This window comes from Haemorhous mexicanus, chromosome 2 (genome assembly GCF_027477595.1).
Source record: "Haemorhous mexicanus isolate bHaeMex1 chromosome 2, bHaeMex1.pri, whole genome shotgun sequence".
NCBI classification, from domain to species: Eukaryota; Metazoa; Chordata; class Aves; order Passeriformes; family Fringillidae; genus Haemorhous; species Haemorhous mexicanus.
The window spans coordinates 11,354,636-11,426,724 of record NC_082342.1 but is presented as its reverse complement, the minus strand read 5'-3'; the positions used below and the strand labels follow the sequence as shown (position 1 = coordinate 11,426,724).

General features: G+C 37.2%; 1 long non-coding RNA gene across 3 annotated transcripts; it reads left to right on the top strand.

The window, feature by feature from the left end:
* The first annotated feature begins 36,059 nt into the window (after positions 1 to 36,059).
* LOC132341410 (uncharacterized) lies at positions 36,060 to 55,087 on the top strand. Of its 3 annotated transcripts, XR_009490185.1 has the most exons (4): positions 36,060 to 37,050; positions 47,603 to 47,792; positions 49,954 to 49,994; positions 52,125 to 55,087. It is a non-coding gene; the product is annotated as an uncharacterized LOC132341410 (long non-coding RNA). The 3 variants fall into 3 exon arrangements; XR_009490184.1 differs by lacking the exon at positions 47,603 to 47,792; XR_009490186.1 differs by lacking the exons at positions 47,603 to 47,792; positions 49,954 to 49,994.
* The last annotated feature ends 17,002 nt before the right edge of the window (positions 55,088 to 72,089 follow it).

Sequence of the window (72,089 nt, the reverse complement as noted above, 5' to 3'; positions counted from 1 at the left end):
GCTCTCAGCTCCTGTAGCTTCTGACATTCTACTGCCTGGAAATATATGAGGGAAAAGAAATCACATACACTATCCTATTTTTACAAGTCTGACTAATTTCTAAAAGTAGATTGGAAGCTCCACAGAATGAAATCAATGAGATGGTTCTGCTGAAATATTAACACTTCAGGTAACCAATAATTTATGTTTCATTTCCTGCTTCCTTATGAAAATATGAAAATATGAAAATACAGAATGAAGAAAAAAGGCATAAAAAGCAACTGCCTTAAAGCCTTGCTTAACAATTGTTTAAAAGGTGTGAAATAATTTTTTCAGTCTTTCTTCTCCTTGTAATAATAATTGTAACAATATTGCATACAGGATGATATTTAAAAAAATAAAGAACATACTTATTTTTGAGTATTAACTATTCTTTCTTTTATAAACACTGTTTGAAGTCTGAAGTTAGAATGAGCCTTTGAAGACACCCTGTCTAACTACTGAGGCTACAAAGTTAAAGAGAGCATGAAAGGAGGAGTTCTTTCATACTCACACCCAACTGATTAAGCATTAATGAAATTATCAAAGTTTGCAAGACTGATGGCAGGAAAAAAAGAGTTGCCAAGTTTGCTGAGAGTCTGACCCTGCAAGAGGCCTCCTGTGCTCATAGAAAGATCTATGAAAATCTGCCTTTTCTCAAAACAAGGGCTTGCACTGTCTGGATGGAGCTCCAAGAGCAGAGCCCATAGATGTGCACTCTGCTGTATGGAGCTTTGCATAAGGAATATTAAAAACATTTCAATTGGTTAGTTAGCTTCAGCCTCGATGGTTAGGATTTCCCAGGTCTGCAGACATAACACAAAAAAGTGACACCATATATTCCACATCCATCAGAACCTATCATTCCAAGGCTGTATTTAATTTCAAATGATCCCAAAATAATCTTATTTTCCTTTAAGAAAGGAAAGGGACAGAGCTGCTTGAAGGGAGACAGGGGTTTGGATCCTGACTTCTCAAGTGTTCACAGTGGGCCAGGACAACAGCCCTGATCCAGGAATAAAGGCTGCATTTCCCTTCCCTAACCAGCTCCCTCCCAAGGAGTGAAGCACACACTATAATTCTTCAGGGGCAGCTCCTCTCCCTGCCAGGGTGAGATCTGCACAGGAGGGGTTGGGTCCACCTAAAGTTGTGTTTTAACTGTGAGGGTGAAGAATCTGACTCAGCACACATCAAACCTGTGACCAAAGAGAGGGGGAATTTCTGGAGATAACCTCCTGCCAGGAAAAGGGAGGTTATGTGTGCTAACACTCTGAAGAAAGTCACTCAGGAGTAGGAAAAACTTGGAGAGATTTGCCATACAAGTCATCCCCAGGATTTAGTATAGCTGACCAGCAGATATTGCTACATAAGAAATGAAAATGCAAGTGAATTTAGGGCTAGTTAAATAAAAATACTGCAAACAAAAATATATATGTAAAGTTAATATCAGTTCTGGGTCTTCCATTGCTGATATAAAGTGAAGAGAAATATCCTCTTTGCAAACCAAAATGCCACAACAGCAAAACCCTCAAGAGACCTTTTTATAATCACTAGTACTAAAGTTCATATTTGTGCACATCCAAGCTGAAAAAGAAACAGCCCTTATAACAATTTTAAGCTATTTTCAACAGGCAAAATGTTTAGCACTTGAATGAAATTGCCTTTTTTTAAAAAAAAGCCACAAAACCACTGCCTTTTAATGGACTTTTTGCACTCACTCAGAGCTTTGTGGAATTTCGAGCACAAATGTGTGCAAAGCCCTAGACTTGGTGAAGAAACTACTCCTGTTTTTTATGGTTGTTAATTTTTCAGGGGCAAACTGAAATTATTTCATCTATACCGATTCTGTATGAAACTCATCCTTTTGCACAGAAACAAACACACAGTTTTATGCCATACAAAGACTTCAGAATAACAGCAATATAGAAACCACCACATGAGGTGAAACCTGGGGCTCACAAGTCCAGAACTGTGCTTCTGAGAGAGCCAGGACCTGGTATTTACAAGGAGGTCTAAGTGAAGCACAATTACTAGAGAACCACTGATTTATTTAATTTCTGCTTATATGAATTTTAGTTTATTAGCTTGTGAATAGATCTCCTTATGCATCTGAGACCTGAGTAGAGAGTAATTAGGTGAATCCTGTGGTTTTGTTCAGGCATAACACTGGCAACCAGATTCTGTTTGTGAAAACTGTGAATCCAATTTTCACTCACAATGGCTGTTCTTTGAGTTTGTTCTGCATCTGGCAGTAATTTGATGGGCTACAATAGTCCTAACTTTCTAAAATCTCTGAGGATTTCAAAAAGGTATCATTGGAGTACAGAAAACTTCTGAAAGAATTGCCATGCCATTTACCAGAGCTCTTATGGAATACACTTCTAAGATATTTTTTGCCTCAAAATAGTTATTTAGAGCTCTTCTTATTTCATATGGAACCCAAATTTACTCATTGAAATGAAAATATAAGATGCCACCAGTTGTTGAAAATATTTAAATTTTAAAAATTAAAAAGTAAGACTTTTCCTGTTGGATTTTCTATATTAGAGATAATTTCTGGTTCTCAATTTGTGTACTGCCTAGAAATGGTGTAATAACAATGTAGTCATACTATTAGAAGACTTTCAAAGCCTCTGAGAATGCCAGTAGCCTGACAAACTTTAAAACACAGTTATTTGTCAGAGTGGTAATTCTTGTAAGAATTGTTGCTGATCAAATATCTATGGAATATTCTGCTTTTGGACAGTATTGCAGCAGCAACCCAGTGCCTCAGTCACCAGGCAGCCTTGCAGGCTCACACTGTCCTACCCCACTAATATCAACAGAATCAGGGGCTCATCAAAAACCTGAATGATCTTTAGAATACTTAGATTCGCATTTTAAGTTGGTAAAGAGCAAGGAAAAATGCCAAACCAGCTTGCATTTCATTACCAGTGTTAAAGAGCAGCACTGCCCCCCATGTTGAGCTGCTCATCATCACCTGATTCAGCCAAGCCTGTTACTTCATCACAGACATCTTCATCACATACATATATTATGCAATAATACAAATAATTCATGGAAGCTTATGGAGTACATGCAAAGATATACTGTGCTCATGGAGCAGAAGTATCTACTGCAGCTCATTTTTTTTGTACCTCATTTTCTGTAGCATTTTTTTTTGCTCATTTTCTATTGTACCTATAAAGCCTGCAAGCATCAGCATTAAGGGCAAAGGAGGCCAGAAACCAAGTCAGTAAGGAGAGCAAACAGTTGAGAGAATCAGAGAATCATAGGATGGCCGGGGTTGGAAGGGATCTCAAAGATCATCTTGGGCCACTTGAGCTTCTCCAGTTTGTAAGAAACTTTTTAGGGGATCTAATCCCTGCGTTTGGACTTAGATTCTTGAAAAAAGTGTCACTGACTGCCAGACATATTTTATCCAGAAACATAGACCAGGCAATCTTTGAGAGTGGTGGCCAAAGAAGAAAGCATGGAAGATGCAGGGATGGAGTGGGAGAAAGTAATTTGTTCACAGAAAATAAAGTTTTGATGATGAATTTTTTTTCACTCTTTTAGTTAAAATAATTTTTAAAAATTGTCCTGTCAGAGACATATTTGGGGAGATCTTTCTAAATTATACTGATTTTTGTTTCAGAAAAATGACTAATGATATTTAAATAGAGGCTGTTAAAAAATAAATTAAATTAGCTATTTAAGCCATAATGATTTGTTTTCTTGGCTATCTCATATTGATGAATAAATCAATTATTATTCCAAATCAATCAAAGCATTACAATTCCATTACAATTTATATCTGTAAGGCAAACACCATGACAAATTTTGCGGGAGATATTTTGATAAAAGAATATTTTGATACCAGATAATATCAGCAGCCATCTTTTTGCCAGAGCTGTTAAGATTAATGGATTCGTTTATCATTGATCATTAGATCCACCAATGCCTTCAACAAAATATCATAATAAAATATCATAATAATGTATCTTGGAGAAATGGCTAATTTGGATATGTCAAAGATCCAGAAAAAGAGAGCCTAGACGTTAGGGGCAAAAGGATTTTTTTAAATTATTATTATTTTTTTTTCTTTGATCAGTTGTCCAAAATTTTAATATGAAATTCTTTCGAAAAATTCTTAAGACTAACATTTGAAATCACTAGGTATTTTTAAACCAAGATTTCCTCTTCCTTTGCAAGTGTAAATGCAGACTAATTTGCAAACAAAACCCAGGAATATCACAGTAGGCACCCAAAAGGCAGCACAGGCTGAAGCAGATATCCATTTTTTTTAAAGACATAAAAGGTATTGGGAGCAATTTGTCTAAAACAAATTTCAGGAGAAGATCCAAAGGGATGAAATTTCTCCTTGGTGAACTGAGACTGAGAAAGCTTTTTAAGTGTTGGCAGCACCACAGAAAAACCCAATGTCAAGAAGCTGGAATAATGAGAGGATGATCAAAGAACAGTTTATCTAAATTAAAGGTGAGATTAACAGTACTGATAAAAAGGTAGAGCAATGGACTATTTTAACATAAAACAAGAATAATACTTGCAAAGGAACACCATGATCTTATTTATTATTTTGGCTGTATTTGTTTATTCTAGCCAGGGCTAAGATAAGCCTATAAAAAGCACAGAAATTTTTAATCTAAGGCAAACCACCTCTATATACTGTGAAGATAATATTCCATCCAAAAGAGCAACTTTAATTCACTTTGTTCACATCATTCTATTAAAAAACCAAAAAGGATAAAAAATTATCATATGTGTGTAGGCAACATTAAAGCTGCACTGCATGTAAATAAGATTGCCCAAGTCTCTCATAATGATAAAAGAGGTGGACTAAAAAGGTGTTTTCTGCAAATTCCCTACAAAAACAGCCATCCAAACTGAAATTCCACAGGTAAAACACACAATTCAGCCTATGAACCTAGGCACAGCAAGAGTGTAATTTGGTGCTTTACCTTATTGCTTTGATACCAATGAAACCAGATCATTACCTCCAATTTCATTAATTTCTGAATTGTATTTTTTTAATTTCAGAAATGGTGTTTAAAAATTTCCAAAGCCATCTCTGCTTCCCAACAGTCACTAGAGCATTGCTTTGCCATTCCCATGGTGTTAAAACACCATCCCTGGAGTTCTCAGCAGATGGTTTTGTTTGCAATGCTGAAATACTGGCAGGTAGAAGGAAATCAATAGCAAAAAAAAAAAAGTTCCACTTGTAAGACTTTGATAAAAACAAAAAAGCCCAAAAATATCAATGTAAAATGTGATGAAACAAAGAGAAAAGAAAAGAAGGCAGAGAAACAATAAAAGTCCAAACATCTGGAAAATGTGGTAAATTTCTTAATTGAAAATGATAGCACTCTTAAAATTTTAACTGTCTTGCTTTTGAGTTTTTTAATTTAAAAACTAACAACAGATTTTGAATATATTTATAATAGATTTTGCAAATTTTATCCAACAATTCAGAAAGCAAGTCTCTCAGAATTAGTTGTCAAATGTCTGGAAAATATTTTTTCTGAAAAAAAGTATGACTATGCATATTTGCTTACCTGGTCAGTTAAATAAAATTCACTGGCCAGACCAGAACACATTGTAAAAGAAACCTGCAAAGAAGAAAAAAAGCTTCATTATAATTTATTTATTTCTCTCATATTTTGGATAAAAAATTTAGTAATGAGTGGTTCTTATATAGAAACTGCAAGCAGCAAAATCATTCTAAATGAAAAGCCTCTTAAAATCTAGCAGATCTCTGTTTGTTCAGAAGATTCCTGAGAGTGTGGCAGGACTACATTCATAAACAGAACTAAACCAACAGACATACCAAAGCATGCTTTCCAAAGAAATGTTTGAGGTTATCTGTTACACAGGTGGTATCAACTTTTGTATATTTTTATTCAAATCCAAATGTATAACTATAATTACATGATAATGATATCATTCTAAGATACTCAGATGTTCAGATGGTGAAAAGAAAAGGCAAGTATTTCTCATTAAGTGTTCTTCAAGGGACTGAAATATACTCAGTTACTTTACTTTCTATAATATTTTAAATAAATATATTGTCAAAAGAACATTATTAAGACTGTTTTGTGATGAATATTATCATCAAAAAATGCCAAGTTTTTAGCCTTCCTGAGCAACTTTCATTTTTTCAATGAGTACAGAATATGCTACAGTTCTTAATTGCTTAGTCACACAGTATTTCCATGAGAGCTCCTCTTCAGCCTGTGCACAAACAGACATTCAAGAAGTTCAAGCACTGTTTTGTGAAATTTCATTGATTGACCCCTGGTCTGGAGAGACATTAAATAAATAGTATTCAAATCCTCATAGAAAAAAGGGTGATAATTTTGCTATGGCCCATATATTCTAATCATGAATGCTCTGACTGTGTTGCAAACACTGCACAACTCAAGTTCAGCAAATTCCTTTGCAGGAATAACATTGTCCCAGATGAGCTCCTCAGTGCCAAGAAATCAGACCAAAAACTGAACACTTATTTTGGATCACATGGACTCATTTTTTGTTGAGGACTCAGAATTATAACAGATTTTATATATTCAAGGCCCTGATCAAAGATTTCAGTTGAAAACAAACACATTGCAAATAATTTTCTTGATAAGTAAATATCTAAGAAGTGTGTTTGGATTGGATATAATCTTCAGAAATTCTGTTAGGAAGAATGATATCTGCCAACCACTATCACCAGCTGCAGTGCTGGAAGATGCAGATGGTCCTCCTCAAGGTCAGGGAATAACTGAGAGCCCATTCCATCCTTTCCTCATACTGGTGTGACAGAAGGGTTTTTTGGGAGTGTTTCACTAGACATTTATTGACCTCAAAGAAAGAAACACAACTTCAATCCTGGACTCTGGAAGCTCAGTCTTATAATAGGAAGTGTAAAAACAATGTCAACAGAAGAGTCTTGAAAAGGATTATGGTGACACAGAAAGACATTTCTTTCACCTCTCTGCCAGCCCTCTGAGACAGCAGTTTCTGCCATATGGAACATCATTCCATGCCTCTGTGTTGGCCAACATGCCTTATACTTTCACTGAAAGGGAAACCACTGACCATGTTGCTGAGAATTTTGGAATGTATGAACAAACAGCAACAACAAAAGGTACAGATAACACGCAAACCCTGTCAAATCTGCCCAGTATTCATCAAAGCCTAGAGAACATCTTGCTTAAAATAAAGGTTTCTTGTTACACTAGCATCTTTCTGATGTAGTCAGGCTAGTTTATCTTAATTCAGAAACTGTGATTTAGGTCAGACAACTTTGAACTGAAAGGATCATGTCCTCACCATTTCCTCAGCCATCTGCCTGTTTGTGACTTTTGAGAACATCTATCTCATTTCAGAAAGACTCATTGTGTGAGTCCCAACCACAGCCCTGTTATTGGGTCTGCACCACTGGACTGTGCACGTAACTGTAGATAAAACAGTTTCTCTGCTCAGATCTAATAGCAGGGAAACAGATTGACAGCAAGAGTTTGAGCAAATGCAAAACCAGGGAAAAGATGACTGATGATGGGATAAAGGATAAAATAAACTGGTGAGTGTGCTTTTGCAAGATTTGCTTAATAATCCTTTATTCTGAGGTCTAACATGGTAATGAGATCTACTATGAAAACAAAAACAAAAACAAAAAACCCCAAATCTAAAACCAAAAAAAAACATAACCAGACTCTGTTCTGTATAAGAAAGCCATGTTTTCATGAGGACAATCACTATGTGCACTAAAAGACAACAACCTTTGCCACTGGCTGCTCATCTCCCTTTTTTTCCTGACAGTGTTGTTAGGTCACCAGTGATGTCCCACCAACTAAATCACTCCTGGTTAGACTCCAGTACCAAGCATGGATGCTCCTGATCATTACATTTGTTTAGCATTAGAGAGCAAACTGTCTTTCCTTGTTAGACTTGTGGGTATTTTTGCTGTTCCTTTCAGTAACAACATGATGTGCATGAAAACTAGAAAGAGTAAATGCACTCATGAGAGATGGGATGCAATTTGCAGATTTGGCCAAGTCCCAGAACTGTGGTGGTCACCCATCCCTGCTGATGCTGACATTGCTGCCAGCATTCCTGAACCAGCCAAAATCCCTGAACCTATGACTCTGCTCTGGGAAAAAAAGCAGCAGCTCCACTTCCTTCATTAATTGTGTCACAGCCACTTTCAGAGCAAAAGATACTGCTCACTCCTCCTTAGTCAACTTATCTCTGCTTTGCTTAGAGAAAATAGTTTCAATTCTTTACCTTCTAATGAATCACAAACAAACTCTCATCCCCACTAGCTCTGGAGGAACAGGCATCATAAAGAGTCTGATGAAAGACAGGTTTTTTATAACTTGTGATGACATCCAAGCAAGAAATGAAGCAAGTTTCCCTCCTAGTTTCCAGACACAGTCACCAAATTCTTCTTTTCAAATTGAGCACATATGATATAAAAAGCATCAAGTTACAGGAACAATTACCATACAGTTCTAAAGATACAATTTTCACAATCCCTTTAGAGGAGAACAGTATTTTTATTCTCTTTTTATCCCTGAAACATTTAATAATAATCCTATTTTATGCATATTAATTTTAAGTCATAACGATAATTGGAAAGGTATTGATTTCAATGGGAGTTAAGGGCTAAATACCTTTATATGGAGCCACAGCCCTCATCCTATTAAATCTCTACATTTATTGTCTGGACACAAATCATTACAAAGCAGGCATTACTCAAGAAAGAACTCAAAAGCAAGAGAAAAGCTCAATTAACAAGGAATTCAATGCAATTATGGAAGTTCGGAAGTTGCCTGGGGTGGTGTTTGCCTGTAAATCATTGGGGAAGATGAAAAGGGAAGAGTTTGTTTCATCCCCACTTTCAAAGTATTGTTTTCACTTCAGGTCCACATTGTTAATTTTTAAACCTGAAGTATCAGGACTTCTACAAAGTCAGGGGTTAGGAACAAAGATGCCATTAACTGGGTTTCTGGGGGATCTTTATTTTGCAACACTCATCAGTGCTGGGGTTACTTTTATCAGTAGCTGGAGTTCTTGTCTATAGCTCTTGGATGTTTGTACATAATTTAAATGGCTTTTCTGACCCTAGTCTTGCAGACGTTAAAATCAGCTCAGCCCAAACAATCCTGGAATGCACATTATAATACCTGAAACTTCTTCCATCCCATTCCACACCCCTTTATGTGAAAAAGGGAAAAGAAATAAGAACAGAGAGCCCACAAAAATGTAAACTAGATAATTAAAGTAAGGACTTTTTAAAGTATTAAAATCAACCTTATTTTATTGGTATGGACTCAAATCTTCCTATAAAAAATGTCTTTGTACATTCTCCACCTAACCATGGAGAAAAGAAATTTATCAGTTTAGATGCCTGCTTAAAAAGTTGTGGGAACAGGAAACATCTAGTTGAATACCTTTGTGGTAGCATCAAGGCATTTCAGGGCAGCACAAATTTCATTGCACAGTGTTTTTATGGCCTTTTTTTGTGTAATACTGCAATGGGCTTCATACACCTTACATCAGCAACACACTTGGCTGGTTACAAACACAACAACAAATATCTCCAGTGAACTTTGAGAGCTGCAAATTCCTGCCTTTCAGATTGTCTCTGTTTTAACTCCTGTGTCAGCTACCCACAGCTTTCCAGCTTGGAATCGGGTTCCTCTTCTGGAGGTGGATTCAGATATACCATGATACATCACTCTTGGGGTCAAGTTGTTTGTTTTCCCAGTTTTTATCTGTGTCACTTCCCTAGAATACAAGCAGTTGAACCTAGCAAGTGTTCCCAGGGTGCCCCCAGCGCTCCTAGGACACTGGGAACTCTACTCAACAAACTTACACATTTCAGGAGGAAAAGGCTAATAATACTGGAGGTGGTAATAAGTGCATGCAAAAATAGCTAAAAAATCCAATCCTCTAAATTTCATCAAAAATGCTGACAATCATTGAATTTAAATATTTAACAAATACCCCTTTTTTAATGCATGTTTCCAGCTGAACAGGATCAATCTGAAAAGACTGAGAAGTCATATTTAATTAAAAAGAAAACGTGAAGAAGTCACCTACCAGTACCTCAGCTACTAGTAAACCTGGACTGGATAATTTTGTAGGTAAAAAAAAGGTGTTCATGGTGTTTTTTATATTTCAAACAAATAGTAAGGTATGACAAGAACCAAACTCGCTCTTAATTTCTTTCTTTCTTTCTTTCTTTCTTTCCTTCCTTCCTTCTTTCCTTCCTTCTTTGTTTCTTTCTCTCTTTCTTATGCATTTATGTGATAAAACCCACAAACTATTTAGAGGGATTTTCATCATATGGATTTTCAAAATTCTAAAAAAAATCTATTTTGTGAATGGTTGTCCCAAAAGCATAATACAGAAAAATTAATCAAATATTTTGTTAAATGAATTTTAAATTATGGACAAAACTGGACTCAAACATTGGCTTTGCTAATTCCAGTCAGATTCCTACAACAGTACCCAAGCAATGACCAATTTATCAACACAAAGCTTATATAACTGTTTTCATTTTGTTAGCAGTAGTTTCAGTCACTGCTGCAAAAAGAAAGGACAAAGTCTTTTAAGTCTTTTTTACTCCTAAAATATTTAAACCAGTATTGATTTTAATATATTTTCTAGGGGTTGAATTGCACTGTGAACCCATTTTAGCAGAAAAAGAGAGAAGTAAAACCTCCACTGCATTTGGAGGAGGATTGGAAGGCACATCCACACCTCCCACTGAGTCGGCATCCCCTGCAGCTCACTCCCCATGGCAGCTACCTTGTGGGGCACCCAGAGCAGATCTACAGCCAGGCAACCCCCCTGGAAATCACCCTCTTCATCTCCCTTCAGTAGGCAAACAGCAGATTTCTGCTTTCCTCTTCTTCCCTGCAGCTTCTCCAGGGTCCAAAGTGCTTCCCCATGGAGAAGAAACCCCACATCCAAGTGCGTGCAGGAGCAAAACTATCCTGTTCCAGACTGGTGAAGACAAACTACTACACAGGAATAGTGGCTCACAAACTGATCCTAAATACCTCACTATAGGTGCAGAGCAACTCCATTAAACCATACACCAGAAAAATTAAAAAAGCACATCCTGCTCAGCCCTGGCTTATTACATTAGCATTTCTTTTTGGTTAAATAAAAAAATTAAAAAAAACCCACAATGGAGTAAGCACTATATTAGTTATTTATCTAGTAGAGCAACTTGGTTAAGATTTTTGGCCTTGATTCAGTTGAGCTTTGTAATTTGTCTTGTAACATTTTTCAATATACCACATGAATGGAAAGCTGAATTTCAAAGAACAGAAAAGCCACAAGTTACATAACAAAAACTGCAAAGTGGAATTTTTAAAAATTCATAATAGGTATAATTAGCTCAGTAGAAAATAATCACATTATGTTTCAGTGCATCTTTAAAATGTTCCAGATGTTTTATGCTTTCAGTACTTCATTTGTATTTACTTAAATCCTTCTTAAACAAGATTTGTACAGGAACAGTACATAGACCTGACAGCTAAATGCCAAATTGCTCATTTTTTCACTAGTGTGACTAAACAGGAGAAATTTATATTCTGTTTGCTGCTCACCCCCTCAAACAAGCCAAACAAAAACCTCATCTGGCAAATCTATCAGAATACAGTGTTATACAGGAGGTGAGATGGGATGACATGTCACTGTACTTCTGTTTTTTTCCAATGAAAGTGAATGGTCTTAGCAAAGCAAAGAAAAACACAAAACAAGGAAAAATACCTCTAATCCTTGAGATTCTCAAAGGTAATTCTTGAAAATTTCATCTTCTAAATCTAGTCAGGTACTCTCTGTACTTTACACTTTACCCTAAAGATTATTCTCTACCTTAAAATTTTGATACCTGTTCTTAGAAAAAATTCCAGCTCATCTTTCTCGGTACAGCTTCAGCATTCCCTCTGCTTTCCCTTTTGTTGACTGCCTCATCTCTCAGTATTTTTCCACACAAGTCACATCCCCCACCCATAACTATTTTTGCCTCAGGAACCTGTTGCCTCCATGGCCAAACCCTTACTTACGACGCGCTTTGCGCTGTCCTGACCCAGGGAAGCCGCGGCTCCGTCGCCCGTGGACAGCCTGGCTCCCTCTCACAGCCAGCCCCAGGTCTCCTCCTGGGGCCCGCCGCAGACAGCTGGAGCTGCTGGAATTTACAGCACCACCGTGACCTCTGCCTTTAACCTTGAAAGAGCTCTGTTATCTCTAGAGCACCCTTCTTCCCTCTGCTAAAACAGACGGATTCCCTGCAGAGGTTTTTCAGCTGGAGAGAAGTATTTCAATAATCATTCTTCTTCTGACTATTCTAATAAAGAAATCTTCTCAAACAAAATGATTTAATTTGCTGCAAACTATGAATCTTCTGATTTCTGATCCTTCTGTGAGGTCCTCCTCTGTACGACTTCATCCACAACATCAGTGTTTCACTAGTTAAATGCAATAAATTGACATCAGTGTTTCAGTAGCAGCTACTGCTACTCTCTCTCTTCTCCAACATATTCTCCCTCTCCTTTTCCAGCTCCCCAGTTGTGTCTTGAGCTGTATGGTCTACCAGGAAAAAAATCCTCCTTCAAGAATCCTTCTGCCATCCTGTTTCCTGATTCTCTTCCATTTTTTTGTTCCTGTATGTCTGACTTCCAAACAGAAGTATCCATTCTAGAAATATTCCCTCTTATAAAGTACTTGCTTGTGTTGCTCTTCCACTTCCTCCTCTCTCAATGCAGAATTTCTCTCATTCCCTGGCATCCCCTTGGACCAAGTGATTCAATATTTTTCTACTTTAATCATGTCCAGCCACAGCTCAAAGAACTGCCTTCCACCAAGAAGTGTCTCTTGGTTCTCACACAAGGGCAGCTCAGTGCATTGCTGATATTTCCATCCTCTAAGGTTCACTGGGCCTCTGTCTCCCAAGATATTAATGAATCCCTGGTGCATGGATACCACATATACACATTCCAGCCTAAACTGTGCTTTGAGGTACTTAGACAAGCTTCCTTACTGAATGAGCCAAGCACTTAACAAGCTTTAGGTATTTATGCCCACAACAGCCCTGTAAGAGATCCCTATTTTTACCTGATGGGCAACTGAGGCATAGGAAAACTACTTATGCTACTTAACATCAGGATATCTGTGATAACTCAGGAACCACGACTAAGTCTCTGATAACCCAGACTAGAATGCCAATCTAAAGACCATTCCTCCCACTTCCTGAGTGATAAGGGTTCAGCAAATCTTGTGTATGTAGATCTTTCTCCTGCTGCCCCTGGAATGTTCTGTGCATAGATGAGCTATCTTGGCTGGCTTGAAAGCAAAAAATGGAGTGTCTTTTCCTCCCTCCATACACCTTTAGAAAGAAATTGGTTAGCCAGTGGTATTTTGATGTGTGCAGCATTTTTTAGCCTTTGATACAAAAATTGATGTTCCCATAGCTATAAACATACACAGTAAATGAAAAGCAAAACTAAAAAAAACAGAATAAAGGGGAGAAGAAAGAAATATGCTATGTGTGGTTTGTGTACAGAATTCCAAAGCAATTGTAAAATCCATGCTGTTTTCAGTACCATCTTATTTCTTCTTAATTCCTTGGGAAAATATTTCTCATCACACCATACTGTTCAACACCCTTTGTTTTCACCCAAAGCTTTCATCAAATATGGAGCAAAAAATAAAAATTCTAAACATTGCTGTCTTCAGGACAGTGATACCCACTTTATTTACTGAAGACTGGGATTTTCTCCCTGCACCTGAGTCTGTTTAAATGAGATAGCTCCAGTATATCATGAAGAAATACTGCCTACATAGAGATAGCAGCCAGAGGTAGCCTCTATGACTTTGCCTGTACAACTCCTCAGATATAGAGTTATTACAAATTATTATCTCTATCAGACAGGTAAGTCTGCTGAAGTGAGGGGAAGAGACAGGAGAATGAAGAGGAGAAGGTGATGAAGGCAAACAGTGCTTGTAAATCATGTGCCTAATACAGACAAAATCATAAATAAAAATGATTTCCAGTGAACCAGTAACACTTCAGGAGATAAAATGTTTTTATACTTCATTAAATAAAATTTGGTTCCTAGGACTAAAACTATAAAACCTCTATATCCAACCTTATTTGAACTTCAAATCAAAGGAAATATTAATTCCAAACAGCAGTAACTTTATTAAATAGGACATCTCTTTCAGTGATACTAATTGCTTTCCACATCCCATGTATTGAGCTAGTAAACCTTAGTCTATTGTTTGTTTTCTAAGTTTCTCAAGGTAAGATGAAAATAATACCTGACAATGAGGAGACCTTTTAAACAACTTAGACTGCATCTATATTGGTTGTTTGGTCCTGTTCCCATAACAAAGCATGGTTTGTGCACAGCTGAAACATCTCTTATCTCGTTCCCTTTATCATTTATAACCTACTAAACAATATCAAGAATATTGAAAATAGCAGCTTAAAATTATATCACAGGAATAGGAAGAAATGGCCAGTTGTGCTACAGGGAAAGAATAACTGTGTTCCTAACTCATTTAATATGATCATGAAATTGTTTTTGCATAAAAGTATAAATACTACTGTAATGATCAAGAGGAAGTTTTGAGATCCATTAGCTTCTGTAAGTACTGCAGCAGCAAATATTCTTTATGAGAATCTATAGGAGCACCACTGCTGGACTGCTTGGAGCACCTTATACTTTTAAAATGTACAGACAAGTCAGTTCTACCAATATATGTTATCCCCTGTATCCATGTACACATCAGAGCTACAATGTCCATTTATATATAATAGACCTAGATTAAATTAGCCCAATTTATGGATGTGTCCCAAGCTGCAACTTTTAAGCTGAACCACACTGAACCACAAAAGAAAAAACCCAACCAGCCAACTAAACATTTAAAATAAGGTCCTGTGGGCCCTGAAGTCTGGCACTATCTTAAATCATAACAAGGCTATAAGCATGGTATTCTCAAATACCAACACACTAAAATGTATCTAGTTTAATATGTCTTACAGATGGCAGTATTTTGCCACAGCAAGGAGATCTTGGCAGGGAAGCCCAGCAAACAATAAAAACTGAAGCTTTTAGAACTGGATTTTCAGAAACTGGCCTCCATGTTTGAAGATAGTCTGGAAGTAAAGCTTTTAATTTCCTCTGTAGCTGTTGCCAAGAACACAAAAAACCTTGAAAGGAGGAGATGAATGAAGTGGGCTGTGGAATGTAAGGATTTGCAGCAGCAGGATGCTCTGGTGTTGTCCCATGGCAGAGAAGACACTGAAGTTTGGTCTATTTGCAAATCTCAAACTACTGAAAGTAAATCTAACTACTAGTCCCCCCTCAATTAATTTGCACAGGCTAGGGGTCTAGGGTACTCAGCCTTGCAGCACTCACAAAGTCCTTGTAGAAGTACAGTTGCATCTTTGTGACTTGCAGTTAACTTTCCATGATTCTTATTTATCTATGAAACCACCTTAACAGAGTCAAGGAAAAGGAAAGATTGTGTTACTTTAAACTAGCACCAAGAAAAAGCTAGACTTCAGTCAGCAGAAGCCTTTGCTTCCTTCCTGTGTCCCAAAAATTCCCGTTAGAATAATTCCTGTCTTGCATCTTCGTCCTTTGTTCACTGGGGTTGGGAGCTGCAGGGGCAAAGCCAGGGACAAAGGGTTGCCAGGGCAGTGTGGTGCCAATCCCTCTCCAGCCCCTTCCTGCAGCTCCCAGTGAGGTCCATGTGGCATAATGGTTGCTCACATCTCTTCCAGGAGGAGGATTTACTCCTAACACCTTCCCACTCCTCCTGGAAGAGAGGAGGCAGAAGACATGGTGAGTCACTGCTGCCTACCTGCACATCCTGTGGATGCACCACTTTGCCTCATCCTCCTCACAGGAGAGCTGGCAAAATCCCACATGATGCCTGAGAGGTTTCCACTTTGCTGTCTCTTACTGAAAGCAGAATTTACCATCTAGAAGGAAGAGCAACTGAGCACAGAATGCTTTGTGGTTTGGTGGGCAAGGCTCCTGGCAAACATAGGAACCAGGCCTCCAGCCTTCTGTGGTCTTCCTTGCAGCACTCAACATACTGACTAAAAGCTGCTGGGAGCCTGTAAGCTATCACAAGATAAACTCCAAAAGCATTGTAGGATTTAAAAACAGAGAAGAAAACATATGCATTTCTCTGCACATGCAAGGCAGTACACAAACAAGTGGGCAAAACAAACCTCCTAAAAGTTTTGCTTCATTTTTATCTACCAGTGAAAGAAAACCATTGCACTATCATTAAGAGGAAGATCTTTGGTTTGTGTTCTCCAAAAGGCTCAGTAGTCCTTTGATTAAATAGGATTGGGAATCACTACTATAAAGAAGCCATCACAGTAGCAGCAGAGAACCTCCCAAGTAAATTAGATCTGCACTGTACAGCACCAGCTCAATTGAGAGGAGGTATTTGCTCTTCAACCCATTCTTTAATGTGGGGGTTTTCCCCTTTAAAAATGCTGAGAGACTGAAAGAATGTTTTATAATCATCACTCTGCTGCTGATAGTGGAAATACTTTGTCAAGAAAAACTCTGGAAGCTCTGTTGGGAGATAGTTTTTCCTATAAGATACTCATTTACTGAGGATAGTATTTTCAAAAGCCAGCTTGTCATATCACAGCATTTTTCTTTTCATTTCCTTGACCATTTAATGTTCAAATAAAATTGTTCAAATGTTCTTATCAGCTCCTGGGTTTTTAAAAAATATTTTTAGTTTATATCTTATTCCTTTTTATTTAATTTCCTAGCTCCTGAAAAAGCAAACATGACAGTTATCATAAGCAAGTAGCCCCCCTGTTATCATCCACAAGCAATCTAGTCCCACTTTCCTTTTGACTTGTTCCAGGTTAAGGAAGAAAGCTAAAAGTTAAAAGGAAGCCATGAAGCGATGGATTTTGTATCTTGGTTTTATCCTACTCGAGTTCTTCCCAACAGCCACTGGGTATACCTTCAGCTGCCAGCCTGTAGATCCTTCCAAGGAAACCCTGCCCACGAGGCAGATGAGCCAAGCCACAAAGAGCAGGGTGGTGCACATCACACACTGAGATATGCAGGTAACAAAGGGAAAGCTGCTGCTTTTTGGTTTGCAAGACAATATGAAAGTCTACCTTAAAAACTGCCCAGAGCTCATCAGAGATGGCTGAAATTCCAATACTTTCTCCAGTGAATTGCTCAATACCTTTTTCCTCAATCTGCAGTAGATGAGAGCTTTTTAAAAAATGAGCAAGCATGACTCATTTTTATGACCAATGCACCATTCGCAAAACGCTTTCCAACCAGATTGCAGTTCAAATAAGACATGTGTATTGTTGCAAAACAAAATATGCTGGCTGAACAGAATGTATTCATCTATATTAGTTTTTCTTTCTAAATCCAGCACACTGTGAGCTAAATTAATCTGCTGAGTGCTAAATTCATCTACTGAGAGCTACTGTAGTTTCAGGGAAATGTTTTGAGTGCTCTAGCAAACAAGTCTCCCTCACTCAGGAGCCCTCTGTGGGCTGCTGGTGTTTTAACCATTTTGTCTGCTTCCAAGCAAGGGAGCAGCTGATAGACGAGGGAAATGCTCATTGATTTGCAGGGGCAGCAGCACAGCCAATCAGCCCTGCAAGGAGGCACAAGCAGGGATCTCTCCAAGTATGCATATTTATATGCAGCTGCTGTACCTCCAAGTCTCCAGTGAATACCCAGTGCTTGTGTGGCCACCAAGACACACAATGCTACCCTGCAGCCTGCTCTTGCTTCACTGTGGTAGGGGGAGATGCAGTATACAGAAACACATTGCATTTTCCCTGGCTTGGTTACCCCAGCAAATTACATGCCTAATACAAGTACACTGTATCTGCATAAAAATTCTTAATCCAGAGGCATTTTCAAAGGGCTAAAGGAAACAAACCTCTTGCAAGAATGTATTTTCAGTGGGGCTGAGCTACAACAATGGAGTAACAGAGACAATCATCTTGCCAACAAGGTCAAAATGCCCCACGGTACTGAAGGGAGGGTAAGGGAAAGAGCCTTCCCTGGTGCTGCCTTGGTGATGCATGGGCAGCACCAGAGATGTGTCTGTGAATGGGACTGCTCAGCTCAGAGGTGGGGCACAGGGGTTAGGAAGAGTGACAGGGGGATTTCCTTTTGTTTTAGCAAACTCTAAGACTTGGAAACATACCCCAAAATAGAGAGGTCTGTGGAGCTGAAAGAGAGAAGTCCAAGTAGAGATGCAGGTAGAGAAATGGCTCTGTGAAAAGGAAAACCCAACAATCTGACACTTTTAGGAAGGCTGGTGAAGTACATGTACCAAGGATTCAGAGGGGATTGGCTAATTATTTAATGGTTAAGCCATTACTTGTTTACTGAAGTAGAATGGTATTTAAAGCTGTTTCTTACAGTCTATGGGCACACAAAGCTTCTGCAGACTTCTATCAAAATCAAGAGCTGGAACTCAAACTGTGCAACATCCAGAAAGAATTGAAACAGAACCCACAGCCTTCATGTGCAGGGGAGAGGGGTTGCCTCTGGTCAGGCTGCCCACAAGTGGGCTCATTGGAAAATCCCTTGAGGAAAGTCTATCCTGGGATGATTTTCTTGGGGTCCTAAATGACACAGAAAACTCCCTTGCCTTCCCTTCTTGCTGCTCAGCCAAAAAGAAAGGCACACTTGCAAACACGAAATGTTGAAATATAAAATAATTACAAAACAAAGCCAAAAAGAAAAATTATATATGCGTGTGTATAAAACATCTCACTGTGTTGCTGGGAATAGTTACATTTGCTACTCCCTTGCAAGCAAGCCACACTAAGGCATAAAAGGGGAAAAAAGAGAACAGGATAGAGTATTTGCACATCTGGTATTTACAGCTGAAAAAGAACTCAATTGGGGTTTATTTATTGTGGCAATCACATATAAATTTAACTCCTACTATGAAATTATTCTCATATTTTCAGTTCCAAAGAACAATAGAAAAAGGCTTCCACTAAATGCCAAAAGAGAAGTCTTCTACATGGTGTATATAGGCTAAATAAAACTGCTAATCTGAGAAAGGTTGTTACAGAAATCTACATCATTGTAACTCCAAGAAGTATTGTACCAAAATGATGAAAATCTTGTATGGATCAGGAAATGAAGCAAATGGACCTATTTTATCTTCCAGTTTATTACTGAAAATGGGTTTTACAATTTGCTGTGCATAGTTAAAGTGCTACCCAGACAAATTACAGCTGCTCTTTTAACCTGAACATGAGATGGCATGGTTCCAGCCAATCTGAAGTATGGTTTCTAGGCAGGATGTCAAATCTCAGCCCCCTGGGCTCCAGAATGATGGATTGAACCTTGAAAGTAGCAACAGAGCAGCATATGTGATTTCTGTACTGTATTTTGATCACTCATGAATATATTAAAACATGTCCATGTATGCTATTCAAAGCTTTCGTTTATTGCTTTAAACTATAGTTTAAAATAAAAAAAAAAGTAAACAAACACATACTAAATATGCAATTGCTAATTTAAAGGCAAAAGAACTGTTTATAAATTTGGGATTTTTTTCTTTGTTTACTCATGAGGACATTAGCTAATGATGCAGCAAAAGGGCACCATTTTAGAAGCTGTGTTTCACATAGCTATCTGCATATAGCACCTATGAATTCAGGAAGAAAAAAAAAGAAAGAAAAAAAAAGAAGTGATGATTTTTTCCATTATCAACTACTGCAAATACATAACAATTAATAATTCTTAAAACAGTTTTTGGCAAGCAAATACACAACCCAAGTGTCAGATATCAGACACACTCCTCCACCTGCTCATTCCAGCGTTTCAAATGTGTCATAACTCCTTAATTTATTTTCCTCTCTTCTGTGTACCTTTTACCTTCAAGAACAGTTTCCCTAAAAAGCTACAATTAATCCAAGGGAAGCTATACCCCAAAGTCCCCCCTTAGAAAGCTGGGGGAAGGTGGGCCATACCAATGTCATTACATGGAAGCTGTTGGGGACACAGCCTGACTGTGTGCTTGAGAAGCAGCTCCTTGGGCAGGAAATTCTCCTGCTCTGTGCTGAGTGTACCTAACAGAGTGAGAGGCTCTGGGCTCAGGCTCTGAGTGCCATCCCAGTATGAAAATAAATCTGTTAACAACATCATCATATTGCACTCAGACCCCACTGACATCTTTAGCTCTCCACATAAATGCACACCAAAGTTTCCAGAATCAGGGACAGAGCACAGCTCCTAAGAGACTGGGGCAGCTTCAAGGGGAAAACACACTTTTAATGGAAGAAAAAAAAAAGAAAGTAGAAAGTCAACATACATCAATTTTATGAATGATTTGTGCAACTCAGCATTTTCAAAAGATCCTAATTTACGTGCTTTTCAGCTGGTTAATGTCTGCCTCTAGGACATGGTTTTAAACACAGTATTAACATTGTGACTTTTCTGCTTTTCCAACTTCTATGGTCTTACTCTTCAGAATCCTCTTGTTTATGATGACAGTAAAAATACTTTGATTTTTAATTTAGGAACAGAGCTACCAAGTTCTGTTTTAAGATTGGCTTTGAATACTATCCAAAATACATATTATCTCTATATTTTATATCTTGTAAGTACAACTAATACAATTTCAGAATCTGGTAGATTTGTGTTTCTGTAAGACTATTAGCTTACAGTCTCCTATGTTTTTCAAAGTTATTATATTAGCCAAGACTCTATTACAGATTCAGACAGAAAACTGAGGCAGGAAGGCACCTCTGGAGATTGCCTGGGTCAGCTCAGCTCAGAGCAGGGTCAATCAGGTTGCTCAGGGCTGTGTCCATCAGATTTTAAATATCTCTGAGGATGGACACTCCACAGCCTCTCTGAGCATCCTGCTGCAGTGCTAAACACCCCCAGGTAAAAAGCTACCATTTTTTCAAATTGATTTTAAATAGAATTGCTTATCAACTTTTCACTGAATACCACTGAGAGGAGCCTGGCTCCATCTTCTGTAATGTATCACATTAGTTTTGTACACATATCATGAACATACTGTGCTGCATTTGAACATCAGAAACTAAAATGGCTAAGTTCATTAGCTTGCAAACATGCCTTCCCATCTTTCTGGTTAATTTTTAGCAGGCAGTTGAGGGCATGACACCAAGAACAAAATAAGGAAACAAATCAAGATGTTCTAGCTTAAAAGCAAAGATGGCAGAAATTCTTATTATCATAGTTGCCTGATCTTTGCTTATAAGTATGCACAGAGAAACCAGAAATTACTGGGTGAGATTCAGGTTAGATCCTTGGGGTTTAAAAATATCAGATTTTTTTTTGTAAGTTTCAAAGGAAAGCACTGAGATTTCTTTAAAACCTAAGGCATTTCAGATGTGAAAAACAAGCACTTTAGGTTTTCATTTGTTCTTCAAACAACACTCTAGACTACAAAATAGGTTTCAAAATTTCACCATATTTAAAGTTGCTATTATTTTTGTTACTGAACATTCCAAAAGAAGGGCTATGAAGAAACATCTCTTAAACAGGAAGTAGAATTACACTGAAGTTAAAAGGAAGTTGCAGTCAATTTCAAAATGAATTCAAAAGATGTTTTTAAAGAAGGTGTAGAAAATTAAGAACGTGTCTGTCAGTCACTACTTGGAACTTGCAGAGTTTTGAAAGTTTGTATTTTTGAAATTTGATAATTCAATTTCTAAAAAAAAAGTGGCAACCAGACAAGCTGTCACATTACTTAGCAGTTCACTTTTTTTTTTAATGCCCTAAATCTATGTATGTTGCCAGGGTATGCAGCCCATAAATAAATCTACAACGGGGTTAGGTAAAGCTAATACATCAGCTATAACATTTGACATGAGGATCACCATAGTTAATTGATTATGCTCTATATCAAAGATGATTTTGAATGAAACCTGTCTAATATAGGATGCTGCTGCTCTTGGCCAAATGTATCACCATGAGCAAATGACCTCCACAGTTCCCAAAAATAGCATGAATTTGTCTTTTATTTTTAATTTGGTCATTTGGTATTTTAACTGGCCAGCTCTCCAGGCCTAGGATCCTACACTTTATCATCTTATGCTCAATTTGGTGTGAATTGCTGAAGATTTCTTTTTCAGTTATTTCATTCTTTGACCTCCTACAAAACTGGGATACTGAAGTCTTATTTATTAAAAGTTAAAGCAGAGAGGACACAGCATCAGCAACTCCTTCAAACAGTTTTCCCACCACTTTTGGAAAACAAAAGGAAACCAATGCAGCAGAAGACTACATACCTTTGTGCCTGTTCCATCATCAGATACTCTGCTGGGAAAGGCACAAGTGGCAGAGGTTGGGTCCCACAGGGATACAGACACAGGGACCACAAGCATGTCAGCCAAGGCAAGCCAAAGAGGCAGCTTTCCTCTGCTTGCCACAGACTCTGACTCAGGCTATTACTTATCACACCCCAGCAATGAAATTTGGACTCTGCTGAAAGAAATGGCAAAACTCTTGTTCAGCAGGGCCAAAATCTTGCCTAAATTTATTACTGATTTTACAGCAATGACAAAATCTGATATCCTTTTACCAAAGTCTTAAGGCACCAGCTGCCTTCCTGTTTAGGATCATGCCTTACAATCATGTTTTCCCAATTATTAAATAGATATTTGCAGCCATAAAAAGGGAACCAAAGAGAAAATAAAAAAGGAAAGCAAAAATAAAATTAAAGACTGCTGCTAACAGTTAGCATATATGCTCTAAATACAACAAATGAATTTTCCAATGTAAAGCCACCAGTTTATTACCAAAAGGCTTCTTTTCTTGGGTTGGAAACTAAGTTGTCTTTTGTCTTTTTCTCCTTTATGTTTTATTTTTTGTTACTATTCATTATCGTTAAATTTCCTGTAATTAAAATTGCTGAATTAGAAACACATGACTGCTTATAAAGCCAATGTTTCTCAACATACTGAAATTCCAGAACAATGTTTAGCATGAAAAAGCAGATCAGCTTTATTATTGCTATAGGATTTATGAAAACTTAGCACAGCTACAAGCCCTATCTACTGCCCTACCTCTACATGTAAGCTCCACACAACTTGAAAGCCATCACACAGAGCATGACATTATCATTTCAAAATTCAAGTCCCAGAATATGTGCTGATTTGCCTTTCAAGAGTCCATATAATAAGTTCAGGGTATCCATTATTTTCAACTGTCTCAAAATCATTGATTTTTATGAGAAAAAAAATCAAGAAAACACTGCTGAAGCAATACATATAAATATATATATATAGATACACACCTCAGTGGCTCAATAATTTTCCTGCCACTCCCAAATTTGTATGTAGTTTGATGATTTAGCAATTGCAAATTGCAGTTTATAATGAATTATTTTCCCAAACCTGCACCTTTCAGAGCTTTTTAGCTCCACCTTATACCTGCAGATCTAAAAAAATTACTCATTTTTTATATCACAATAATGACATACTAGAAATTCTTTTCAAGCAATACAGCAGGTTCTTTCAAAAAACCAGAGAATTGCTGTTCCTAGAGAGAGATGCTGCCTAAAGATACTGTAAATGTGCTCCCAGGTTCTGATGAGGCCAGCTGGCTCTGAAATGCCATTTTGCAGCTACACAAGGGCACTTCCAACCACGTCTGGTTTTCACCTCCAGTCCCATCTCTGATATGAAGAAGAGCTCTTCTTGTATTATCTGAATGGCACTCAGAAAAAAATGCAAGAAGGCTTTGCAGGATTTTTGTATTCATAATGAGCAGAAAAAAGTGGGAATGAACTTTATGTGGGAAGAGCAAAGGACAATCCTTTGAGTACAAATCCCCTTTTCAACTCTTATTTTATATACTTGGGTTATTTTATGAAACACTCAAAAAGGGCTGCTTTTGGATCCTTCATAGCATGAGCACTGTATGTGTAAAGCACAACCCAACTTCTACATTTAGCTTTGTCCTTCAGATGGAATATTGACATTTCCTTAGATTTATAATAGAAGTTATAATGATGTAGGAGTTGGTCTCCAGGAATAAAACTGACTAAAAGTATGCCAAGATACAGAAAAGAGAACCTTGCTATGTAAAAGCTTTCAGCAAATATTATGGGGCAATATGTTCTCTGAGACCCAGAATTTGTTTTCCCCAGATTAAAATACAGAAGGTCCTTCTTTGGAGTCATGCAGGACACTCCCTAAATAAAAGGCAATGCAGATTTCATAACATAAGGGACTTTGCACTACTTCAACTGTCAGAGAAGAAAGTGAGGTGGGAATTTTGAAATTTACTTCAGGTCTGTTATGAGAATTGTCCTCTAATTTTCGTCAAGTTTAATATCACACTTTACAAGAGCTCAAAACAAAGGGCAATGATTGTCCTATGCCTGGCTTTTGATACCTAATTTAGCTATTGAAGAAGGCACATTTCCATGCCCATCAATGGACAGAGAGGCTTTTCCAAAGATAAATTCCAATGAACTCACTTTCTGAATGGTCTTGTAACATCAGATTATGGAAATATTTCCCAAACTCCCCAAGAATGGGTTCCTGAGAACAATATAACAGTGTAAAATGTTTCAATGAATGATTATTAATTTCTACTTCTTTGCCTCCACTGAGGGTACAGTAAGTAAACTTTTTGCCCTATAAATCACAGGAAATTTTTGAAAAACTACAGCTGAACTATAAGACTAAGGAATGAATTCAAAATGTTAGAGAATACTGTGTGGCATGAGTAAAGACAGAACCAGCTGAACCAAAGCACTTTAAGAAAACCACACAAGGATCTCATTTAATTACCTGCATAAATATAAACTTTGAATAACTTAATTGAACAGAAATGCCTTATGCCACATCTTTATTAAAACAAAAAAAAAAAAAAAAAAACAAAGCTATGCCTCATAACCACTATCAGCAAAATCTTTGCAAAAGCAACAATCAAAGGTTAGTAAACAAAGAAGTGTCCAGTGCATGTGTGATGCAAAGGTTTCCAACATGGAAAAAGAGTCAGGAATACAACTGGGAATGAGCAATAAGAAGGGACTGAGCAGAACAGATCAAGATGGAAGCAGGAAAAATATGAGATGTCTCAAAGTGGTATTACAGGGAACACTGGACTGTTTCAAAATCCAGGAAACAAAACTCCCCAGCTGGGTTTCAGAATGAAGATGTGGCCAACAGAAAAATCCCAAGTGTGATGCCACTACAGATTTCTAGCATGGCAGGTCTTTATTCATTTAATGCTGAATTTTAAATGCACTGTTATTTTGGAGGTTGAGCTCTAAAGAAAAACAAAAGTAAGAGCAGTAGATAAATCAGTAAGTTACAGAGAAACACACAAAAAAAAAAATCTCATAAAAAACCCCATGGGAACTCTATACAGATTTTTTTTTATTTCAAACCTGAATTCTTAATTTAAGACCAAGGTCTTTTGCTCTCCTGCTTCTAATAAGGTGATGGAAATCACTTTGATACCACTTTTGTCTTCTCAGAGGTCAAGTCTGAAGTGTTTGATAATCAGCAGACCCATATAAATGAAAATTATCTGTATAACAAGATGACTACACCTTCCTAACTTCTGTATTAGTGCATTATAAATAAATCCTTACAACTTTATTCTGGTGTATTTTCCACCAGGGTATGGTGCACACAATCTTATATAGGTCATTTTTCTAACTAATGTGATATCACATTAAACTGCTGAGAAGAGAACATTTGTTACACAGTTCACAGAACAAAAAAATCAGAGTCTGCTGTCTTGTTTTAACTGAGGCTTGATGTACATATAGCTAGCAAGAAGAAAACCAGAAACCAATGTTCATGACTAGAAAATAAACAGAAAACTGCTGAACTAGTACTTTAATTCTAGGATAATGGGCCTGATGCTTCCTCTTCTGTTTTGTAAATATTTTTTAAAGTATTTCCTATATTTCCCATTGAAAGCTCTTTTCCTGTTTTCAGTTGTGTCTCATTGCCCATATTGCATATAAGGGGGAAAATGCCTTTGGTCTGGCTGGAAGACTTTCTGTAAGATGACACATGATTCACTCCAGGACATTTTAAAAATTGAATCTCTGTCTGAAAGCAATATTGACATTTAACTTGAGATTTGGCAGGCAGTGGGAAACATATTTCAGGTCCTTAGTACCAAAAATCTTGGTTTTATTGTTTTGCAGAAATGCCACCTCAGAGACAGAGTAAAGCAGCAATTTCACTTCTAATTTCATCTACCAGTTTTTCTGGTCTGAGAGCTGTACATCATCAGTCTCCCATGCCACTGTAATTTCCTCCTAGGCTGTGTAATTCCTCACCCCTTACTGACTCATTACTCAGGAACACACTCTAATGAGTTATTCCAGTTCAAAACACATTTTCAACATACACTTGGATGGAATGCTGCACTGGCTTGTAACAGGCAAAATGTCAGGGACCACAGAGGTTTGATTTGGGTGTGCTCTGAAAACTTTGAAATCTTACCCAGGATTATCCACCTCCTTGTGGTGTCCCTTCCTCCTCTCTCTTTCATAACTTTGGTCACAACAGACCTCTATTTGTTTCCTTCTTTGCTCCTCAATTTCTACAATCTCATCACAAGCCTGACATCTATTGTAGACACCCTTGTGTCCTTCAAATCCCACTGTAAGCTCAGGTTTCTAAATTCTGATTCCTTGGATACTGATCCTCTGTGAGTTTTTTTTTTGGCAATAACAAGTCTTCCTAACATTTCTTTGATTTTTAAAAGCAATATAAAAACACCAGTGTGCCAGAAAAAAAATAAAATTAAAAAATCAGTTTTGTGCTCAGAAGACAAATTATGCTTGGAGTTAAATACAAACCCAGCACAGAAAGGCAGCAGCAAGACCAGATACTGCCTCATTCCTGCACTGGTTGTATCATAACTTTGACCTCATTTGTAATTTTTATGGTGTTCAAATAGAAGTTTTCAGCACTTTGGCAAGCCAACCACACACCAGAAAAGAAATCAGGGTACAGGCAACATCAAAAGTTGAAAAAAACCCACCTGTGCTCAATTCAGCATTAGAAAGCTGGAAAAACTTGGGAAGACTAGAGCTGATAAGGAATCAAACAGTTCATGAAAGGAAAAAGTTTGTTCTAATTTTTTTTTCTTCTTTTAGAAACCCAAAGAAACAAAAAATTTTCTACCTGAGAAGATTAAAAGAAAAAAGAATTCCACACCACTCAAGTGGATTACACTGTTTAAAACTAAGCAGATAGTAATTAGAAAATCTATTTTCCAAGATTTCTCTTGACATTCTGTGGTACTACTGTACAGTTTCATCAAGATGAATTTTTTCTAAATTTACTTTCAACCATGAGCCAGGATCTGGTGATCAGTTGGCCATGTTTTAATGTTACCTAGATATGTCTTTAACTGCAAAGAGTTCCATTTGCCTTTGAAAACTCCAGTTTTCAGTGCAAACACAGGTTTTTGTGCACACCTTCTACTCAGTAACCTCACATTTCTTAGCTATCTGTAGGTAATATGAAACCTGCTTCTACCTAAATTTTATTTCTAGGATCCTTCTTGCTATTTTTTAAGACCTCATGGACTTCACTCCATCATGAATTATATTGCTTTACTTTAGCAACTTCTTTCCTGTTCTTAATAGAGTTGGGTTTTTTTTTTGCTTTTTTTTTTTCCCGAGTTGTATTCAAAACACCACAAATTTGATTTTTTTTCATTTTCTTCAAGAAAGCAAACATCTCCAACACACCCTCTGCTCCCTCACTCCATTTATTTTTGTTGATGTTTTCTATTTGCTCTACTAGACTTGGTTTGGATGCCCTGGTGTATTTTGTCTCCATCCTCTGTTTGCTTTCCAGTTTGAGAACTTCCTGGCACACAGGGTTTGTAAATTTGCTTTGTAGAGCACTAAGGCAAACAGTCAGCTCTCAGTGAGGAAGACACCTGGTTGCTCAGGAGGAACAGGTGTTTATTATCATGTTATGGGACGTATTCTGCCCTAATAACTCCCCCATTCACATCAAAAGAGAAAATCTGAATGTTACTTTGAACACTTTTGACAAGAAATTATCTATATAACTTTGATGACATTTGATGCATTTTTCAATATCCATCATATTTTAAAGGAAGATACAGTATCCTAGTGGAGCTCTAGCTTACCACTAAGACTTTGCAGGTCACCACTTTTATCAAGGGTTTGTCATTTGTGTGTTCTCAAATCTTAATTATAGTATGCTACTGCATCCATTAGCAAAATACAGACTCCGTGTACTCATGGTTTATGTGCAAATGGATTTGTTTAGCATTAGACACACATCCTTAGCATTGTACATGTCTGTTTCACTTAGTGGTAAGAACAGGCTAAAGTGAAATCCAAACAAAATTATCACAATGTTCAAATCCTAATTTATCTTCAGCTATTCTAGAAGTATAGGATCTTCCCATGGGCACTATCTTAGCCACTTAGGAAGCTGCCATGCTAAGTGGAAATATTTATAATTGTTTAGGGTTTTGGGGGTTTGGGTTGTTCAGGATTTTTTTGGTTTTGGGGTTTCTTTTGTTGTTTTTTGGTTTTTTTGTTTTTTTTTTTTTTTTTGGTCACCTATCCAGAATTTGCTAGATAAGAACTTCCCATTATTTAAGCTTTTCTGAAGCAAGAGTTTCACACTGAATTTTCAGTGGTACATTTCATATGCCCGTGAGAACGATGGATGGAGGAAAAAATAAAGCAGAGATATTTTGCTCCTGGACCAAGAGCCCCAGGAAGGTTGTTCCTTATTATCTCAGAAAGCAATGGAAGTATTCAGGCACTACACTAGGAAATACAGCTGGAAATATGATCAATGATAAAGGCTGAATAGACTTCTTTTAACAATGTCATCCCCTAAAGTAGCTCTTGCCATACAAATCAAAATCAAATCAAATCAAATCAAACAGGAGATGTTAATTGTAATGAAAGAAGTTAAATTTTCCTGATCAGCTCTTTACAAGCTTAACAACTAGAAGCACTGTGCATAAATCTCCTAACTGAAAAGTTAGGAAAGTTTGAGGTGGGCAGGGTGAGGTAATAGAGAATGCGGAAGATGGTGGAGGAAATGGGAAGATAGGCTGAAGAGAACACAAGGGAACCTCTACATGTCCACAAGGCACCACCAGCTATTCTTGTCCTTCCTAACACATTTTACTAATGACTCCACTTGATTCAAACATTCCTTGCAAATCAGACCTTCAGGATCTCTGATTATTGTCACTCTACTCTGGGCCCATCTTTCTGCCCAGTGCCCAAAATGGGATATCATGCTCCAGACTACCAACACGGTCCCAGCTAACAGGGAGTGTCTGTCAACAGCAGCTGCACACACTGCACAGACATGCATTTTTACTGAGCTACTGACAGAGAGAGAAACTCATGCTCTGCCCCTGAAGAGCTCAAGCTCTTTGCTCAGAGATATACAATATCCCTTTAATCACCTGGAATTGGAAGGCAGTTCTAGAGGAGACTGGATAACTCAAAATAAAAGCCTCTCCTAGATGCCTCAAGGGAAAGTGAAAATAATATTCAAAACCTACTTGCTTTTCTGTACATCTAGTAGTTGAATCAGCACTGATCAGAAGCAACCTCAACTCTGAAGCACTCAATTAGAAAACAATAGAAATAGTCATGCAAGACAGGAGAGGAGGGGATATATTTGTTTTCAGTGCTACTGCCACAAGTGATGACCCTGCACAAGAATAGAAGGCACAGTGCTCACTCACATTTCTGGCTGAAAGTAGATATTCCTCCACAAGGCCTGTAAAAAGCAGGGCACAATCACTTTGAATCACAACCCCACTAAGAGCTGTGTCTTTAAGCCTTCCTTAAACAACACTGAAACATTTCAACAGGACGATATTAGGAAGCAGCAAAATACCAAGGGATTTCAGCCCAGTTTAACGGGGGGCTTGGGAGCAGGCAAGTGATCAGAGCCACCAGCTGGACAGTGGGGTGTGGAGTTTTCCTGCAGAGCACCTCTGCTACCCCAAGGACTCTGTCCTGCTGCTGTTCACACTGCTCTGGCTACAGACATGCCCTGCACAGGTTTCCCAGGCACTGGGGGAAAACCCAAAGGAGATGAAAGCTCAGGGCAGCAGTTACTGCATGGCTGTGTTCAAGATTATTTGCAGTGTAACTATCTGTGTGCAGGTCTCATCTAGTATATTTATAGTGGTGTAACACATACTGACCTCAAGTAAATCAATGAGCACACCACTTCTGCTGGTTTCAGTGGTCTTATTTCCATGAGCTCATGAAGTTTATCCCCAGCTAAAGCCCTTGAAAATAGATTTTCCATGTATTTCTACTCTCGTGTACTTCATTTTCTAAGAATGAACGTGAAAACTCACAGCTTAAACTGATAATTTGTTAATGTTTCACATGGTACAAAATCACAAGCACAATTGAAGAAGTGCAAAATATACATGTATCATGTGATAGAGTAAGCAGGAAATATTTTTGACAATTTTACCTCCATAAAATGCTATTTCTTTAAAAAGAAAGGTATTTGCAAGGAAATGTGTCAATTTACTTGTCATTTAAAAAAAGCAGGGAGGGTTTTGAAATTGTTGAAATATTCTATTTAAATATTTTCTGGATTAAAAAATTCTGGTTTGAAGTTCAAAATTATCTGTTTGGTTATTTGTCTTTCTCTCAAAGACTAATATACATGTAGAAAAACATGAAAAAATGAGATATTTCAATATATTCTGATACTAAATATTTAACTTGATCTGATTCACCTTCCCCTTGACCTTTATTTATAAGATAAATGATAGTTTATCTTTTTTTCTATTTCAGAGATCAGAAAGTTATGGAACTTTAAAAAAATCTTAATTTTGATCTGTCTTTAAGTTCTGTTAAGTAATTTCATCAAAATATTTGAAGATTTTTTTTAAACAATATTTTGAATGTGTCTTTTTCCTCCCTGAATTTTTTTATCCTAGGGACATACTTTTCAAAAATTAGTCTTAATATTACAGAGTATTTTTTTTTCTTTTCCTGTGGCCTAGTCTTCCCAAGGCCTTAGCCAAGACTTCTAACATTATAGACCATATTCTTATGGCAACTGATTGTGAAGCCACAGCCAGAAGTCTTTAATTTAAGGTGAAGAATGGGTATCTGGGAGGAATAAAAAGTGTTGGCAATGCTCCTGATTTACAGGAAAATATTAACATCAACAGTTCAAAGCCCAAAACAAAAACAAAACCAAAAAGTGTTCTAAATAGGATCTTTGCCATCCAGGATAGTGCCTTTTTCATGCTCCTTGATGCACAGCCCCAAAACACTCTTCCACATCTCCCCCACTCAGGGGGAGTAAAATGTTATTTTATTTTCCAAATAATAGCAATGTAAATAATCCAAAGGCTGTCAACATTCAGTTGCCAAGGATGCAACCTTCCCAACATTTAAATAATATTTTTTTTCAGTAAACTACTTCTTTTGTCTTACCCAGCAGACCTTCTATAGAAACCGACCCTTTATACAAAATGGTTATGTACAAAACTGTGAGGGTCTGGCCAGGGCTGGTCTCTGATGAGGGACTATTAACAAGCCTTAATTGCAGCAGAGTGCAATTTAAGTGCCAGGTAGTGTTCATTTTGCACGTTTTCACATCTGAATGTCTGTATTCTTTTAGACCTTTCTAAGTTTCATGTCAAATGGCATTTCGCCAGAAAAATACCCAACCACCATGGCTCAGTGCTAAAACCCTACCTCCTGGGCAAGCAGTGATTTAAATGTGGTTTAATATTAAATGTATGTGTATGTGTTAGTAAATATATCCTTGTAAAACTGTCACTGGGAGCACAAATTTGAAGCCTTTGTGCCACAATAGAACATTTATAATATACCATAGCCATCACATTGTATGTGCATTAAAAGAAAAAGGTCAGCTGTACTAGCAGCATTGATGAAATCAGCATTTTCACTCTGATGTTATTAATATCCTTCTTATTGATTGTCATCCATTTCCTTGCATCCCCAAGAAGTCCCCATTCACAGGCCAGATGCAATGAGCTGATCTGGACCCTTTGTCTCAGAGGCATGAAATTCTTAAAGCCAGAGCACTCTTGTTTACCAGCACCAGGACCACAGCAAGTTATTTTGTTATTCCAGAAAAATCAAACACACAGGGCAATTTGCTACCAAGGTTGCTTTTTGCACCCCTCACTGAATCCATAAATGCCTTTGTAAGAACTTGAAAGGTGTCAGACAGAAAAGCTAATCCAAAAACTTAAGTACAGACAATATGTTATGTTTTATATTAAAAAATTATTTGATCTCAGTGGCCATTTTTCTGACTAAATCTTCTACAAATTATTCTGACATTTACACACTCAAAAAGAGATTTTAGATACTGCTTAGTCAAGAAAGAAAGATTTAAATGAAAAAAAGCAACAGCTATATGAAAGAGTCTAACTAAGAGGAAAAATCCAGAAATCCATTTGATTTACTCAGTGTCAGTGCTTCCCTAAGATAATTGCTAAGGATTAGACTCTCACTGGAAAAGGGAGCCTACAAGTCACATCTGTGGAAGCAAGTAAAGAAAACCCGTGCAAAGGTGTGGCAATATTGCAGAGGACATCCTTAAAAACCTTCTCTCCATTTAGCATTTAGCAGCCTAGCCAATAGTCCAAGACCCTCAGACAAGTAGATCACATCCTTCAATTTTTTCAAAACCGACTAAAAATCACAGTTATGGGTACCTCTGCAATGCTAGAAGAGTCAGTAAGAAGGTGGCAGGCACAACATTCTTCCCTTATGCTTATTCCAAGTAGCATCAGTAACAAAAACTTCTGGAACTGCAAAAACTTACTTCTGAAACAGGGATTTTATTTTAATAACAGCATTACCAGGGGAAATACAAGCTTTACCAAAACCAGTGGGATATTATGACAAACATGTTGTTTATTTAGCTAAAACAAAAGATCTGTACTCTTCTCTCAGCAATATTTTAAAGCCTATCATATTTTCTAATTGTTTCCTGATTTATTTTCTTCCAGGTAGTTCAACTAAGGATGCATCATGGAAGCCTATAATTAGAGTTTTTTTCTGCTTTCTTTGTGAAAAGAAACTAAAGGTCTATTTTTAATATATCGTATTTTTCTAGTTTCCTGATTACTACCACATCTTGAAAATTTCTTTAAAGAAACTGAATCCTAATGTTTTACAATATCATTTATTCACTGCACTGAAAACAAACAAACAAGCAAAACCATACAAATTTGCTACATCTATCTGGTAAAAAAATAGAATCACTACAAGGAATCAACTATCATGTTTTCATTAAATAATTGTTAATTTTTGTCCAGAAAAATTTTTGCATATTTGCCAGAGCTCAGCTATGAACTACTCATGGAAAATCCTAAGAACACAAAGTGAACACAAAATGCTGTTGTCTAAAGACACTTCAGTTTTACAGTGGGAGTGTTGATGCCTCCAATCTTTTTATTACCTGAAAAACCATCAACGGCTTTATAACGATGAGTGCAAAGCAGCTCGGTTTGTATTTGCAAAATTCCCTTTTAAAAACAGCAGATGTGTGCCAGCACATCTGGAAACCGCTTTTAATTATACTTTCCTCAAGTGGGAAAGCAGTAGCTTGTACCCATAGCAAAGGTTTTATATCTGACCACACAAATGCTTGCAACCACCTGTGCTGTACACTGATTTTCATTATGGACTGTATCACATTACTGCCCTATTATTCCAGAATGCCATTTGAAGCTGTTGTGTGACTAAGCTGCATCAAGTGTGGTCCTGAAAATGCCTCCACTCTACAAAAATGTAATAAACTTGATTGCAGTTAGGGTACTTACCACTGAGGGTATCACAGTATGCATGCTCCTGAAGTTGGCTTCTCTTGCTCTGAAAGTCATAAAGGGTATACAGTAACAATCGTTATTGCCAGTCTGGGAATTGGAATTTACCAAACCAATGCATGTCCCCAAATGAGATACCTTGTAAGTATTTGGAATTCCTTTCCAGTACTCATTTCTTTCCTACTACTAATACAGCAGTACGTTAGTAAAATACTCTGCTGCTTCAGCCATGCTCTGAGACAAAATAAGCCATTTCAGCTGTGATCTGCCAACATAACGCAATTTCAATTCTGTCATCAATATTTTCATAGGTTGCAAACATTGTGAGTTACATGACTTGGTTGAGTTTTCTAAACTCAAACCTTCCTTCTCCTACTCCCTCTTGCCCTACCCAAGTATAACAGCATTTTTACATCACTCTTCCTCATTTCTCGCAATTAAAAAAAAAGTTTCAGATGTCTGCAAAAGTCCCCTTGTTCACAACACTTTTTCAATATTTTGGAAGGTTGCAATGTTGGCATGCAAGATTTTGTGTGTCCCAGTGGAAGGGAAAGGTCAAGCTTTTGTAATGCTCAGCCCTTGGGAGACATGGCATGCCCAGGGATGCCTTCCTCAGAAATGGCCACCAGGACGTGCAAAGTTGTAAAACACAAGGTACGTCATTTTACAGATTACGTTTTAGGACAATTTACTCTGCTGACCTGCACAATGTGCAGGTGACTTAAAAAGCACCCAAACGTCTCTTCAGTATAATTTATACTGCTTAACAATTTATTACCATGCTTGAAAGAAAGATTTCCACATAGTTATAGATCTAAGAACCCACATTCACCTGTCTCATATTTTCTGAGTATAATTTGGGTGTTAAATTTTTCTGTAACTCATGAAGCCCCAGTAGATCCCTCACAGGACTGAGCCTTCTCCCAGTGCTCTGCCCACAAAAACTCCTCCACTCTCTGCCCAGGGCTCTGGGATGGCAGCTGGAAGACACTGGCCCCGCTCTGAGAAAGGCTCAGGGCAGAGCTCAGATCCCAAACCAGCCGCTTGCTCCCTCTCCAGCAGGCAGAACAAATGCTCTGTGCAGTCACAAGTGCCTTGGCTTGGCTCCTGCCCTCGCTCTGCTCTCCCAGCTGCTGCGGGGCCCGGGGCCCCCGGCTCTGCACCCCTGGGAGCTGCTGCTCCTGCGGCAGGCAGGGCTCCCCGGGCCAGCAGAGAGGGAACAGCAGGATTTCCTTAAGGCACCTTTTTGTCTGGGCATCCCGGAGCCTCACACGCGACACCTGGTAGGCATTTCAACGTTCAGTCCACTGTTAGACACTAAAGTTCTATGGGAGGTGTTCACTGGGTCATATATACAACTTTTGCAAAAATATCTATACTATTCTAAGATGGAGTATTTCAACAGCCCATAACCCCACTGCTGTGAAAGAATATCTTGATTTCACACTGCAAACGCATTTATTAGCCGTGCAAAGACGGCACAATATTCCTACCTCTATTCTTTAGTTATCTGTGGTAACATTTTTACAATGCTAAAAGCAGTGCTCATTTCTGTGAATTACTTAAACAAAAAGTGATTATTATCTACTTCAAAATATGCACACTGACTATAACTTTTTAAAGTTTTTCCAACTAAACACATTTATAGGGCAAACAAAGATTGATGCATTCTACAGTTCTATAAAAAATATAAAACTATGCTTTTTTTGTTTGAAGATGAAGGTATCTTGGAATCAACCTTACTGAAAGAAAAGGGTGCCTGATTTTCAGAACAATAGGCCTAGATTATAAATTCATTTCATCATGGACATACACAAATGCAGCATTTTAATGTGGATACAGACATGTAACTTCACATGCTGAACTCCACTTGAAATGGTGATACAAATTGATAAATCAAGGTCAGGAACAAGGGTTATTTCCAGAAGGGGAGAAAGACAAGGGAAAGGACTGTAAAGAGACAAAATAAGCACTCAGACTCTGCTTCTTTACAATACAAGGAAGGCACACTCAAGTCTTTTACTCAGTAAACCTTCCTCTTAGAGGAGTGCCAATGAAGACGAGGAAGCTGCTTGAGTAGGATGGCAATGCTAGTCACGCTGGTGCCATCAGGAACTAAGGGGGAAGAGCAGCCAGGTCACAGGGTGTGGGATCCAAAGACACGTAGTCGGAGGATTTTCTCTGCTGACTGCAACGGGCACAGGATCAGTCCCTTGCCCTTATACCTCTTTAACTATCCCACTCATAACGCTGTCATCATGAGCTTAAGGATGTGGCCTCGAAGGAGAGAAGAAATGTCTTTGAAGCAATGAAATATATCTAAGATTCTGGATATCTGCCATTTTAAAACCCTGAGCCAAGCACACACAGCCTTAGCAGCAGGTTGACAGTTTGGAAGCAAGGAGCAAACAGAGGAAAAAAAATCCTACCATGCATCCTCCCTGTCTCACTCCCTCTGATTCCAGGCATTTTGGGTGCATTGAGCCACATCCCCATGCCCAGCCCGTCAGGCAGCCCCTGTGTCTGCAGCCATGCTGGAGCCTGCCCATCGTGCCGCCAATCCCTGAACCCTCCTGGAAACCAGCTCCAGGGGTTGGTGCTTGCTGCTGCACATATCTGAGGAAGAGAAAACATGTGGGCTCAGGTTCAGGGTGCTGGAGAGGCTGAGCAGTCAGAGGGATTGCTCCCAGGAGCAGGGAGCAGTCGGCAAAGCGGCAGCGCTTCCCCCAGAGCAGGGTGGATGTCATGCCTGTTTCTCCCCAAAAGCAAACTGACTGGAAATACTAAAAAGTTTTTGCAATCCTATTGGTCCTGCCGAGGAAGCCTGACTGGCAGGACAATACATCTTTGTTCTCAATTAAAGCCATTATTTGGGTGCAATAATCATTTAAAAGCCAAGAGGAATAAGATTTTTGTGATTATAACCACAAATTGTCAATTGAAGCGAATGTTTTAAACAATCAAGGTTTGGTAGAGAAAGAAGAGAGCGGGAATAATAACAACCTCTACTATGACTCCGTGTAGCCTTCATCCAGCCAGTACAATTTTACTTGCATTCTGAAATCAATGCACCATAATCACAAACCAAAATCGTGACTGTAGTAAAAACCCACATACGACACGAGCAGATGTGGAGGGATTCCGTCAGGACTTTACATTACTGGATACTGTAAGTACCCTGCCTGCTCTGTTCTCCTTTTCCTATGAACATAGAGCAACTGTGGCTATTCTAATTCTGAAAAATGGGAAGCAGAGAAAGAAAGAAGTGGAGAGAATTTGTGTTAAATTGGATTTTCTTGTCTACTCCTGTAGTTTTTATCACCCAGATGACAAAACATTATCATTAGCAGTTTATACCCAAAGTTAACATTTGCCCATGGTTTTCTATTTTCTCTAAACCACAAAGGTTGGAGCCTGTTATGCACTCTCCTTATCTTACTCTGTTACTTTAGAATCTAAGAGTGCACTGCGCACATTAATCTTTCATGGCAGAGTTCACTGAAGTTCTGCCAAAATTCAATAATTATGTTCCATCCAATCCAGCAATTTATTTATCTCATTGCTGGAATTTAGAACATATAGAACAAAGTGCTTAGTTTATATGAATTAAACCCATGCTAAAAAAAAAAAAAAAAGAAAACCAACAAACCCATAAGACAAAACAAAACAGCCCTGTTTCACTTCTAAAGTTTTAAAACATGCAGCAGAATCTACTGAGAAATAAAGCTATTTTTACAAGAGCAGTGTTTTCTTGATAAACTGAAAGTGTTCCACGATGTTTAGAGTTCTTTTTCTCTCATATAAGTGAAAGGATTTTGTAAATACATTTGTAACTTTTATTCAAAAAGCATAACAATACCACTTACACTGCATTACTAAAATATGAAATACTAATGTCTAATGATCAAAAAAATACCAACTAAAAAGCAAGAATTTGTTTTCTGAATGGAAAATATATTGATTTACTGCACTGAAATGGGTAACTGGGACTTTTCTATGGAGCAAAATCTAAGATACAAAATTACAATGAAGTTAAGCTTTATAATTACACTCTTTCATTATGTGTTTGCAAACAAACATAAAACATAAAGCCCTCCAAGTAGGAAGATTAGAGACACATTATTCCTGAGGGCTGTTAAAAATAAAAATAGCACAAAGGAGAATACTTTATATTATCCACCTTTTCTAAAGGCAGGAAAAGTAACTAACCAGTTATTTATCAACCTATTTATAAAGAAAAAAATAATCAACGGGTTTTGCATTTCAAAATATAATGCAGTACCTATGCATTTCAAACTTTAAACTTATGAAGACAGAATGCTGATTTATCTGATGAAAACATGACTTTTTTGCATGTTTGCATAGACGATAGATTTCTTCATGAAGGAAAATGTTAATATGGTCTCTGCAATCAAAAGCCAACTTTAAAATGTTTTAAGTTTTTAAGAAAAACTTTGTTGCTTTGTATATTAGGTTTTGCATTTCAGTCATGCTATCAGAAAAAAAATTATTCTGGATTTAAAAACTGTTCACAAAGTTTTTGGAGAATAACTTTCAGTGATTTACACACAACCCTTCACCAACTGAAATAGAAAAGAAAACCACTAGAAGTAGTACACTAGCATGTGTTCGTTATTTCCCAGTAAAACCTTCTAAGCAAAACTAGGAATATCATAGTAAAACATTTTAAAGTTAGTTGTGCAGTAACAAGGCAAGTATGTGCATATTTTAAATTAACAGTACCTAACTCAGTAACCGAGGAGAAATCACTTCCACGCACCAGCAAATAAATTCCTTAATGATTTGCAAAAAAACTTCTATCACATTTACATTTGCACCAAGTATGATAATTTTCTGGCAATGCTTTACATTAAAATAGGATTCAACAGTGACGTATTTTTCCCCTGTTGTAAAGCTTTTCAAAAGCCCCAGAAAAATACAATTAAGTTATATGAGTTTTATTTTACTATAGTTCTCCATCTATTCTTTTGCAACATGTTCATCTTGTCTGCTTATTTTCGTTGCAAATACAACATGCTATAGTTAAACTTGCAGGAGGCTTTTGAGTACTGTAACTCGGTCTGCTGCAACGTAACAATGAACAAACTCTCCCAGCCAAGTTACATGAAAGTACCGATTCTGAGGAGTCTGTAAAGCTCGAGCTTTCTCCCAGTGTAGCTGCGGCTTGCATTATGTAATAAAGGAAACACACTCACACACACACACCCCCAACACCTCACAGAAAATACAGTTTAGCAGAAGAAAGACAATACCTGTAAAGCCCATTTTAGCAGCAGCCAAAGGGATCAAGGCTGGGGGCAGGGGGCAGGGAAGGTGGGAAAAGGCTGTTCCATATCAATATTGCTGCCGAAAGATGGTGTTGCTTATAAATAAACAACACACATAGGAAGGAACGAGCAACTCCTCGGCTACAACCACATACAAGTGCAGATATGTAAAATAAAAATACCTGACAAAAGTGCTGCCTAATACACTTTGTCTTTACATTGGACACACGTGGAAACGACACCGTAGAGCATACACAGTATGTAATAGGAGGTCCCTAATTTCCAATTCACAGAGTAAATTCACAGAATGTTCAAGTGTGCAATAATAATATATTCACTTACAGTGCCAAACTTGTTTATAGAATATCAGCAAGGAATAACTCATTTATTGCACTGATGATCTCCACAAATTTCAGAACTCCAAGCACACTTGAAACATGAACTTCTGCAGCTCCTTACTAATGTTTAGACTAACTCCCCTTCCCCTTTTTTAACAACAAAGGACTACCCAGCTCCTGTTCCCTGTCTCGCAGATCAGACTCATACCCAGATTTCAAGGAAGTGGGATAAATCCAAAGGCAAGTCCAAGATTTTCCTCGCAAATTTCCCCCCAGTGGACCCAGGCATGTATTTTTCAAATAGATATATCAAAAAGCTCCACTTACACAATTCAAACAAAGAAACTTCTCGAAAATATCATTACTTACTGTTCACTGAGAATAAATTACTGAGATTAAAAGTTTAAAGATTCATCTGCTTTACATCCACAAGTGTTTTAAGCAACCCCTAATACTGTATCTTGCTTAAATGTGACAATTAGTGCTGCTTTGGCATGTTGAAAAATACAAAGATAGCAACGATCCTCATTATGCCTTAGCTCTCTGTAGCCTGGTTTTTGGAGGTGCGTAAGCTGCGGAAATTTAGAATGATAATAGCAACAATTTGGTACACCAGGAAAATACAGACCCTCCCCCCCGAATGCTTCAGATATACTGTATAAAGTCATTTTGACATGCCTACACAACTGGTTGTGGCAGCTTTCAGACATGATTCCTAATCACAAAAAAAATGCTTCAGGTTCTTTTAGAGAAAGCTTGTCTTGGGAAGTTGATTTTGGCCAAGTGCCAAAATCATGTGCAAAAGGGGCCCTCATTACCAATTCATGGCAGCCTTCAGCGCTGACAAAAAATGTGACCCAACAGGCTAAAGCAACAACTAAAATTAAAAAGTATGAGACAAAGACAACTTACTTAATATTCCTTCCATCGCCACGTTAAACTTTTCCGTAATTAAACCCTTGTTAGTTCAAAGCAGTTTTCAACTACTTTTAAATGATTGCACAGGCAGTCTGTAACAGTGGAAAGCTTTCCCTGTAAATTCTCCCCAGCCACTCCACTTCTAACAGCGTTTGGGTCCGACCGCAGAACTTTTTTGCTCTGCGCCTCTGCGAGAAGCCCCTCTCCAAAAAGAAGCGAAGCGTCCGCGCGGATTCCAGCGAAAACTAAGCAGATCATTACAAGCTTTTGCAAGCAGTAAAGGCATAGGAGGAGTGAGGAGGAGGGAGGAGAGAAAGGGCTTGAAACGCAGGAGCAGCTACTTCCTAAACTTTCTAAAAAGCTTATCAAAATGGGCATGCAAACTTGAAGCAATTGCAATTAACAGCGCTCGCTGCCCCACTCTCCCATAAAAGCAGATTTGATACACAGCCTTACCTAGATGTCGTCTGGCTTTTCTGTGGATCAAAAAGTTTCCTGCCTAAGCACAGAGATATTCTTTCACAAACCATAAAGGCCCCTTTTATTAATCCAGTACTGTAACAGCCCACTTTCTAGACCACGCTGAGAGCAGGATGCATCAGCTTTCGAGAGAAAAACAGTCTTAACACACAATTAGTGGCAGATTGTATAATAGAGGATTTATCTTAAAGAGTGAAAAGGCATTTTTTAAAAAGCAAAGAGGGTGCGGTCAGATGTTAGGCTATCCCTGAGAAAAGGGGCCTAGGCTGCACTAGTACCTAAATACTAGCAGAAGCTTACTGGGAAGGGAGCCAATGGAATGACTTTGTTTGACCCAGCTGCCAATCTCTCCTGAAGCACTGCGCCAGACTAAACACTGACACTATTTTAACTCAAATCAGGCTACAGCAGCTGTTTGCTTTCCGGCTCTCAGCTATGCACCATGGCCATGATGACTCTGCACAGCACATATGATAGAGCTGGGGCACTTCTGCTAAAATGCGTTCCATGTTTGGGCTGGTGGTATAGAAGTGGGGGCTGGAGTAGCTGTTTAGTGTGTGTGGGGGAGTTCTTCCTTTTTTCTTTTTTTTTTTTTTAATAATATCTCTGCCTCCATTTTCCCCAAAGTCAGCTAAAAATGAGACGTGAGACTCACAAAAAATTCAGAATTGCAAGTCAGGGGAAGAAGAAAAGTGTTTGCTTGGGACAGACAAGAATCAGAATATATTGTAAAGAGGTGTGTGTGTGTGTGTGTGTGTGTGTGTGTGTGTGTGTGTGCATGACTCCAAAAATCCACCTACTACTTCAAGAGATTTATTTTCCTCTTGTTAAGTGCTCTAAAATTGATCAATATATAATTAACCAACAGACTCTCCCTCTCATTTTCAACTGTAAAAAGAAAGTTCAAATGTATATATTTATATATATATATATAAAAATCAGGCATTTTTATGTATAAAAAGCAGGCATTACATGTGTGCATAAGAGCACACATTTACATATGCATCCAGATTCTGATCTAAATTACACCAGTGCAAATTGCACTGTAAGCAATGAAGTTATTACAGGTTAAAACTGAGGGTGGAATTTGATAGCCAATTTACATATGAAAGCATATAAGACTGAAAAAAAACCATGGGCATTAATAGAAACAGGCGTATGGCATGGAGGTTGGCACGTCTTTTCTAATTCAAAAAAAGTCAAGAAGAGTTGCAGCAACAGAAACAAAGCACATACACATTTAAAATCAACAGAGGCTTCTGAAGCACTGGGCATGTTGTATGGTTCAACATGGCACCGACAGGTTTTCAGCATTTACACCTAAAGTTAGACACAATAGTAAAACCAAAACTTTGATTCCTCTCACCTTGCCACAGAAGGGTGCTGGCTAGTCTAAAAACTGTATGTCATGATAACTTCCTCAATCAGTAGAAAAATTTTGAAGAATACACCCACCTAAAAGCAAAAGGCAGAGATAATGAACCCAACCTTTTATAGTTAGTATAGAAGAAAGGTAAGGCTCCTGACATGAGTCTTCAGTAAGCACTACTGGGTATCTCCAATTCAATATGTATAGTCAATAAAGATAATGGAGAAAAAAATTACTAAACAGAAATGAAAAAAAAGAGTAATAAAAAAATCTATTCTGTAAAAGCTGAGCCTGTTGTTCTGTCACAGGTTGTTGGCGTCAACAGATTCCCATGAACTGTGCAACAACCTCCTACCAAAATCCCGTTGAAGTTATTCACATTGCACAAGCTCAAATCTCACCAACTACCCTCACCTCTCACTAGTCCTCAAGTACATTAACAGTTTTAGAAAAGATCCTGGAAAAGATCTTAAATAACCCACCATTAAATGAATATGAGTTACAACAAATGTCAATGTTCCTATCTAACATGAGAATTGACATGGAAGAGCAGACCTGCATTATGTCCGAAATGCCGTGAAAGAACGGTCGATTACTACAAGAAATGCAGATACCTACCCCTGAGAAGTCTGAAATCTAAAAATGGCAGATAGGTGAGACAAACACAGCAGTTTTTTCAGTACCTCTCCTCTCTCTCTCCAGACAAATATTTACCACAAGATGCATTTGCAGGCCCCCTAAAGAAAATGTGACTCTTCAGCAAGGAGGGCATTTGCCTTGTGAACTCAAACCTCACCTTGCCCTGCAGTAGAGGTAAAACTGCAGCAATATCTCTAGAAAGACTTTAACAACACTGCACTTAGCATGGCTGAAAAAGAGCAGAAGTGCAAGATAAAAAGCAAAATACAGGCTGGAGTGAAGCTTTGCCAGCTCCTTGAGGCAGAAGAGAAGGTAATATGGCCAAATCAACAGACAAAATTTGAAAATGACAGGAAGGGAAGGATGTTCTCAGTGAAGCCAGCAAGGAACATATCCAAGACAGCAAGGAACATGTCCAAGACAGGACAAGATCAGGATGCAGATAAACTATGGTGGATAGACACTTTAAATACTATCAAAAAAGAATTCTTTAGGGTAGAACACAAATGCTTTTCATTCAAACACAGTATAACTAGCAGAAAGCTTGCACAACCTTCTCCTTCTTGAAGAGTTCATTGAAAATTTATTCCTATTTCAGTTTGTAAGGATGGGTCCTACTGTCAGAATTGCTCCAGGGTGGCTGCAGGAGAGGAAGGTGGTATCTGGCATTTCTTTCACTTTTAAACAAACTTTTTTCAGCTTTGGGCAACAAATTAAGAAACGGGGAAACACTGGAACCAGTAACTAGTAGAGCTTTGCTGACAAATATTTTCCTTCCAGAAAGCTGTTTAGAATTCTTATTATCTAATAAATGAAGCATTAGTACAGCTAAGCATATTTGCAGTTCTTGTTGTATAAAATCTCTGGTTGGTCTTAAAAGGATTCTCTGTTAGAAATAAGGCATTCATTTTCTACCCTTGATTTTGAGGTTAGGGAGCTGAGTGTGGATGCAATCACACCATGAGCAACTAAACCTCTTCAAGTTGTTGGCCAATATTGATCAACTTTATGATTGGAGGTTTCAGGTGTATTTTTTAGAAACTCAGTAGTGTTGAGATCTCTATTCCACAAAAAATATAGGTCAAAAGAAGAGAAGAGTGAAATTTTGTTGGCATTCCCACTAGTAAATATGGAAAATCTGTGGAAGAAAAAGAGCTAACTGCTTCATTACTTCATGCTGAAAACTTCCACCAGACTCACATACTGTTTTAAATATCAAAGTTCTGTAAACCTCAAAAAATGAATTAACAGGAAAACAGGCTTCTCTGGTCATGAACTCTCTTTTACTGAGGAGCTGGTAGAAAGCATATTGAACATATCATCCAAAGGCTTTTTTTGGTTTTTGCATTTTGATTTAAACTACTCAATTAGAGTGACTTATTTTCAACCATGTTGCCTCTATGTTTAGAAGAACAGCTTTGGCCCAGTACCTTATGACTGCATGATTCCCCACTTAAAGTTAATTATAAAATTCTAATTGATTTGAAAGGAGTCAGCATTTTATCCTTTTCAACTCCAAGCCTTAAGTAAATTGTCAGGGAGTCCCAGAAAATGGTGCACGTCAAGAACTGTGCAGGTTGTGATCTACTTATTAATCACAGTGAGGTGATCAAACTTCCAGCTTCCACTTGTGCATCAGCCACTTCTAGAAGAGATGATGGCCAAAACTATGACATAACACTCTAAGTCAATGGCACTGGAGTCTCTGTGCTCCTGAAAGGCTGTGCATTTCTTCACAAACTGAACCTTCTATTATTTGAAATTTCAATAACCATCACTGCTAAGCTGGAAGCCTTTCACTAGTAAGAGTCACTGGGGAAAGAGAAAAAAGAAGAAATTACACACAAAATAGAACATACATTTCAGTGTTTCTGTTACTTCAGGGGAGAAAGTTAAATTTCCAAAACTGAAACTGACTTCAAACAAATTTATTTCCCTACCTACTGCATTAGCACATCACACAGCACTAATTTTATTAAGTTTCATTTATAATATGCTTATTTGAAGCTGGAAGACAATGGTGAAATGCAAGAGGAAAAGAAAAACAAAAGGAAAAAAAGCAAGAGCTGCCTCCTTGCAAACAGGAATAAATGTTATACTCTCTATTAAAAAGTGAGAAACATAAATAAATCCAAGAGACAGTCACCTATTCATGGCAAAATGGAACCCAGATGCTAACAGCCGAGAAGAAACTTGCCTCAGAAATTCAATTGCATAACTATCTTTCATTAAGGATTTTTGTAATCCTCTCAGAAAGCCAGTGCCCACCACACCACCACCAGCAGTAGTGCACAGGACTTTTCTGTTCCATTTGGTTAGGAAATCTGGGCTTGCTGTAGTCCATACACATTTTTTAAACAAAAGCAGAAAACATGGCAGTGACTTTTGTAGCTATGGAGTTAGTTTAATTCAGACTCTAAAATTAGTCTTGCACAATCTCATCATCTCCAGATGCTCCTTTATGCTCATAAATCCACTAAAATGTTTATATTGTCTCATGCAAAAGGGTGAATGCCTGCTGAGGATTGTTGCTCCAAGGCAGTAATAACTTACTATGTCTTTTCTGTAGCAAGTTGCAGTGGTTTTCTGAAGTACAATCTATAGACATTTGCTCTTTCCATCACACCTCCCACATTTCCACAAGCCACAACATATTTATGCTTCAAGACATCTTCTGGAACAAATCAGTTTTAGTTTTGAATTAGAATACAGTATGACATGAGACAGATATAGCTGGGGTTTCTCTTAAGAAAAAAAAATGGTGTGCTTTTAGAATAGACACCAAGCAAATATCAAGCTTGCATATAAGCCTTAGTTCCAAGCCAAGGAAATAGCTACCATATGTATTAAAAAGTCAGTATCAAACATAATTAGATTAGATATAACACAACTGGGCCCCCAAAGACCACCATCCAATCTTACTCATTCCTTCTTTGGGACCAATTATCATATTATTATACTGAGTAGTGCTGAGAATCCATCAAGGAAGAAGATCCTATTGTGTTGCCAGACAAAAAAGGCAGTTCTTGTCTCAAACATCATCTTTTTTGTCAGTCAAACTCAGCATTGGAACATAAGTTCCCTGAGCTCATAGACAAGCTTAGCTCTGTTCTCCCACCATCATAATTTCTTTGGTAGTTATGATTTCTGAAAAAGAGAGACATTCCCCAGCTTTTCCTCTCTAAGTAAATATCGTTTATGGACTTTTTTTCTATTATTTTATCTAAGAAGCAACTAAACATGATAAAGAAGGAAAAAAAAAAAAAGAGCAGCAAAAAAAAAAAAAAAAAAAAAAGATTTTTGATAATGGACCCCTCCAAACACTACCATTTGCAGCATTGCATAGTACTGAGCCACAAGCAGTTATAGAGGGAGTGTGATACAGCAGCTCAAGGTGAGTAGAGATCTGGATTATTGGTGTTTCTGGATTATTGGGGTACTTCTAACCCCACTCCTGGCTCCATGGGTACCCCATGGGATATAACTCAACCTCCTCTGCTCCAGATTTCAGCTGATGAAAAGGCACAAGGCTCAAAAAGCATGTGAAAGGACATGCAAAGTCAAGTCGTTGGTTGTCTCCATCTTAGTTTCTCTAAAATTGTGGCAGACAATGTTCCTACTGATTTATAACCAAGTAATAATGCACTAATATGAAAATTTTAAATTCTTACTAAGAGACCTAAGATACACCTTTGCAGCAATCAAAGAAATAATTTGATTATAAATTAATGTAAACTGAACTCAATTTCTGACCCTGTAATTTTTGTCAATTTTTCATTGCCTGTAATGTTCATTAAGAGTAGAAATAAATATTAAACAAGGTTCAATTGAATATCCAGAATAAACTTGTGGTTGGTTGAAGTGCCATTTTTGTGTAAATTGGAGAGACAGGGCATCAGATTTAGTTTTTCACTGCATACTTCACAAAGATAGTCCTAAGCACAAATGTCTGGAGTTTTAAGCTACTTGCTTCACTGCAAAGCTTAAATAACCAGTCACTCTGCCAATGCCTATGCCTTTAAGGCAATGCTGTGTTGACTCTTTAAATATTTTCACTTTTTAATATAAACTTTTCATGCAAAAATTTCTCTTAGAGAACAAGGACCCTACACAACCAAAATGGAGAGAAGTTACCACTTCCTGGTTTTTCAGTCTCACCTGTTTGAGTACAGCTGACCCAGCACAGATGGATGCATTGCTCCTGTCTGGGGGAGGGCCTGTTTGTCAGCCTTTTAATGACTTACAGAAGGAATCACCTCATTTAGGAATCATGATGGTACTGACTATTAATATCAAGCAGAAGAGCCTACCAGCTACACCGGGAGATTGAAAAAACCTGTGTTGGGCTCTATTCCAAACTCTGGAGAGGAAAAAAGCCACCTGGGATTTGCATACATTGATGATTTCAAAATCCTGCTCGGCAGGAATTTCTTCTCCTGCACATTTAGACACAACCAAAATTAAACCTGGCATCAGGAGAGAAATTCTTCAGATATCCAACATCAAAATAGCTGGTGTTCATGTACATTCTACATCAAAATAGCTGAGTTTCCAAAATATTACATCAGAGAATTTGGAAATGAAAGCCTTTATTTGCATAATATAAATCCACCTATAACTGCCCATAGAAGAAACATAACATGCAATTGAAGTAACATATACAATACTATTATTGTATTCTTCATGCAGAACTGACTGCCTAGAGTCTTCTCCTTCCAAATCCCACACAAGACAAATGGTACATTTCTAGAATCCTTTAGTCTTTGCCAACAACTAACTAAACAAATAAGCAGTGGATAAGGAAGCTCAGCTATTACCTGCTATTGCACATCTATGACAGCCCAAGAGAAAAGACCACCAGCTCCAGCCTCCTTACTAGGTAAAAAATCATAACATTACATGGTTTCTCTTAGGTCTGTGTTACAGCAGAACAGGTTTTACAAGGATACAAAGTAGAGGAAAGCAAAGTAATCAATAATTCATCAAAACAAAAGCCATAAAATACTATGCTGAAAAATGTACTTAATAAGTTTTGTCATGCTATTTTGATGCTCTACATTTTCATGACTGCCACTCACTGTCAAGAGAAAAGTTCCATGAAATACAATGACTTGCACAGATTAAAGTTGTACTTCATATTCAATAACAGTTATTTATACAAACATTAACCTCTGCATTGAGACTACCCTTCCTGATACAATGCCTCCTTATGTACAAACACAGTTTGTATTCCACTCCCATCTGCATTTTATTAGTTATTTTAGACAGCACTTTACTGTGGAGAAGTTTCAAGTTTAATCTAAGGCAACTTCTGCATCCCAGCAGAAAAAGTAGCAGCTATGAAAAGTAGTTTTCAGTTGGTCACATCACAACAAGTTGGTTTACATTTACTCAGTATGATGTGAAATTGCCATTCCAATAAGAAACCCAGAAAACTGGAATTCACTTATGATGAAGGCCTTGCAAAACCTTTTACAAGCCGTGAGCATGGTCTGTCCCATCTGCTTGACACATATATTTTCCATCAGTATTGGGAAGATGCATGCAAGTCCTGATGGGGAACACATGCTTATTACTTGAGTCTCCTGAGTAATCACATATCATGAACAATTGAATGTTCAGAGTTTCTGTTTATGACTTTGTGTGCATTACTAATGTAGAATCTCGGTATGTGACGATCCCTTCAATATCACAATGTTGAAGGAGTCCATGTATGAGGAATGGGCTTCACAAACTTCTACACTACACATGCCAAACCTTTCTCAAACATTGCATTCTCAAAAAAAAAAAAAATCACCAAAAAAAAACCCCCAAAAACCACAATAAGAAGAAAAGAAAGACAGCAGTCTGCTTAGTTTGAATTCGCCTGCATTCAAATTGATTCTGGAAATGATGGTTCCGCCAGGTGCACTTGGTTCCTACATATGCTCAGCAGATTTAACAAAATCTACTTTAAAACTGTGACAAGTGCATGTAAAGACCTGGACAGTAAGCTGATTAATTTCTTCTGTCAAATGGTGTTTCAAAAGCTTCAAGTGTCCACTGCTCATCTGACTAAGGAGTGGAGAGAATGCAGAAGAGAGGACATAGAAACAGAACAAAGCAAAAACCTTTTCTGGGCTTTAAACAAAAGAACATATACAATGTTCTTGTAACATTAAGGTTTTCACAGCTTTTTGGGGGGGTAGGAATTGAGTCCCCAGACTGGACTGAAGAAGCTAAAATGCAGTAATCCTTCATCTTTCATCATTTGGTGCAAAAGTCTGGCAAGCTGCTATCAAACATAAAGATAGTGGCCAAGGGCAAAAGGACCAAAATTGGGGTTGTGGAGTAGAAGGAAAATGATGAGCAAGAATTGTGGATACATTAATAACAATACCAAGCAAGTACAAAAGGAAAAAACAGAAGGTGGTGGTTTAGAAGGAAGAAAAAGAGGAAGAGAAAAAGAAAGGGACTTTTTTTTCCCTCACTCATCAAGCCTGCAACAATGAGGCAGGAAAAACAGAAACTTCAATTCTTTGCTACTTCAGGTTCTATTGTTGGACAGAGCTAATGATGGGCATCTCACGGGTCATTCAGCCCTAGGAATGAACCAATTTGGAAAGTCACAGAAAAGCTTTCCTAGTAAAAGGCACCTGCCAACTAATAGCAGCAGTTGTGTTCCTGGAGGTTCAAAGGTCTTGTTAAATTTTGGAATTTCTCTTAGAAATAACTAGAGGGTGCTTCAGCCCACAACGCTTTTTTTAGTCCAGCAATTCAAGTGACTTCAAACATAGTTAAAAATGTGTCTTAAAGTGCCCATACTCCATACTTACACTACACTAGCACAAATGTTATATGAAGCTTTACATACAAAAAGATTGTCTCCTATGCCTTATAAAATTTTTTAAATCTCTATTGTGTGCAAAAAAACTATGATCAGTTACTCATTACAAGCTTAATGGTGACTCACGTATTGGCAAAATGGACAAAATTAAAAACTGCTAATTTTTTATCCTGAATCCATGTTAAACTGAAATATGTTCTTTTAAATCAAATAGGTTTATTTCAAGGATGCAGCTGGAATGTGGAACTGGAGGGGGTGAGTGGCAGGGGGGATGAGAATCTAGAACTTTGAGAAATCATTCTATCTTTTAGAGAAATGCAACTGATATTCTGTTGAAATGCATTTCCATGACTATGGGGCTACCAAATTTTATACCAGCTGGAGATCACCTCCCATATATTATTTTCTCCTAAAAAGGAACATGCACTAATTTTAGATTTGGAGTTAGGAAGAAAGAATGAAAATCAAACAAAGAGTGAACAAAGAAATACACAGCATGACTTTTTTTCTTTTCATGAAATATTTCCTTCTAATTAAGCTTTAATTTTGTAGGAAAATATCACAGGTCTATATATTTAAAAATTCATTATGTGCAGAAAATAATTAGAACATGCAAAATCCTCAACTTTAATTTGGGGAGTGAGAGAAAATTGGTCAAAATATTTGCTTAGCATCAGAGGCAGAGGATCCATGGTCCTAAATATTATATGAAAGAGAAGGAGCCAAACATAGTAAAATTTAATAATAATATAATGTTAAATGTTCATCTACGGAGAACAAAACACAAAAACAAGAAAAAAAAGGTGTTGCTTGGCCATGTCTTAATTACTAAGCCATGTTTTTTTAAAAATGTAATAAGAAAACTATTTTTTCAAAAAAAACCAGTTAAGCAACAAAGCTATTTATGCAGTTTTCTCAGCACTCAATATAGGACTAAAGAGCCTGCAATTTTCAAGGTGATTTGCAATTTCCATTAATTTGTTGGAGGTTTTGTATCTCAATAATGAGACACTTTCATCAGTTATTAGTGAATCAGAACTGTTTACAGCTTAAATTCAAACACAGTAAATACAAATGCAAATGTGTACATGATTTTTTTTTTTTCTACTATTATTGCTAGAGGGTGAAAGAAGGCAAATTCAGGAGAATGGGGATGTTTATCATTACTTGCCTTAAATTGGTCAACAGCTCCATGCCCCTGGAATTGAACTGGGGGTAGATGGTGAATGCCAATATTTGGGTTCCAATGAACTGCAAGTGGTCATTTGGGGATGGGTTGCTGCCTTTACCTCCCCAAAACCTGAAAATCAAAAGTTTTTTCTACATCATTAGATTCTAATTTTGGACTGTTATAAAGATATGGTTTTATTCATTCATCAGCTTCTTGATTCAAGGGTAAATTTCTTGATGTTTAGCATCTATGGGAATTCTGGCCTTTTAGATCTAGCATCTTTAAAGTCCTTGACCAAGTCTATAGACTACATCTATATTTTGGAGTTTTGATGGAATGGATTAAAATAAGACCCAAAAAAGAAGATTTAACTGTATAGTAAGGTGCCTGAAGATTCAAAAAGACACTCAGAATAGATCACAAGGTGACCAGAGGAATTCCTAAAGTCAGCTGAAGCTGATTAAAAATCAATGTCAACTGAAATCCGATTCTTTCAAAGCATTTTTGAGCATCTACCTCTATAGCTCTCATCCAGAGGGTAGTAAAATTATATTTTTTTCCTTTCAATTAGCAAGTATAGAATACTCCCTTCCTTCAAACCAAGCTGTTAATTAAAAAGATGAAATACTTTTAAATTAGAGATGGGTAACACAGAGGTTCTACTCAATAGCCACTTGATGGCAGCGTCATGTATAAAAAGATTTGCCTGTGAAGATAAAACTTTAAAGAAACCCCTTCAATAGCAGTAAGAAGCCAACCCAAATGATACCTTGATTACTTCAGAGTATCACCCTTCCAACAGAACTCTTTTTAACAATATTTTTACGGTCAGCAACTAAATCAATAAGAAAGCCCATAACAATAATGAATTTTAAACTTCAGAAATGCTGCTATTAAGATTATTCCTTTAAAATACCTCTTTAATATCAAGTATTTAAAAGTTTAGTACCTGTTATGACTTTGATATTTATTCTGGCATGATACTCATTCTAGTATAACGCAAGGTTAATTTCTTTGGGAAGAAGCAAACAAAAAGAATTCCAAGAGGATTTACTAAGAAAGAGTTCATTGACACTTTTAAAATTTAATACATAAAATGTGATAAAAATATATGACATTAGTGTTACCAGCACAGTATTAATTTTGCAGCATATAAATGTGAGAGTGCTTTACATTTTCTGCCATCAAGATAATCCACATTCTTTGGTCAACAGACAGAGCCAAACAAGCTTGACAGAAGAGGGAAAGCAGCTGATGGAAGGATGAAGGCCAAGGTGAATGGTTTCTCTTCCTCTCCTGACTTACTCATCAGTTTGCACTTCAGCCTAGAGAGCAGCCCCAGACTGTTTGAGCTGGGCAAGGGGAAGGACTAGATCCCTGTGCTGAAAGTGAACCTGTTAGGATCTGCCTTTACCTCTCAGGATGTCCAAACATGATCACATCCAACTTCAGGCATTTTTACACTGGTTTGAAAAACAGATCATTCCCAACTGGTAATGACAGCTCAGCATATTGAAAACATTGGTCAGTAATATATTGCAATAATGCAACTGCAAAGACAGCTCTGTGAGGAACATATTCCACCCTTGGTTTGCTAGAAAATATTTGTTTGCAGTACTAAACCTGTATCTAGTGAGGAAAAAAGAACTCTCTTATTCCAGTATTTGAAGAGTTAGGCAACTGGTGAAGTCTAAATACCATCATTCTCTAGATTTATCACTGGAATTTCTATTGCAATTAATGTTTATTCAATATACTGCGTGATACTAGCTAAAAAAAAAAATCAACATTCATAAATAGATTTTTGAGTTAGAGAAACACTAACATTCTGAGCTAATACAGAATTCATACCCAAAAATTTTTTCAAAATTTGGGTAACTTCATTCCAAGTACTAGAGCTGGGAATGTTTGTCACCCAAAGCAAAATTTTTTGTCAAGCTCTTAAGCCTCTGCAAATATGATTTAAAATAGAAGCTGAAAGAGAAAGTCCATGAAGTGCAGAAAAATAAAGAGAAGCAATATTTTAGATCTAAAACTAAAGTTACATTTCTCATTACTTTTGTGAGTCACAACATTAATATGGAATGGTCTCAACAGTTCAATTGTACTCGAGCTCTAAAATTAGATAAATGTCCTAGGAATTTCCAGAAATCTTTGAAAAAATAAATTAAAAAGTATTTCCTGCCCAACCTCCACCAAAACCATTCTGCATGAAATGAATTAACATTACAAAAAAAATCAAGACTTTCGTTCTCTGGTAGTTCTATCAAACAGAATTCAACACACGATGACAACAACATGAAAATACCAAACACTTCTGGGACCATTCTTCCATTAGTATCTTGAAAAGACATTTTATAACTTTTATGTGAACTTTAATGTATTCAAATGTGACTTCCTAAATTTTTCTTAATGTTTCATTTCACTGAAATTTATATTTAAGCTATAAACACTATTTTATTTTATACCTAACAACAATCAGTTTACCATAACTGAGACTAGGAAGGTGAATTGAGAGGAAGGTAGGAAGTGGGAAAAAAGTAGCAACTGTAAATTCAGTTTCCAAATGTAGAATTACTATGTTCCTTCCTGTACGGAGTACTGCATTTTCTTAGTCTTTATTTTCATGTTAAAAAAGACAAAAGATTACTGTAGTCTGAAAAATGTTATTCCAGGTAAACTTAAAGAATATGAATCACATAACACTGAAATATGAACATAATAGCTGAAATTACTTCTCTTCATACATAAAAGAAAGTCCTGAGGCTGCACCTTCAGTGATTTAGTCAACTGTATATGATTTATGAACAATTTTTTAAATTACAGAGTCCATAAACCTGCTCCTCCTCAAACTAGAGAGGCAGCAACGGGGTTTGCTCATTTATTAAGGACCATTCACCTCACTATTCATTCTTATAGAGCCCCTTTTTGGTTGCTATGGGCCAAAATTTTTTATTTCACCATTTGGAAAATATATAAAAGGGGCATTGCCAGGACTGAGGTATTCCTGACTAAATCTTATAAACGTGGTGTGAAAGACTATTACTCATCATATTTACTCTTTCAGCATGGTGGTAGACGCACAGAAAACTGCCCTGGAAATTAAGAACCTGGAAGACCACTCTGTAGACCATAGTCAAGCAGGCTCCAGAGCTGATGCTGATCACTAAGTCACAGAATACAATCAAGACCAATAAAACCAAGAAATGTCAAATTTTACTGGCAAAAATTAGAAAAAAAAATTTCCTTTGCTTGGCTTTTCAGTTTACTCATTAAATTTAAGCCTTTAAATTTATTCCTTGGAAATCAGAAAGCTTTTAAACTGCACACTTTGGAATTAATAGCACAAGTAATTGCCAAATGTCACAACAAATGGCAGTTCCATGTTCACAAAGATTATGCATTGTGGTGGAGGCTGCTTTATAGGTGAGCTTAGAAGTATTTCAAAGAGGAGCTTGTAGGTTCTTGCTGTACAAGAGTAACATTTTTGTTAATGGAAGGGAATCAAGCAGAATATAGAAGGCACTGGCAGAACAAGAGGTGCTGATTTTTGCAGCAACAAAGCAGAAAATGTAAGCAAGGTATAATGATTCAAGGTGGAGAGAAGCTGGAATGGTGAAGAAGCCTGTGGATCTGGGTGGCAACATTGAAAAAATTATTTCTAAAAACTGATGAAACTTCATAATCTCTGAGAAAATCTTCGTTTAACCAGTTACTGTTATTCAATATTTTATGTGTTAGGAAATTTTGGAGATTTTTGTTTTGAATTTGTGTGGGGGTTTTTTTGTTTGTTTGTTTTTCATTTAAATTGACAATAAAATGACCTTTTTTTTTTTTGTGGAATACAGATAAGATTTTTACAAATGTTACTTATGTTTGAAGCGATATATTGCACTTCCCGTGACCTTCTAAGCACTTAATATTTCACAATTAACCAAATAGTTTAGATTTCCACATGCAATGTTTGTTTCCTTTCTAGTCAGAACTGACGAGCAATAACTACAAATGTTAAACGCCCTATAGATATTTTTTCTTATTTATTTTCTCTTTTTTTGGTTCTTTAAAGAAACTTCTCCCTTCAAACAGTGTGAATCCCTTAATAATTAGGTGGAAGATGTTTTCATACAAAGATATATAGAAGCAAACTGTACATGAGAATATATAAAAGCCTTCCTTATTTTGTTCTTGGTTATTTACTTGTCAACACACACACACACCACACTGGGAAAGTATTTCTATTTTTACTGGAACAGAATGGACAAAACAAGAAAATATGATAAAGCAAAATTCATGACTTGTAAATATCAGATCAACAATATCTTTAACAGATACATGGAATAGTATTTAAGGTTAGCCAGACTACTTGATCCTACATATTTTTTTTCTAAAATAGATGTAATTCCCAGATTTCCATTCTTTCTCACTTGAGTCCAAGGAACACAAGCATCATATTGCACCAAATTAATCATAGTAAATGCTTAACAGACAAATACTCTTGGTTTTTTTTTTTTTTCATCTACTTGTTAATGACCTCCACAGACTTATCTTTCAACTCAGAAGCTGCTGCTCTTATTTCTGACTGTATTTTTGCATCGAATTGCCCCATTTACATCTTCATGAACACTGCAAAGAAAATCTTGCAGCTTGGCTGATAATGCTTGATTTCAGATTTGACAGCATTCTCATGGTTTCTTTGTGCCATCTGATAGCATGTACATGGAGAGTGATTTTGCTACTCATTAATAACAAAATATTTTTATATTTTGAAGATTACAGAATGATCTCCTAATATAAATAGATTGATAAATAAAATATAAATCTCTTAATGTAAATTTCCTATAAATAGGAAATTTGTCTCACATGTCTGTTGCTCTATCTACAAACCTACTTTTTGTATCAGAGATCATAATTCACAAGAATTTGTCAATTAAGTGGTCATCTTTAAGTAGAGAAAAGAAAGTACTTCCCACAGAAGAAAAATTATACCAGAATAATTTTCTCCTCCTGCCCCATTGCCAGCCTCTAATGAGCATACATGAACCTTTCCTTTAGAAATAGTGTTACACTGTGCTGAGGGTTCTGGCTGATATTCTTCCTAAAGTTATTTGGAAACTGACAGTGGAGACACTGCTTCAATGGGAACAAGGCACAGAAGGACTCACCCCACAGTAACACACCATAGAGAAGTTTTTTATAGGATATGGGACTTGTTGTTGTTCTGAAATACTTAGAGCTCAGGCACTACTAAGAAGCTTCCCAAACCTTTCAATTTAAACTGATTTATCAAGACACTTTGGCACATATTTTATAGTATGCAAGGAGTCCAATTAAGAAATTATTAGAAGCTGTCTGAAAAATATCTGAAAAAAATGACAATATCATAGAACTCTTTCAGTTTGGAGCCATTTCCCCTTGTCCTGTCACTATTTACAGGCACACTCCATGTGCCTGTAAATAGTCTTTTCCCATCTTTCTTGTGTACTCCCTGCAGGTACTGGTAGTCCACAATTAGGTCACCCCAAAAAATTTTCTTTTCCACACTGTATGTCAAAAGATCCCATTAAATCTGGAATTAATTTATTTCAGTCCATTTTTTAGGTTGCTATGCTTGCTATTCTTTCACTATGTACAAGCAGCACTCCAACAGCCTTGGACAGAATGCCAGCTATTTTTACAGAGAAGAAGAAAAATACAGCTTTTGCTTTAATTTTAAGCATAAAAACATAAATGGAAATAAAAGAGCTAAATCTAAAACAGTCTACAATAAGCAGGAATGAAAATGTTTCTTTAGGAGCCTATTTGCTTTTGAAGTCTTACTTCCTTATTTCTAAATTCTGCATCAATGTTTAAGCTAGTCTTTAAGTTAAAGAGAAATACACAACCAAGTATTTTTAAACATATTAAATTATATTCTCTTGGGAAAAAACTCTTTCTATGACAGGACTATCATAATTACTTAATCTCAGTTTCTTAAATGGTGGAAGGAGTTCGACTTTTTATTCAGTAACTGTTTGATGTTCTCTAGAATATACCAGATCCCATGTTCCACAATAATCTTGTGTGTCTAATTTCATAATTTTTTTGATATTATATATTTAAAAACTGAACGCAGTCCTAATCAAAGCAACTATGTATTTTCTCACTTTATAAATAAGCAGACTGCTAAACTTAAGGTGTTAGTAAAATAACTTTTAGCACAATGTTCTCATATCAATTTATAACATTGACAATGTTCAAAGAAAAACTGGATCAGTCAAATGCTGGCATTAGGCTAATGGTTATCATAGCTAAGTTAATGCCAGCTTAAGAATGACATCAACATTTCTGCTTCCAAAACTGGTGATGCTAATCAAAATGTGGAAATCACACAGCCACCTGGGATGGATGGGAAAGTTTAGCCATGACATCCACAAAGTATGTGTTTCAGGAGTGACAAATTGAGGTTTTCAAGCAGCTGCAATGTTTTCAAGTGGGAGAAGCTGGTAAAAATCACATGAGGTGAAGCAGAGATCTCTTTCAGAACATATAATTGGGCTAAGGATAAAGAGAGACAGAAACAGGAATTTTCTCTGAAAGGAAGGGGAACCAACAGGTGAAAAATAAAAGTAAAAAGCGTGGCAGAAGAAACAAAAACCTACCTTAATGTTAGAAAGAAGGACAGGGTGGCATGAAACATTATTCTTTCTAAAACAGAACGTGTATGGACTGAGAGGGTTTGAATTTTTTTTTTTTTAATAAAGAAAATAATCTGTAGGAATAATTGCTTTGGAAGAACAATCAGCCAATAAGGTTATGTAGTTTATCAGTCAATTAAATGTCAAGAGCATTTACTGTAGGTGCATCTCAGAAAATGGTTGAGATGTTCTCCTGGGACACCCAGTTGTGGCCAGTGGATCCTGATGTGCAAGCTGAACTACACATTCAGTGGCTTGCAGGTAAAACTATTGCAAAACCTTTCAAAAGCAGAGCACAGATAAGGTGACTACAGAGATTAGAGAGTTTTGCTATAAAGAATTTGTACATGTGGAGACCTCCAGGATCAAAATTGGAACACATCAAGTTCTATTTTGTCATATCATTTTCCATATTGGACAAAGCAAAGGGAAGGTGTTCTTGGCAGTGGAAAATACAGACCATAAAAGGAAAGAATTTAGAACATGTAATTTTTTCCAACAGTATTTCTACAAGAGACAGACTACCCAACTAAGGGCCAATCCAAATATATGCAGCACATGTAAAAAAATAATTTGACAAAGTCTACTACATGACGTTGTGCTGCACCATAATGGGGCAGGCATCTACACACAGAATTAATATCTGTGATGGCTATTCAGGAAGCATGCAAGGAGGGGTTATTTCAAGAAGCAAAGCTCTTTTCATTGAGGTTGAAGGATGTTGGAAATCAAGGGCAAGGTTTGCTTTACGGATGAAAAAATGTAGATACACATAGATACACGTAAGGTACTAAATACAGGGAATCAACCTAAGCCAAAGACTGCACCCAGCCATGACCTCAAGCCAGTGGGATCAGAACAGGGCCAGACTGAAGGAACCTCCATTCTCCCACTGATCCCTACAGTGGGGAAAGCAGGATCCTCAGCACCAACTGTTTTGCTCTGCAGATCAGGTCCTATTGCTACTCACTACTTGCTAATGTAGACATAGACAAATTATATTTATTTGGAGACTGAAGCAGGGCTACATATGGAGAATTTCACCTTTGACAAGTACTAACTTCATTTACATTAACACCTGTCTAGACTGTTTTCCTAAGTATAAACATAAAAATCTCCTTAGTGTATTTGGGCCCTTCTTACTTAATTAACCATATGTGACGTAAAGTGATACAACCCAGTTAAAGGTATGTCATTGTTGATAGGATCAATTACAGTCAGACATAAGTATTCATTGCTTATACCATCTGTGCTGTACTCCTAAGAGCAGAACCTTGTCAATGAAAGTATACACAGATTAACTGTATTCTCTTTCATTAAAAACCACCAATCTGGTTTGTCAGCTCCAGGCGCTCTCTGTTAAAAAGTTGCAATATTATAATGCACAGTCACCTCCTCCTTCCAGCATACCATGCCTAGATAATTTGAAAGGTTTAGCATAATATTTGTGATGATTCCACATCTTGAATGATTTTATTCTTAACTAGTGGCAACTGTCCAACAGCCTTCCAAAATGCTACTTATATACCAGCCTGGGAAATCATTGTGGCGATGGTAGGGAAGTAAACCTCGCCTGTTCTGTTACCTGTTTATCAACATTTTCTAAGGCTTCTGGTATTCACTGCTTTTCTGCAATATTACAGGATCTGATCACAGCTCATTTGAGAAGGAAAAAGCTCCCAAAACTGTAATTCAAGCCTCAGAACCCTTCTGTTGCCATGTATTTATGCCTACAGACAAATACACGCATGTAGAAATACTACAACTAATTTCAAGTCTTTGATGTTAGCTGCAGTGAGAACTCACAGCTAGATTAAACTAATACTTCTGAAGTTAATTAACAATTTGATGGATGATACTTGTACATAAAAAGCTATATGTTGTGTTCAGCTCTATAGCGTTTGGAATAGGTCTCACATTCATTCCTATCATTACTATGAGAAATTTTTTTTTATTTATTTAATAAGATAGGAAAGGCAACAGTCTCTGGATAGGTAAGGAAGGGGTTTAAAGGACCAGTTTGGAACAGGGGAAAAAGCTACATCATCACATAGGTCTAGAGATGAAAAGTTCTAAAAGCAGGTTGAACCACAATTCACATTTTTCCCCTCAGAATTAAGGAAAGAAATTGATGGGGTAAAATATATTTCTAATCAAGCTCCCTCCAAAGACAAATTCAAGGAAGAATAGGAACTAGTGTTCTACTGTTAAATGATTACAATTAAAACTCTAATCAATACAGGTCACATGAGAAAGTAGGATGTGCATGTAAGTGCATTTCTCTCTTCTGAAATATTTGAAGGCCACACTTAAGGATCCTCATGAAGAAATGCAAGAAGGAATGAATAAGATGTACTCCTATTGCCATTGTTTGCATACTGGTTTTATATCTCTGTGTTTAATTTGGAAGGGATTTAGAGGCACACCCATGTAGGAAGAGTATGGTCAGTTTAAAACTGGAAAAAAGAAAAAGGAACAAACTAACCAAAAAGCAACTTTTGGCTGATAAGGACTTTTCCCTGTGTTTATTTAAAGTAGGTCTAAGGACTTGGTCTCCTGAGATATTAAACAGTGCTGATGAAGATACTGACCAATAGTTAAAACAATCTAGAAGAAATAACATTATGGAGAATAATATGGTAATTACAAAGTAAAAAAATGTTAAAACAATACTAATTTAGGATTACCATGCTTATTTCTTTTAAAATAGCTGAAACCAAATCCCACTTTGGGATGCTGGAAAAGACATTTAATAAGGAAATTTTTATTTGAAATCTATAGCAAGGTGCCTAGAATATTATGGTTGTGTATAACACAACTCCTGTTTACAGCACCTTCTAAAGACAAAAGTAAAAAAGGAAATTTTGTAAAGCATAAAAAAGTTCCTCCTTCACCCACCCAAGACCACATGTAAGCATTTTAATGAAGCCCTTTCTGTGAAATGATGGAACGTGCATGATTAAGAACAAAAAAGCATTTAGAGTATTTGTCATAAAAATATATCAATTCCCTTACAAATAACTATTAATTTTTATAGTAATTTATATACTTTAGTAATATTTTTATGCTATATTGGCAAACCAAAACCTTACAAATGTCTACATAAAAGAGCCTGAAATTCTTCTCTCCTTTTGTTCTCTATATTCATAATCTCAAAATCTTACCTACTTACACTTATAACAAAAACCATATGTAACTTATAGGAGCACAGATGATATGACTTTCACATTAATTGCTGACAGATACACCTTTGAAGCATTTTTTGAATCTTATCTGGAGGACAAGGTTAAAGCAAACTAAGCAGAGAGTTTTGCTGTGACACCACCAAACAACAGCTACATGATTATGTGGAGCTGTCAGAGTTGGCAGGTTCAAAATCCCAGTATAGAACCAAACAGCTTGCTTGATTTTTGAAGCCAAATAGATTACATAACAAGAATTTTGTTTGTGCTGGGAAAATGTTCTCTGTACCCTTTCAGGCCTTCCATGAGTATTTTTCAAAAAGCAAGCAGTGGCATATTTGTCTTGAGGAGACATTTTCTTACACTGCACAAGCCAAATGCACACATCTGAACACTGTGCAGTGCAGGCATGCAGACATAACACATTATATCATGTGTTATTCTATTAGAGATGCTCCGTGGCAAAGAATGTACATCACACAGTCTGTGCTGAATGGTTTCAGAAATGTACATTTGCATTAAAAGCATGTGTTTGATGTAATTGCACCTGGTTTTGGCTCTGCACTATAATGTTTGCATGAAGGCTTGAAACACCACAGACCAGAGATGGCTATGAAGGCTTTAGGCCGGAGAATGAAGATAAAAGTGTTAGATAAAGGTCTCAGAAGTTAATAGAGCTTGCTGCAACAGCAAGCCTCATCACACTGCCTCAATCCTTTCTTTTCTCCTCATTAAAGACTGACTAATTGGCGTGCAGCACAGCATTTGTACAACTGCAGTAATTTAAACATCTTGCTCTAGGAAACAAACTTTATGAACAAAGGAAACTAGAATTCTACCATTGTTTTTCAGGTGGTTACACCTCTTAAAAAATGCCACTAAATAGCCATAAAGTATGTTTTGCCACTCACCCTTATAATTCACCTATACTACAGCATATATTTTCAAAACCATTGTATACAACAGCTAGGGTTCCAAAAATAACAAATTTCATAATTATCATTATCTTTCATAATGATCATACTTCAGGAAAAATTTCCCTAGGAAACTTAAAATATTAAGGCATTGTTATTGTAAAGAGGTCTATCTAAATTAAAAGTAGATTTAAGTGTTCAGGTATTCAGAGTTTAATAATGTGCTTTGTATAGAAAACAAAGTTGTGGCAAAGTTGGTCTTTATTCCCCCAAACCATAAAAAAGCCGCCATCATACAACTTTTAATAAAAAAGTGAGGAGGTTCCACCTGTTTCATGGTGAATAATACTACGGTCTTGTAAGAAAATAATAATTAATTTGAGGTAAAAACTACAAAGAAGACAAAAAAATATCAGAATCTGTTTTAGAAAACAGATGCTCTCAATTTGGAATTTTTTCTCTATTTATGTTTGGACATAATCTTGAATTAATTCTTTTGGCAAAAACTTCTACTACATATATTCTAGTGAAATCCATCTGGAAAACAAATAGCAATTTAAATGACAACTATTATGGTACACCAGCTACAACACTGAAACTAATTTTATAGGAAGAATATAATCAACACAACAAAAACTCAAAAAGAGGTCTTACTGGTTATGGCACCAGCCTTGAGATGGCAGATGTAGCTTGAACCCCTCACTCCAGTCCAGACCACTTTGTCAGCTGATCCTCAGACCACAGATTCACAGACCATCAAGGTACCAAAACCTTTCCTGATGGAGTTTGGGTATTTTGAAGATCTCAACTTTGGTGTCTTTGTTCCTTTCTTTCTCTGCCTTTTCTCTAAGTCAATAAAATAGCTCTAATCCTGTCCTATAAGTTAATATAAATAGAGTTGTAAAAAATTCATAAATAGCTTAATTAATGCAAAATAGGCAACCCCCAACCTTCACTGAAAGTCTGGAAGAGAAAACACACAGTAAATTTCCAGGGCACTCTGAGAAGGCTTTAAAAACATTTGTATCATTAGTCAATGGTCTCTTTGACTTGTTTCCCTCAGAAGATTAATTTCTGCCATTCTACCTTTTTCCCCTAGAAAAGAAAAAAGACTCTTTGCTCCAAGTCTCATGCAGCTATCCAGGCTGATGTTCATTTTAAACAGCAGCTTCCTCTATGACTGTCATTATTGCTGCTTCAAGATTTCACTATGCTTGAGTGAAGTATCCTATTTTCTATTTTAGTTCTGCCTCTTCAGCACTGTTCCTACCCATGCTTTTTAAACACTGCATCCTCAAAGCTATAATAGACACAGCTTCAGATGACCATCTTGTACTCAACACAAAGTTCAAAGCTGAGATATGTTTCCAAAGCCCCTCTGGACAATGTTTGTCATCTACGAAAACACTGAGGAGACAAAGGATAGGGAACAGATGACAACTAAAATTGGAACAATACAATATTCATAAAATGCAGTGATCCAGAATACATCTGCCACTCAGTCAGTCAGCCTCTGCCTTTATGTCCTTAATGCCCACAAGCAGAAAAACCAAGAGTCCTTTCCTCTTTCTTACTGGAGGTGACTGCAGCCGGCTGAGTCCTGCAGAAACTAATGCCAAGGTCTCTAGGATGCAAGTGACCCCACTCAAATGTAAACCACAGCTCAGCACAGCCACTTTTTAGCAATAAACTAAAAAATGTTTCACATGCAATTGACACTTTATATTGACTTTGCACTGCTGGTATTGTCTCTTTAGCATGGTCTTTATACCACTCGCCTTAGAGAGCAAACATCCCGAATATTACGGAGCACTGGTACTGCCCACTGCCTCCAACAAACCTCTGCAAATGAAACAGAGGCTTCAAAAGTAGTTCTTAGCTTTAGCTACCTTCAATTACCTTCTGAACAATCACACAAGAATACAGAACTTAAACCCAGTTATTTCTATGGAGCTGTATTGAAAATCTGCTTAAATGTAAGGAACACGAAAACATCAATGAAGCATCTGAGACTGTTTTCACTTTGCCACAGTGGAATAACTTCTTGGATGCTGAGAGTGAACTTGGATAGCCAAGCAATAACAAGAAACAAAGTATTTTCTCATTCTTGCCAGGATTGGATATTTTGCCATATAGGATGGAGGGGAGAGAAGGGAAGTGAACCCAATTGTTTATATATAGTTTATGCATGTTTAATAGAAATGAGCAAGACTCAAAGTTTGGTATTGGTCTATTAGCCTCAGCTTTAAAGTTTTCAAATATAGTTAAATGAAACCAAATGCAGTTAAATGAATTTGAACTGATTTCTTCTAAAACACTGAATTCTTGTGCTTTTTGTGGTTATCTGGTATTCACATCCAATAACTGAAGCCAACAGAGCTCAGATCTGGAAAATTAGCTTTGCTGAAAATAGACAAGCAACTCTTTTCTAACATTTACACTAACATCTTCTGGAAAAAAAAACCAACAACCAACAAAACAACTAAAATCCCAAACCCAGCAATCTTCTGTACTCCATTTGAAAGGATGAATAAATGTCAGCACCAGGCATTTTCCCCATTCTGGCCAGCACTGGCTATCTACATGAAAACACAAAATTGCTGGTAAATCAGATGGCTGCTTACCTGCTCTGTTTTTCCTTCAAACTGCCACCAGGTCCTGACCAACATCTCACTGTCTGTGCCATTTCCCAACAGCTCAGAATTATGCTCATTGCAAAGTCAATGCCACAAGCTTTAAAACCAAACAATCTCACATGTTTTCTCATTAATCATTATTCAGAATTTATTTTTCACTCTTCAAGGAAACTTTCTAGCTTCCTAACATCAAGAAGGGGAGTTTTTAATCTGTGTAAATATTTCTTAGCTTATAAAAAAAGTATTGATGAATTCATTTTTTATTAATGTCTCTCAAACTCCACCTTGTTTCCAAGATCAATCAAAAAATTAACTAAATGTCACTCACATCAGTGAAAAAGCAAACATATGCAACACTTCAAGTCTGTAAAGTATACAGCCAGCTTGCAACTCACACTCTCATGCCATCCCCCATTATATTTAATCTTTTAGAAGAAGCATTCCTCTATACAAATTAAATGCACAACTTTTCAGTTATCTCTCTGTGAACATCTGCCCATCGACTCAAGCTGTGCATCACTAAAACAAAAATTTAAAACTTGGTCTCACAGAAGTCCCTTCCATAAAATCCTCTCCAGTTTTTCTAAAACCTTTAACAGCTGGCCTTCGCTGATAGGACTAATGAATTTCCTTCTATGTTTTTACAGGTAGGATACTCATGTCATCAGTTGTAGGTGTGGCCTTTCCCATGTATATCCTCAACCAAATGTTCCAAAATATTACGTGTCAATTATGTCATGTCATCCTTTTCTGGCTTGAAGAAACATTTATGATCAGACCCATCTGAACTTTTCTCTATTACTTCACATGATTCCCATCATCTTGGGGAGTTACATCTGTAAAAGCACCTCTACCTATGTTTTGGCCTGCTATCACTTTCTCAGCCTCCCACCAGAGATTCTCTCAGCAAAATGTCATGGTTTTTAACTTTTTTATTTATCATAACTATAAAAATTAAGAGAACAGCTGTGCTAACTGGATGCTCAGACTGCCTCTAATACTAGCCCATGGCCAGCTGTGAGTCCTCTTTAATTATTATTTTGATTACATTTAGATCTGTATATTTTCAGAGCTCTATATTCAGTAGTCTTCCATGAAAAGAGCTCTTCAGCAAAATCAGACAAACAACCAAATTTTCTCATATTTTCTTCACTATGACCTTTTTGTGAATGAAATGAAGGAGGAAAAGCACCTAACCTTGGTTCTAAAATGTTTCAATTTTTCACCTAATGTCCTACTCTTTTAATGGTTCCTCATTTTTCTCCATGACCTATTTCCTGAGTCAGTCTTCATTTTGCCTTTGCAAAGTTGGAATGACACATCAATAATAATTTTATAATCACACTGGAATAAGACAATGATATCTCCATATATACCAGTGAATAAAGAAAAAAAAAACCCAATAAAAATGATGAGACATTTACTTGTAGAGATTTAATAGTGTGCTGATGTTAAAGCCTATATATGTATAAATATTTTCACACTGAAATCATCCCTTAAAAATTATTCTACTGACACCCATTACACTACGACTATGCTGAGCTGAATTAAATCACAAAATTTTAAAGGCTATTCAGAAATCTAAATACTAAACTTTCCAGTAAGGAATATAACCTTCCAGGAAGACTCAAAAGCTCTAAAAATACCCCAACAAACACACTTGTTTTCTACCAAATTTTCATTTGATATTGTATTCAGCCGTCATTTCTAAGAAGATTGTCAAAATGAAGACTTACAGTAAAGCTGATGAAAACCACAGATTCCAAAGGATCCTGGAATAGTAATCATGTACAGAGAAAATATAGATTGTAAATCCAAGTCTGAGTGCCAATATAATATTCATGAGAAGAAAAATTATGAATTGAAGTATTCAATATATTAATGAAATTTAAAATATAATAACTGTTAAATTTCAGATGTGCCTATTTACTGGCTTTTTTTTGCTGCTCAACTTTGTAAGCTGAAAGTAGCTTCAAAAGATGAGATTTTGATATTTGATACATAGACATATTAATATATATTTCATATATAATACATACACATATTTTACTATGAAAATAAGTTTTAACAATCAAACAAACAAACAAACGAGAAATTCCAAATGGTAAGTCTTGATTCACATTCTTATTGCAAAACAGAATTTCCAGGATAATGTATAATTTACAATCCAAACAGGCATTGCTCGGTGCCAGGAACAACTGTTGTCATCATCTAAGTACTTTTCAGCACATCTTTTTGGTCTTATTACTCCTTTACTGAAGATACTTTTCAAATTACTTGAATCTTCCCATGCAATTATTAATTTCTGAAAGTTGTTTTTTTGGCAAATACTGTCCTACCCAAGCCCTCCACAAACATTCTTCCCTTTAGATAGAAGAACACAGCACTTTAGCTGGCAGAAGACTATCAAGGTTATTTTATTTTGGGCACCCAAAACAAACCTCTCATGAACTGATGTTTTTCTGAGTTCCTCTTTCTGTACATTTAAAACACATTCCCCCTATTTCCTTTTGTTTGAGTTATGAGAGTTCTCAGGTATGCACTGGATACTACAAGTACCTCCCTTAAGTTCTCTGGAAATAAGGAAAGGAACGAGTCACTCACTTAAGAGTCAGACTTGTTGATCCTTGTGGAGCCCTCCCAGCTCGGAATATTCTGTGATCTTGAGTGCAGGGAAAGACATGCAAAATAAAAACTTAAACCACATAAAAGATATCAATTCTACATCTCCTGTTGAGCAACTTTCAAGCAGTACATAAATAAAATACTAACTTGAAGGATAAAGATCATTCTAGATTAAGATGTGAGACTAAAAATTGGGTAAAATTAAAGTCACACGTGTTGTGCGCCCCTCTCTAAATGGAAGGACAGCCCACTAGGGAAAGGAATATCATCATGGTGACATGTTATTGAAACTTATTTTTCCCAGAACTTAACCTAACCCCCTCTGTAGAAAACAAGATGTCAATTTGAAGTGCTTCTTGAATTCAACTAACCAGAAGAACTTAAGATTTGAAGTTCCCTGGATATTGTAGGAACAGCATGAAATACAGAAAAGTTTGTTTTACTTGAGATATCTGTTCAAGAGCAGCCAAAATTGCTTAGTGTCCTACACTAAATTACTTTTCTACCCCAGAGAGAGGGTGTTCCCTCTAAACCAGAGATGACGATATAAGGATTTCAGAAACTATTGTTTGTATCTTACTGATCTTCAGATTGGTAGCACACAGAATTTTCAATAAAGCACTGATAGTCTGAAAGCTCTGAGATATTTAAATTCATTTGCTTCAAAAAACATACAAAAGAGAAACATTAAAATTATTTCGTGCTCTATTAGAGGTATAGTCTTTTTACTGCCTTTAGCATCAGGTTATCAAAGTACCCTCAGTAGTCTATTATGAACTAGAAGTACTGTCTGCCACAGCTGGTTCATTTCCTCTTGCCCTAAGGGGCAAGCTAAGTATAAAATATCATGCTTTGGTAAGATTTCTTCCCTTTTACTATTTTAGTAAACACATATACATACTTCTATGGCTGTGTCACAGACAAAACTATAGAAAAGAATTGTGCCTTGCACTTGAATTTCTATAGTAAAGTGCTCCCAGCACCCCAAACAGTCCTTAGAAAGGCTGAGGAGACAAGCTTTATGAAGAATAGAAAATGCTCCAGTGTGCGTAAACTGTGTTCATTACAGTGATTTTCTACCTCAAAATTAAGATAATTTTTTTAAAGTAGCTTCAGCTTCTCATCACCTTCAAGCTAAAAAGTATGACTTCATACTGAAATCTTTATTCTTTGGGAAAATCTTGTCTTTAGAATGCTAGATTTCATAACATGGAATCAGGGAATTAATGAGTTTGGAAGGGATATTGAAGTCATATCATAGAATGGCCTGGGTTGGAAGGGACCTGAAAGATCACCTCGTTCAACACCCCTGTCCTGGGCAGGGACACCTTCCACTACACAAGGTTGTACAAAGCTCCATCCAACCTGGCCTTGAACACTTCCAGTGGTGAAGCACCCACAACATTTCTAGCAAACATGTTCCAGGGCCTCACTTAACTCACAGGAAAGAATTTCTTCCTAATCTCATCTAGACCTACTCCCTGTCAGTTTGAAGGTATTTCCCCTTGTCCTGTCACCCCAGGGCCCTCTCCATCTTTCCTTTAGGCTCCCTTCAGGTACTGCAAAACTTCAATTAGGTCACTCCAAAGCTGAACAATCCCAATTCTCTCAGCCTTTCCTCCCTGCAGAGCTGCTCCATCCCTCTGATCACCTTGGTGCCTCCTCTGGCCTGGCTCCAGCAGGTCCCTGTCCTTGCTGTGCTGGGAGCCCAGAGCTGGATGCAGCCCTGCAGGTGGGGTCTCAGCAGAGGGGGCAGAGGGGCAGAATCCCCTCCCTGCCCTGCTGCCCACGGGGCTCTGGATGAGCCCAGCACACGGGGGGCTCTGGGCTCCCAATGGCCGGGGCATGTCCAGCCTCTCACCCACCAGCACCCCCAGGTCCTTCTCCCAGGGCTGCTCTGGATCTGCTCATCCCCAGCCTGGATTGGTACTGGGGCTGCCCTGACCCAGGTGCAGCACCTTGGACTTGGTCTGTTAAACCTCATGAGATTCCCAAGGGCCACTTCTTGAGCTTGTCCAGGTCCCTCTGGATGGCATCCCATCCTTCAGGTGTGTCACCCACAACCCTCAGATTGGTGCCATCTGTAAAACCTGCTGAAAGTGCACTCAATCCCTTCTTCCATGTCATTAACAAAGATCTAAGAGTCATCTGAAGCAGGTCTGAGAGCAGGCTTCTCAGCAGCTTATCTGGGCATGTCCTGAACACTTCAATGGATGGAGATGCAATTATCAAATACAAATATCACATCTATCAATCAGAGTGTTGCTGTAAAGGAGCATCCACTCTCCCATTGATTTTCAAAGATAGCTGTGATAACTGGTGCTCTGTTTTGATTTCCTCCATAATGAACTCAAAGAGTTGGACTCACCTATTTCTGTATCCACTTCTCATTGAGTAAGGATATTTCTATAATCAGTTTTGATTTAAAGAAGTGAAATTTGAGATACTTCAATTCATTCCAAACTCTGACTTTATAACTCATATTATATAACCTTAAACTCTATCCCACCCTAACAGACACTCTAGAATATACTCATTTTTGGTTCAGAAGATACAGCCTCCTAGATTTGTCTCTCATTACTTCATCTTTTCCTACAAAACCTTCTCCTAAAGTTTAGCTATCCTAAGTATAGAATGCAATTTCCATCTAGCTATCAAATTTCTTATTGATCCCTGGTGATTATAAATAAATATGTGAAGCTGTCCTGGGGCAGGGGGTAAAAGGGGATAGAGAGGGGAAAAAGAAAAAAAAAGGCCACCAGTAGAAAAAAAGCAAAAAGAACAAGATACTCCAGAAAGCTTGCATCTCAGTGTCACCAGGATTTCAAAGAATTCTTCACCACAGGTCATTTTACCAGCAGCAGTGAAAATAAAAATCAGCCAGTTTTCTAATCAAGAGCTAATCAACTTAGGTTGTCCTTTCACACAGCTCAAAGTAAGTTTTATCTTGAGTTGAAGACTGGAAGAGACAACCAGGCATCATTTTCTTTCTGAAAGCTTCTCACTCTTCTGCCTTGCATAAGCTAGACTGAGCAGAAAGAGGTCTTTGCACGGGATGGTTGAAGATATGGGCTTGAGTTCCAAGCACTTACTTAAAATGTGTTCACCCAGCCCTCTTACTGTTAAACCTTCCAGTAAAATCTTGCTGTGTGAAAAGTGTCTGTGTCCTTGAAAAACCATTAGGCAATTACATTGCAAAGTCATGAAAAAGTACTTCCTCTAAAACTCATGAAGAAATCAGACACCTGCATGTACAATGTAGTCTTAAAAGCAGAATGACAGGATTACAAGGTCAATGGTTTTCCTTTTGACAGATGTTATCTGGGCAGGATTCTGGCTACTAGAGAGTGCAGAGAAAGGAAAAAGACTAAAAGAAACAAAAAATGACAATGGGCAGCAAAGATCAACCAAGTGAAAAATTATTTTAAACAAAATATAGAAGAATTATGAGGAATGGGAAGCACAGGGTGGCAACATTTAGCTATCCCTTTAAAGAGGAATCTGATGTTACTCTGCCCCTGGGGTTTGACTACACCACTATGCACCCCATGGAACTCTTGGATTCCCCTAACTTTTCCTTCACTCTGAATATACTGGTTAAAAACACACTTTTGATACAAAGCTAATGGAGAAAATGGCAATTTATTCTGCATGTTAAGAGCAAGGGACCACTTGGACTGTTCTCCACCAGGAGAAAACACAGCATACAGCAAGGACAAAACCTATTTAATATTTGTACATAAAGCAGATCTAATCTTGTTTGGAGTCTTCAAGACACTGAAATGATGAAATACAAACAAATTCTGGACACCAGTTATTATTCCCATATGGTTACTGAGCAATTTATTACTGCAGATAGGCATCTGATACTGTCTGCCACAAGTGAATCTCATTTCTATTACCACTTCACATATCATTCACTTCACTGACCCTTACACCCTATGTGAGAGTTTTAGCTCTAAAAAACCTAATTAATTTACTATGCATAAAATGCCCCAGAGACTCCCCTGATATTCTATTCATACAATTCTATTCCTATTGGGCTGATCCTTCAAGAAATAGGCAATAGTTAACACAGGTACACGTTGAGACTCAAGGAGGACCAAAATCATTGCACCAAAAAGATGGTCTAAGCAAGAAATGGAGGCAGAAGTTTTTGCACCAATAATTAGTAGTCATCTCTAAGACAGAGTCCAGAAGAGGCCACCCAGTTAATTGGTCAGATGAAGCACCTTTGCTGTGAGGAAAGGCTGAGAGAATTTGCAGTGTTCATCCTGGAAAAGACAAAGCTCTGGGGTGACTAAATTGCAACATTTCAGTACCTGAAGGGAGTCTGCAGCAAAAATGGAGAGAGAGTGTTTACAAGTACCTGGAGTGACAGGACAAGGGGGCATGGCTTCAAACTGACAGAGAGTGGGTTTAGGTCAGAGTTTAGGAGGCAATTCTTTACTCTGAGGATGGTGAAGCACTGGCACAGACTGTACAGAGAACTTGAAGAGTTCATCCCTGGAAGAGTTCAAGACCAGGCTGGATGGAGCTCTGAACAACCTGGGATAGTGAGAGGTGTCCCCTACCAATGTCAGGGGTTGGAACAGAATGATTTTAATGTTCTCTTCCAATCAAGGCTATTCTATGATTCTATGAAATGATGATAGGAAGTGCTCCATGAAACACTGCAAAAAGTGTAAGATCTCCAGCTGTGAAGAAATATTCTGGGAACAAAGCTTGTATATGATGTTAGTCTAGTCCAGGGGTGTGAGCAAATCTGTCTTTTCTACCTATGAAGTTTTCCTTATTTTCTTTCCTACATTTCTCTACCCTTGACTAGTTTACAATTCAGCAGGTCATTCTGTACCACTGAATATTTGAAATTTCTTTCAGAACCAGCATAACATTGTATATAGATATATCTATATCTACATATATCTCTGTTTACACACACACACACACACACATATCATTCACCCAGGTGAAGAGGATATAATCCTGGCAGAATTGCTTCCAATTGCTGGGATATAACACTCTTTTTCCCACCAGATGGCAGTAACTTCAACTTAATATAACCCGGACTGGTCACCACATGCACAGCAAACAATGGCATACTTTATGTTTGGGATTTTCCTTAAGAAGGAATGTTGATTTTTTGAA